Raw genomic sequence first — 63,368 nt, 5'->3', positions numbered from 1 at the left:
CACACATCTAAGAGGCACCCAGGGTCAATCAGCTGAATCCTGCTTTGTTCCCAAAGCTTCCTCATAATTCCCTGGTTATTATTTAACCCAGCCAAGGGTTGTTTTCCTGTTGAGCCTTTTGGACAAGCAGGGGCAGAGGTTTCACACCCTCCCTGGCCTCTATGTCAGTGTTTGTCTGCTCTTACAGTGGGGTTTTCCCATGAAATTTCCCATGCTGCACATTCCCAATAGGAAATCTGAGATTTACCCTCACCTGCAAGATAAAGCACATGGAGAACTTGCAGGAGGCATCGAGTCACAAAGAATGAGATAGCATTAATTCTTGCATTAATCTTTTCTCTGTCCCTGAAATCATAGAATCATGGAATGGTTTGGGTTGGAAGGGAGCTTAAAGCTCCTCCAGCTCCAAGCCCAACCCCTTCCACTGGATCAGCTTGCTCCAAGCCCCTGTGTCCAACCTGGCCTTGAGCACTGCCAGGGATGGGGCAGCCACAGCTTCTCTGGGCACCCTGTGCCAGCGCCTCAGCACCCTCACAGGGAAGAGCTTCTGCCTAAGAGCTCAGCTCAGTCTCCCCTCGGGCAGGTTCAAGCCATTCCCCTTGGCCTGTCCCTACAGGCCCTTGTCCCAAGCCCCTCTCCTGCTTTCTTGTGGCCCCTCTTAAGGTATTGAAAGGCCACAATGAGGTCTCTCTGGTGCCTTCTACAACAATATTCAATCACTTTATTTCCAGCTGGTCTCTCCTTCACCATCACCAAGTGTTTAAACAGGAACAGGAGCCCTTAATCTCTTAAAAAAAGAATTCTGTGGCTACAACCCTATCGTTCTGCTCACTGTGGCTTCACACTGGAGCTGCTGCTCTCAAAACAGAAAGCATTTTGCTCCTTTTGTTTGTTTAAGGAAACCAGTGGTTTGCTGTGTCTAAGGGCTGCCACTGCCTTCAATGGGGTTATCATCTGACCATGAGAGCAGAGCAAACACCAGGTGAGGTTCTAGGAAGCAGGAGCAGCAGCCAGCATTACAATGCATCTGCCTGGTGGGTCATGATGAGCAGGCAATGAGGAGGCTGGCTTCTGGCATTGCTGCTGATGAGCTCCTAATGGCTTTAGCTCTCCCCTTCCAGGTGGAGCTGCTTTCATTGTAGTTAAATCTGGTTTAAAGGCAGCTGAGCAAATGCTGGGTAGAAGCTGCCTCCCCTTCTTTGGGTTCTTAGTGACTGGATTGAGGAATCACCTCAAGTGTCTTTAAGCAATGACTCATCTCCTTACATTTGAATGCACCATGTCGCCTCTATGTGTTTACTGGGTCCATCAGCTCCCTTTATTGTTGAAGGAGATTTGGTGGGGTTCCTGCATCTCACTGCAAGGCAGACACCTCCATTGCTGCAGCTGAAGAGATCTGAATGAACTCTGCTGATTGCATTGGCCTGAGTCTCGTTAGCTGTAATGGGACCTTGGCTCATAAATAGGTGAGGAGAGACACTCAGGTTTGTCTCTTAGTATGAAGTGTATTTAAAAGTGATGGAATATTCTTTGGAGTTCTTGCTCTGTCTCCTTTAGCTGGGGGATTAAAAAAGACTCAGAAGGTAGAGAAATGTGGTTTTTCTTCTTGCTTTTGTTTGGAAAGGATTTGAAGAGTTGTGCTTCAAGCACACTGCACTGTGGTGATGACTCCTCTCCATTGTGTGAAATCCAGATTTATGGGAAGATCCAGGAATATGGAGTCCCACCTTTTCTCTAGGTTGGCTGGAAACTGAGCTACCTTAGTTTTCCTTAATGTAGAAATGAAAGGCAGAGTCTCAGTTTGGTCTTACTCCCATTAAAACTGATGGCCAAGGTGTCTCTCTATTGTTTTTAAAAGAGAATTGGGAGATATTAGAATGGGTTCTTCTAGACACCATTGGTACCCTGGAGAAGGGAACCGTCCTGAGGTCCTGGTGGAAGAAGCAAGGAGATCTTCTTCAGGCACTGGTGAGTTCATCTCTGTGTCTGCCTTTACCACTGTTCATGGCTTGGAAAGAGATGGGGGTGGATTGAGCTGAGCTCTTAGGCAGAAGCTCTTCCCTGTGAGGGTGCTGAGGCGCTGGCACAGGGTGCCCAGAGAAGCTGTGGCTGCCCCATCCCTGGCAGTGCTCAAGGCCAGGTTGGACACAGGGGCTTGGAGCAAGCTGCTCCAGTGGAAGGGGACCCTGCCCATGGCAGGGGTTGCAGCTGGATGAGCTTTAAGTTCCCTTCCAACACAAACCACTCTGGGATTCTATGATCCATGCCCATGAAATTGTCCTTAATACACAAACATGCCAACACACTGATCCTCCAGCCCACTGGCTTTGGGCATGAGCCATCTCTGTCAAGCAAAGCAGCTGTAGAAGTGAACTTTGCTAACAAAGAAGAAAGTTTCTTCCTTGTTATCCCAGCTAATTAATCTCTGATGGCTTGTTATGAAGAATGAGGTAAGTCACATCCAAGTCTTCTGAGAAGCTTTTGTGGTGATGAGGAAACTTCCTTGGTAACCCCCAGAAGGTCTTGTTAAAGCTGATGACTCCTGGCAGGGTGGTTGGTCCCCAGGGACCACTTCTTGCTTTGTCAGAATGAGCAGCATCTCTTGTGATGGAAATAGCTGTGAGTGCTTCTATTGTGAAAGCCTGGGTCTGGGGCCTGCAGGAGGGGATTTCTGTGCCCATACAAACTTGGTCATACCCGCTCTTTAAAGACACACCCCTGACTTCATGACATGTGCAGATAATGTGGTTCTTGCTAAAGGGGTGCTTTGTCCCTATCTACTTTTGACCCCTAATAAAGGGAGCTGTAGAAGCTCATTGCATTTCTCCTCACCTTTGGACCTGCTAAAGGGCTCCTCATACTTTAAAATTCTTGTCATTATTTGCCTTGGGATGGATGTGCTTGTGTCTTTTAAGCTGTGAGGCAAGTTGAAGTCCACTACATCCATCCTCCATGTCTGACTGGCTTTCATAAATGTGTTTTTCCTACTATTATGAATTTGGGATTGGAGAATAAGCATGGGAATGGGGTCAGCTGACTCAACATTTATAGTTCATTGCCCAGTTATGTGATAGTCAGGTCCCTTCTAGAATGGATAGAAATAAGAGGATATTTAATAATGTCATAGGCTGGTAAGGATGGATGTGGTCCAGAGCAGGTCTGAACATCAGAAGGACTTGTACCATGCACCCTCTGTCCTTGGTATATGCATCTCAGAATAGCTTTCTCTGGATTCAACTAATTCCAGTCAGGATTTGAAGGCCGCCTGGAGGTCAAACTGCATCAGCTGCCTCCCTCAAACCTATTTCCAGTTTGTTTTAATCCAAAATACAGGACAAGAGGAACCGGCCTCAAGCTGCACCAGGGCAGGGTTAGATGGAGCTGAGGAACAATTCCTGCCCCAGAGGGTGCTCAGGCATCGGAACAGGCTGCCCAGGGCAGGGCTGTAGGCACCGGCCCTGCAAGTGTTCACACACCGTGTAGGTGAGGCCTCAGTGCCATGTGTTAGTGGTGGCCTTGGCAGTGCTGGGGTAAGGGTTGGACTGGGTGAGCTTAAAGGGCTTTTCCAACCTGGTTGGTTCAATGAGTCCAAAAGGAGCCCAGTTCATGCAGCCTGACCCCAGCCTCTGATGGGGATGGAAACACAGTGAGGGGAGGATGCTCTGTGTGTGTGTGTGTGTGTGTGTCTTCATACTTGAACTCTTGAAACTGCTCTCTTTCTCTGAACAAATACTAGAGATACAGGAACACCTTCACCGAGCACAGATGGAGACACAAAACTGATTTAATGACTCAACTTTTATTTATCTAAGTGTGAAGAAGATGAAACTACTTCAGATCTCCTAATCCTTCCTCCCAACAGTCTTAAAAGATTTATTGTAGTTTTCCTTTCAGTTGGACTAAAATTTTATAAAGGAAAAAAAAAAGAAGGTAATTTAAGAACTAAGCAACTACTTTTTTTGCATGTTTTCCTCTAAGTTGTGGTTGAAACTACCAGTTAAGTTGCATGGAAGGAGACAGATGCAGTGAAATGCTCCAGGTCAGGTTTGGTTGCCCTCCTATAGAAATGTGGTGCCATTTGCTCTGTCCTGAAGGGCCGAGGACATTGCCATGCACTTGACATGTACATCATGCAACCTTCAGAAGGGTTGGGTCATTCTGGAGCAACATCTGAAAGCTCAGAGGGAGCCCCAGGGGCCCCTCCAGGGTGTTAATAGTCAGTGTTCAGGCAACTGGACTCAGTCCCAGATTCCTTCCTGACATTTGTTCATCCAATCTGGCCTGCTCATGTATATCATTGGGATAATGGTCTAGGACTATAGAATTATGTGTATGTGGTGCTGGCATCATTGTGAAGAAGTAACTGGGACAGCTCAGGAACAGGCACACGTTACTTCATGACTTCTGGTTGCCCAAAGCAGTGGTAAATGCTCCATCCCTGGCAGTGTTCAAGGCCAGTTTGGACACAGTGGCTTGGAACAAGCTGCTCGAGAGAAAGTTGTCCCTGCTTGTGGCTGAAGGTTGGGACTGGATGTTCTTAAGTTACTTTTGAGCCCAAAGCTGTCCATGGTTCTCTCACACATGGAGCTGCAGTCGAGCTACTGGTTTGGTCAGAAGTAATGAAAGTTTAATTCAGATAAAGCACAGTGCAAAGGTGATGTGCAACAATCTCAGCTGCTGCTAACATCGCATTTTATAGCAGATATATACTGCATATGGGGAGAGGTGTGATGGAGAGGAGATCTGTCTGCACAGTGCCATCTCCTGTCTATCATGGTGCACTTAAAGATCAGAAGAGCTTATGCTCCTGCATGGACTGTGAAAAGTGACAAAGGAAGACACAAACAAGACAAGGTCAGTGCACTTCTTGCTATGTGCATATCTGGGGCCCTAACCCCCGGGTTTCTTCTGTTAGGAAGCTCTCTGTCCCTTCAGCAGTGTCTTCAGTGCCTCCTTCACTTCCTGGTTTCTCAGGCTGTAGATGAAGGGGTTCAGCATGGGAGTCACCACCGTGTAAAGCACAGAGACCACCTTGTCCCTCCCCAGGACATAGGAGGAGCTGGGCCGAGTGTAGATGAAGAGGATGGAGCCATAGTAAAGAGTGATGGTGGTGAGGTGGGTGGCAGAGGTGGAGAAGGCTTTGCGCTGCCCCTTGGTTGAGCGCATCCTCAGGATAACAACCAGGATGGAGATGTAGGACATGAGGATGAGTGCAGAGGGGAGGATGATGTTGAAGGTCAGGATGAAGTAGAGGAGGGACTGGTAGCTGTCTGTCACATCACAGGAGAGCTTCACCAGTGGGAGCAGGTCACAGAAGAAGCCATCGATGACATTGGAGTCACAAAAGCTGAGGGTGAATATGTAGCTGGTAATGAGGGTAGAGTTGGCAAAGCCATTGAGGTAGGCAGTGACCACCAGCCCTATGCAGAACTTCTTGGACATGGCAGCAGCATAGAGCAGTGGGTTGGAGATGGCCACGTACCTGTCATAGGCCATCGCTGCCAGCAGGTAGCTCTCAGTGCAGGCCAAGCCACTGGAGACAAAGAACTGAGCAGCACACCCAGCAAAGGAGATGCTCTTGTCCTCAGAGATGCAGTTCAGAAGGATCTTGGGGGTGTAGACAGAGGAATACCATAGGTCCAGGAAGGACAAGTTGCCAATGAAGAAGTACATTGGGGTATGGAGGCATGAGCTACGGCATATCACCACTATGAGGGTGATGTTGCTCATGAGGGTGGTGATGTAGAGTAAGGTGAACATCATGAACAAGAGAAGCTGCAGCTTTGGGTCAGTGGTGAGCCCCAGGAGGATGAAGCTGGTGACTGAAGTGTGGTTCCTCTCTTCCATGGTGAGGGAACTGAACTGGAGACATGGATCCCAGTGGCTATTTCATAGCTGTGGTGTGGGGTCTTGATCATGGGCTAAGAGAAGGGCTTCCATGGTGCTGGCATTGCTCTCTGTACCGAAACACAGCTGTACACGCAAAAGAGAAAAGCAGAGTAAATTTTGCATTGAGAGAATCTGCACTGTTATGGTTTGGTTGTGCTCTTTTATCTGAGAATGATGGAATGGTTTGGAAAGGACCCTAAAGCTCAACCAGTTCCAGCATGCTGTCCAAGGCAGGGACACCTTCTATTTGAGCAGGTTGCTCCAAACCCCATCCAACCTGGCCTTGAATGCATCCTTGCATTCCCTGACTTCTATGAATATGAGATCTCAATCTCGGTGTCACGTTAAGTTGCTCATATATTAAGACTCTTTAATTAGAATTTCACGTGGGGAAACTGGAGATAGAGGCTGAAGAGAAATGTATATGGAGTCACTATCTTCTTCAGCCCAACACAGCTTGATTAGTTTCATTGTCATCAGTATTACCAGTAGAAGCATTGTCTCATTGAGTTTTCTCTTTCGCATGAGCAAACACTGAAGGGTTGAATGTGCACCTAAATGTCTTAATTACAAGTGTGTGTATGTTAGGACCTCTGGTTTTAGGCACATTACTGAAAGCAGCAGTTATTCATTGCTAGTGTGTGTTTGCACATCTGAATGCAGGCACAGAAGCTGCAATTTGTCCCTCCTGACATTGCCAGCCTAAAAATGAATTACTTCAGCTCTTCCATAGCCAATGGAAGTGGTAGACTCTTCCACAGGAAGACCAGAAGATGAGCTGTGCCCTGCTGCTTCCTTGCAGCTTCCCCTATGCTCCAGTCAGGTTTGCAGGACCCTCTCTCAATTGCCTCTCATGCTGGCTGCTCCTCAATGGGCCTGATGATTTTCTTATCTGGCCTCATATGTTCATTCCTATGTTTGTCATTAGGTACCACTAAGGATGGGCAGAGAGATGAGGAAACAAAGAAAAGAAAGATGAATCCCCTTGAAGATTTACCTTCTTGGCTAATGTGATGCTGTATCCCTCTGTTGACCCTTTTTACCCAGGAATACTCACACACGATCTTGTCCAGCAAGATCCCATATGTCCCATGGAGCCGTGACCTGGAGCTTATCACCAGCATGAGGGTCCAATGTGGAATCACAAGTTTACAGACCACGAGAACAAAAGCACGCTGAAGATCTCTGTTTGACAGCCCCACACCACCTCATCTCCCAGGGCAGAGCAAGCAGGTACGTCTTCTCCTGTCCCAGCATTGCCTGTGTGTGTGGTTGGGGATATTTATCCACTGCTTGGTTCTGTATTTCCTTAAGGACCAGGTCCCTGAAGCATATTCTCAGTGTGGCCTTTGCACCCAATGAAATGTTGCTGCACAGCTGTGCATCCCCCCGAGATGCCTTCAGTGCTCACTGTTTCCATCACTGTAGCTGCAGAACAAAGGTGCAATCTCAACATCCATGTTCTTTACACTGAGCTGATTGTATGTTTTTCCAGTCTGAACGTGGGAGGAAACAAGAACTCTTCCTAGGAGTCTTCCCCAGAGCATCCTGAAGCTCTGTCTTCCTCAAGATGTGGATCTGGGCTCTCAGCATGGGGATTATCAGGGTGAAGTCAACAGGCACCAGGCTGGACACAGTCTTGTGTGACTTGACCTAGTGTGAGGCATTCGTGCCCATGGCACAGGGTTGGGATTTCAGGTCTTTACCAACCCAAACCATTCCATGATTCTATGACACCCCTTTGTGCTGGTGCAGGGAATAACTTGAGCTCTGCAGTCAATGGTGAGAAGTGGGAATTTCTAGGTAGTATTCAGTTAAGCTCTTTAGGATGGTTGTTTTGGAGTAAGGTGAATTGCTTCTTAGAGGACCTGGCAACAATAGGGTGGGAAAGGTCAGATGAAGAACCAAGCCTGCAGACGACAACATTCAACTAAATCATGCTCAGATTTAGCTGGTATGCTCAATATAAGCCCGGAGGTAGTTATAAATGTTCTGTTAAAGAAAAACCCAAGCAGAGCAACCCCAAATGTTCTTTCCAATGGAATTTTGGCATTTCTTCCTGGAGTCCTGCAGGCTGAGAGGCACCAGGAGAAATCCCATCCCAATGCATTGGACTGGCCTCTGCATCACGTGCTAAAGCCACTGAATGATTCATTTCATTCCCTTTTAGGCAACTTGGTGCTCATCAAGTCAGTGTTGAAACGATATAGATTTGAGTGCAATGAAATGAAGCTTCAAGTGCAGCTGATGAGTATTCTCTTAGGCATTGGCATTTGTCTGAGTGTCTTCTCTCATTCTCAGGACAAAGGTTTGGGAGTTATGGACCAAAACCTGGCCTATTTAGGGAAGGAAGCCACACAGACTCAATAGACTTCTATATTTTGGGGTAGGTTTTGCTTTCTCTATGCCTTTACCTGAAGATTCATAGGAGGATCTTGGCATGTTGGCACACTCAAGCACAGATTGTGTTTTTTATATAGCTCCTGAGTGACTAAGGCTTAGTGAATGGAATAAGGAGTATGATTAAAACCAATAACCCAGACACAGTGAGACAGACTTCATGATGCTTCAAGATGATGATGCTTTTCCTACCTTAGATACCTGCCAGAAAATGTTCCTTTTGTCCTTTTAGATATAAATTGTGCTGGAAAGCTGGGCACATCATTGTGTGTAAGTGAGCTGTGAATGTGGGATGAGAAGGCTCCTGAAGGGGAGACCTGAGAGCAGCTCCAGTGCCTAAAGGGGCTGCAAGGAACCTGGAGAGGGGCTTGGGACAAGGGCCTGTAGGGACAGGCCAAGGGGAATGGCTTGAACCTGCCCGAGGGGAGACTGAGCTGAGCTCTTAGGCAGAAGCTCTTCCCTGTGAGGGTGCTGAGGCGCTGGCACAGGGTGCCCAGAGAAGCTGTGGCTGCCCCATCCCTGGCAGTGCTCAAGGCCAGGTTGGACACAGGGGCTTGGAGCAAGCTGCTCCAGTGGAAGGGGTCCCTGCCCGTGGCAGGAAGCTGGGACTGGATGAGCTTCAGCTTCCTTTCTAACACATGCCATTCTATGATTCTGTGTCTCTAGGATAGCCCTGAGGCTCAGCCATGGCTCCAGGTTTCACCATGGCCCTGGCAGAGGCTGCAGCTCTATGGGCTGAGGTAATGCACACATTGGCATGTTTTGGTGGATTTTCATGTATTTGTTGTTTTTCCACCACAAATCAACTCTCTGTTCAGGAAGGCAGCAGCAGAGACCTCAGGGCAGGCAAGGCCATCGGCGCAGGCTGCCAAGTCTCAAGGCTGCTGAACAACACAATAGCTCCTATGATTGTTTCTGGTCAGGATGCTATGGAGATTGTGGCTTTCATTGCTGTCAACAGGGAGATGGCAAGCAAAGGTGTGGAGCAGTGGACAGGGTTTTCCTTGGTAGGGTCTGCCCTTTGGTGTGGATTCATCACTAAGACGACTTAAAATGCTTTCTAAGTGCATTCATTCATTACAGAGGTCACACAAGTACCATATTTAAATTAAGCTCTTTGCTGTTTGAAATGAAATGAAGTGAATGGTGCTGGAAATCACTTAATGAGGTTTGAGAATCAAAATCTAAAATTACTTTGTGCACAGTCTGACAGTTATTTCCTGTCCTTTCTATTTATTATGTTAAAGCCGTTTGTGTCCTTTTGTTATGGCCCATACTGACTGTCTAGAAATGGAGTCTGATTTAGTTCAACAGTAGAATTCATTCTCTGTTGATTCTGATTTGCCAAGCAAAAGTAGTGCAGAACAAAACACAGAGCATACCTTGAGTGCAGGGAATTATAAAAGCGTTTGCAATGTTCCTATTTGTATATGCAGGTGTTGATATCAAAGCAGCCCCTGCATCATGTAAGTTAAGGGGCAAAAGACTCCCCCAGCAAATGTTGTCCACCTGAGATACTTAATAAATAGCTGAGCATTTACCCATATCTCCATTCTATCTGGCCCTAAACATACAGCATTCAATATCACTTTATTTTCAAGAGTCTCCTCAGTGCCTCCTTCACCTCCCTATTCCTCAGGCTGTAGATCAAGGGGTTCAGCATGGGAGGCACCACGGTGTAGAGCATCACAGCGCATTTATCTCCTCCTCTTGAGCTGTTTGAGCTGGGGTTTAAGTAAGTAAAGAAGGATGCCCCACAGAAGATGCTGACAGTGGTGAGGTGGGAGGTGCAGGTGGAGAAGGCTTTGCGCTTGCCCTCGGCTGAATTGATGCTGAGGATGGTGGGGATGATGGCCACGTAGGAGAGAAAGATAAACAGGATGCTGGACACACCAAAGAGAGATGCTGCAGTGGTCAGGATGATGTGGCTGAGGGTGGTGTCAGAGGTGGAGAGCGAGATGAGAGGGGAAATGTCACAGAAGAAGAGGTCGATGGTGCTGGAGCTGCAGAAGGACAGGGTGGACATGCTGATGGTCTGTGCCACGCCATTGGTCAGCCCCACGAGGTATGAGCCAGTCACCAGCTGGAAACAGCACTTTGGGGACATGACAAGGGGGTACAGCAGGGGATGGCAAATGGCCACGTAACGGTCATAGGCCATTGCAGCCAGCAGGAAGTACTCAGTCATCCCAAAGAAGTCAAAGAGGAAGACCTGAGCCACACACCCAGCATAAGCAATGATCTTCTTCTGTGACATCAAGTCAACCAACATCTTGGGGGTGATGATGGTGGAACAACAGAGGTCTACAAAGGCCAGGTTACCCAGGAAATAATACATGGGGGAGTGGAGGTTGGGGCTGGCCCTGATTAAGATGATGATGCCCAGGTTGCCCACGATGGTGACAAGGTAGGTGAGCAGGAAGAGCAGGAACAAGTAGACCTGAGTCACCGGCTCCTCTGTGAACCCCACCAGGCTGAACTCGGTCGCTTGGGTGCAATTGCTTTGTGCCATGGGCTGGATGGGGCTTTCTGTGTGAGCTCCTGGCTGGAGGTTTCTTCTCCAAGAGGCAGGGATGTCCCAGGTGGAAAAGCCTCTGTGTGGTGGGAGCTGCTCAGAGACAGTCCTGCAGGATGGAAAGGGAGAGTTCAGGCACAGATCAATGAGGAACAGGTTGGGGACAGTCCTGTGCCAGCACAGGTAGAACAAAGGGGTGCTGAAGCAGTTAAACACCATGGTACAATGTGGTGTGTGCTCCTCTGGCTCACCTTGAGATGTTGAGCAATGACCTCTGTGGAAAGCAGTGGGGAGGTTCCACTCACCTCAGTGCAGAGCCTGGGGCTTGGAGACCATCCGGCTCAACCTGGAACACAGAGAAATGTGGTGCTTTCACAGTGCAGAGTTGATCCCTCATCCTCTTGTGGGCATTTCCCAACCACCCGCTTCTTCCCTCTCTGCTGGGAGCTCTTCCTAACTGGAATGAATTCCTGACCTATGGAAAGAGCAGGTTGGAGAGGGCTTGTAGCAACCTGCTCTAGTGGGAGGTGACCCTGCTTGAGGCAGGGGTTGGAGCTGGATCATTTTCAAGATTCCCTCCAAAAAAAACCCTTCTGTGATTCCAGTCATCCTTACATGGAGATTTAGATTGGTTTCCCCTCCCTCCTGACACACTTTGTTTGCTTTAAAATCTTTTTCTGGGTTCTTTGGCTGTTCCTCAACACATCAGCAGAAATGGGCAATCCCCAGAGCTCAGCAATCTCTTCTTGACAATATGTTTTTTTGTGGAGATAATAAACTTTTGAACCTGCCTCATCTCAGCAATGGGGAGCACCCTGAGTGTCCTGTACAGGAAAGCTTCTGGTGCTCATCCAGGAGCCCTTTCTGGTCAGTGAGCAGAGGAAGCCTCCCGAGAGTGTTCTCCACCAGGGTGATCTCCAAACCTGCCTTCTCAGCAGCAGCATGGGGGGCACACAGCGCAAGCAGCTCCCTGGGAAGCCCAGAGCATCATCAAGAACTGGAGCCGAGGAAGCTGCAGTAGAGCAGGAGATAAGACAGGAGCTGGTGCTTGTTGGCAAGAGAGAACCACAGGAGATGATGGCTCAGCACACACTGTCCTTGCACAGAGAGCTCAGCTTGGGCTGAAAGATGCTTCCCTTCTCTTACATCTCAGCTCTGTCTCTGCTGCCCTCCTGATGCTCTCAGAGGTGGATGTGAAGATGAACGTGCCTGGAGCTGTGCAGGGAGCCTGGGAATGAACCAGCATCAGAAACCCCCTTCCTATTTCAAGTGATGTGGGGATGTGGGACTGTGAATCCCTTTGGGCCCCAGGAGGTGACAAAGCCCACAGCAGGTCATTATCTCTTCTCTGTGCTGCTTGGTTTGGAGAAGAATTATACCCAGAGGAGATGACCTCAGCTTGAGCGAGCAAAAGGTCTTTGGGCTCCCTTAGAGCAAACCACAGAACAACCCCACCTTTCGCATCCACTTTTGGAGCATTTCTGAGGCACCTACAGCTTCACAGGTGCCATAGTTGACATTATGATGGCAGGGAGGTGAGAGGGACCTTGCCAATTGGAGCTGGTACCAGGGCCCATCAGCAATGTCAGGCACCACAGGCAATGAACCAGCTTTCCGCCCATCTTCAATTCCTTGTACTTAAACCATAGCTCACAAATTTGGCTGCAAAGGAGCCAACAGAAGATCGTGGTGAGCTTGCTAACAGTGAGGTAAATGCTGTCCACTATTTCTTCTTCATCCAAGCTTCTGTGCTCACATCAACCAAGGCACTCAGGTTGGCCAGGCTTAACTTACCCTTAGTACATCCATACTGGTTACTCATGGTCATCCTCGTGTCGTTTCTCTGCCTGGAAAGGCTTTCCTGGAGAATTTGTTTCTTTAAGATTCTGGGGACTGAGGCAGCCCCAGTCCTTGTGCTCTCCTTGATGGTGCTGTTAACCTTTTTCCACCCATTGTGCTGGAAACTGAAGGCAGAAAGGAGAGTTTGAGGGAGAGGAGCCCGAGAGTGGAAGAAAGGAGATGGGAAGGATCAGATGGGAGTGTGATAAAAGGACTGTAATGGGCAGCAAGAGGGGGAAAGGGCTCCAGGGGGACCTTACTGTGGCCTTTGAATACCTTAATAAGGGAGTGAGAGAAAGCTGAAGGGGAGCTTTGGACAAGGGCCTGTAGGGCTTGAACCTGCCCGAGGGGAGACTGAGCTGAGCTCTTAGGCAGAAGCTCTTCCCTGTGAGGGTGCTGAGGCGCTGGCACAGGGTGCCCAGAGAAGCTGTGGCTGCCCCATCCCTGGCAGTGCTCAAGGCCAGGTTGGACACAGGGGCTTGGAGCAAGCTGCTCCAGTGGAAGGGGTCCCTGCCCATGGCAGGGTTGGACTGGAGGAGCTCTGAGGTTTTTTTGACCCAAACCGGTCTGGGATTCTGTGAAACAAACTAACACAGGGACATCTCCAACTCCATAAACTAAAATCTCTTGCAGTAAGTAGACAGGGAACTGTTTCCTGAATCCACACACCAAGAGCACAGTATGGTGGGTAATACGTGTCACAACACTTGGACCTAGTAGACAGATATCAGTGAAAAGAATTTTGTTTAGGTACTACAGCAGTTCTGGTGTTGATTTGAGTTCAGGTGGTTGCTGTTTTCTTGCTCTTCCCATCACTGCTCATAGCAAAATGGAAGAAAAACCCCAGTGAAATGATAAAAACCTGTTGTGGGGATAATTACTGACTTAGTGAATTCAGCAAAGGCAAAATCAACATTTGGGGTGGGTTATACATGAAGATGTTAACAAGGGGTAACTCTGAGTGTAGAAATGTTTTCAGGAATTCTCTTTGCATTGCTGGAATCCTGTTTAAGTAGCATTAGGAAAGGCAGTTGATAAAGTTGTGAAAACAATCAGGGGTAATCATGTAGACTTTCACTTGACACCCACTCCCTCCTCTCAGTGTGGGAGAAGGGGGAAGGCATCTCCTTAAATCCACGTATTTACGGTTATTGTTCCTGGGCTTTATTAGTGCACCTGTAAATGATTCTTTGGGTGCATTTTGCTTGTTGTCAAACAAAGGGTGTGAAATCAGCTCTGAAAGGCATTGTGGTGCTTGGGCATCTGAGAGACATGGTATGGATGAGCCATGCCTGATCACAGCTACTCAGCAGCAGTGATGAGCAGCTCCTAGGATGCTTCTGACATACTTGTGGGCAAAGAATTTAGTCTGACCTTGGCAACAGAATGAGAATGGGTTTTAGAGACATTTCAGATCTTGCAAAGGCTGCTCAAATGGGACATGAAGCACAAGTGACTCCATCTCTGGAGCTGCTGCTGTCCCTCTGTGCTCACTTGAGGGCCCAGTTTTCCATCCCCAGGGGGGTTATACACATGCAGTGCCTGGATGTCCAACAGCTGAGCTGGTGCCTTTGGGCTTCCACTGTATTCAAGGTCGAGAAATGGGCATTTCCAGGCTATGATGAGTTGTGCCAGGGTGAACTAATAGCCTTTATCCCCCTGAGCAGCCTCAGCTGGGGCTCCATCCCCACCCCCTGCCCAATTGCCCCCCATCTCTATTTAAGCTCACTCCAGGGAGGTTGAGTTTTATTAGAGGCACTGTGGTTTCCTGTTTAGCAGGAGTTGTGCACTCTTATGAAATCCTTTGATGGTGACCTAGGCTTGCTAATGGATTTCCCTAGGCATTGCTGAACCTGATCCTGACCAGGGGGTTTACTTCATCTGGATTGACATGTTTTGCCCTTGGACCTGCCTCATCATCACCTGGTTTCCTGATGCTCTGGAGTCTTGGCTGAACTTGGCCCAGGTCTCTGTTCCTGCCATATTTCTGTAGTTCAGGTACTGTGGGATGGTCCCTGTACACCCTGATGTCCCCTTTGAGTTTGTTTAAAGAGATGAATGAGACAAACCCCTATGGCAGTCCCCAGGCTCCTGCAGAGTAGAACCCATCATCCTTTGCACCCAACAGTGCTCACTGCTCTGACTGTCCCTCTCTCTTTGGAGCGTGTCCCTGCATGGGCAGAATAGAAGATAGCGTTCTCAGTGAGGGAAATAGAGTAATGAATTGAACGCTATATACAAGTGTCATCCTCTGGTTCATAGTGCCTTCTCCTTTACCAATATTAGACTTTGATGGAGTGGAAATCTGGTATGTATTTGGTGTGGGAATTTTGTGTCTACAGCCGGGAGTTACTACATTATGTAGACCCTTTCCTCTGCAAAGATTGAAGCAGAATCATGCAATGATGCTTTCAGTATAAAAGGTATTCCCAGAACCTCAAACCTGTTTCTTAAATTGCTGGAATTGACAATTGTGCCCCCCTGCACATTAGACTGAGGTTCCCCTTGGACAATCACAATGTTGAATCCACTACATACAAGGCTATTGCAATCAAAACCTCTCTTGGGAACATAGAGCCATGATAAATGTTTGAGCATTTCAGTTTCTGTGCTTTGAGAACTTTATTAAAGCCAAGAGGAAATAAAGACACCAGAGTGGGGTAATGAACCCTACAGATGACACTTCTCTTCTAGGCTCCCTTTCCCACCAAATCTTGGGCCAGATGATTTCTGAGTCCCAACTTGGGCTTTTTGTGGCTCTAAGATTTTATATGTATAGTCTAAGCAGCAATATCCAACAAAATAGAGGAAGAAAACAAGGTGTGGTGCAGTTTTTATAGGAAGTACTCTGATATGACCTTATAGCAGCCTTCCAGTATCTGAAGGGGGCCTATAGGGATGCTGGGGATGGACTCTTCATTAGGCACTGTACTGATAGGACAAGGGGTAATGGGTTCAAACTGAAACAGGGGAAGTTTAGATTGGATCTAAGGAAGAAGTTCTTTCCTGTGAGGGTGCTGAGGCACTGGAATGGGTTGCCCAGGGAGGCTGTGAATGCTCCATCACTGGCAGTGTTCAAGGCCTGGTTGGACAGAGCCTTGGGTGCCATGGTTTAGTGTGAGGTGTCCCTGCCCATGGCAGGGGGGTTGGAACTGGATGATCTTAAGGTCCTTTCCAACCCTACCTATTCTATGATGTTATGATTCTATGATATCAAAGGTCTCTGTCCTGCCAAGCTCCTTAGCATCTGATTATATCGGTTTTGCCTCCTTCACCGAGCAGAGGTTGAAGCCACTTTCCCACAGACAAATGACAACATCTCATCTCTTGCTGCTGTTTGCCAGAGCACACAAAAAAAACTGTTCACCATCTGTATTATGTTCAAAATATCAGTTAATTCCCACTCAGAGCAGGTAAAGGAAAGATATTTTCCCCCATTGGTGTGTTTTGGCTTCTCTGAGACCCAGACAGCTCTCGGTTAGGATCAATTCTGTGTTCAGGATTGTCTTTCATCTGTGGAAATGAGCAACTGTCTTACCTCCTCTATGAAATACACTATTTGGTATTTCCCGTGTGCACTAGCAAGAGTTAAGCATGGGCATGGAATGTGGGTGCTTGTATCGTGCCTGGATTCTATGTATCACACCGTTTAAGTAAATGGCAGTTAAGATGAATGTAAAACACCACTTAAAGTGAATGGGATGACCCCTTAATGTGCCCAAATTGTCCTTAACAGTGGGTAGCCTCAGCACAGTTCATCATGCTATATTATGAATGATATTGTCTACGCTTTCTTCCTTTAAGTGAAATCTCTTGTGAAATTGCAGCCAGGGGAGGGATTCCCCTTGACATTCAAAGGTGCAGCTTGAGACCTTGATTCACACACCCTCTTCTCTTTGAAAGGCACAACCAAATGCAATGAATCTTTTGAAACCTTTTCTCTGACTCTTTTTCAGCAAGCAAATGTAAAACTACACTTCCTCTTCCCTCCCACCCCAGCAGCTTTAATAAAGAACTCACAGGTAAGAGTGAGGGATTTTATTGGAGCTGAGGGACAAGGTCAAGAATCTTGGAAGAAAAATAGATACTTATCAGTGGCAAAATTTATAATTGAGGAAAGCTGATTGGTGTTTCCTGTGAGGAAATGAGGTCTGGGACAATGCAGGGTGATTTCTTCATACAAGTGACTGAGAAGTGAATTCAAGTTTGAGGTTCCACTATTCTTGGTTTCCTTCGGAGGAAGGATCATAGAATCATAGGACAGTTTGGGCTGGAAGGGACCTCCAAAGACCATCTGTTCCAAGCCCCTTGCAATGAGCAGGGTAATCTTCATTTGAGATGCTTGTCATGGATAGGCACATCTGGGACCGGTCATTGTACCTGCTTGAATCTGAATCAATTTTCGCATGGTCTTGATGTGATTTGGGGAGTCTCTTTCTCATTTATCACTGTCACTGACTTTTGTGCAGTATGTGCAGAAGGACCTACATCAAATCACGAAGAGTATTGGGAAAATTCCATGGTTTTAGTGCCCCATAGGCTGTCTCACTTGAGGTGAATTGTTCATGTCCTCGATGACAGAACTGTTTAATGTTGCCAGCGGTTTAAGAACCTTCTCCCGCACCTCACCAGAGCCTCCTTCACCTCGTTGTTCCTCAGGCTGTAAATGAGTGGGTTGAGCATGGGGTTGACCACGGTGTAAAAGATGGAGGCTACCTTATCCAGGCTCCCGTGACTAGATGGAGGTTGTAGGTACATGAAGAATGTTGTCCCAAAGTACATGGAAACAGTCATTAAATGGGATGCGCAGGTGTGGAAGGCTCTGGCCCTGCTCTGTGCTGAGCACGTCTTCAGCACGGTGCGGATGATGGAGATGTAGGAGAGCAAAATGATCACACTTGCCCCCACGATATTGATGGTGAATAAGGCAAAGATGACCATCTCATTGATGTGGGTGTCAGAGCACACGAGTTTGAGCACAGGGACTACATCACAAAAAAAGTGGTCGATGCGGTTGGGACCACAGAAGTAACCTCCAAAGACGCACCACATGGAGATGATGGCACTGAGGAAGGCGAGTAGGTAGGATGATGCTATCAGCTGCCAGCAGACACGGCTGGAGGTGATGGTCACATAAAGCAGGGGGTGGCAGATGGCAACGTGCCGGTCATAGGCCATCATGGCCAGGAGGTGACACTCGATAGTAGCAAAGAAAGCAAAGGCAAGGAATTGCATCATGCAGCCAGAGAAAGAGATGGTTTTGTCCTCTGCTAACAGGTCTGCCAGCATCCTCGGGGAGATGACTGTGGAATAGCAGATGTCAGTGAAGGCAAGATGGGTGAGGAAGAAGTACATGGGGGTGTGGAGGCTGGGAGACACCCGCACCAAGATGATAATGCCAAAGTTCCCCACGAGAGTCACGATGTAAATCAACAGAAACAAGACAAAAAGAAGGGTCTGCACACGAGGGCTGTCTGTAATTCCCAACAGGATGAATTCAACCTGGGTGTGATTTCCTCCCATGACCAGGTGTTACCTGCTGAGGCAAAAGCAAGAGAATATCACACTGATCAAAAGCATATCTAACTCCAATCAATGACCATTTCAACTGTGACACTTTAAAATACTCCAATATATTTTGTAACCAAAAGATATATATTTTATGTTTTTCAGATGAGGTATTCAGGAGAGAAGAGGCAGTTTGTTGAAGCAGCAAATGGCATTTCTGCTTTTCTGTGCTGAGAATATTAAAACTCTGGATTTAGTGAAGCACACGGGTTTGAGCAAAGAATCAGATCTTTATTCGCTTTCAGTTTGAAGGAAATTTGTGTCAGAAGACACCTCAGAGTAATTTCATATGATCTCATGTAAACGTGGAGCAAGAGAAAGTCCCAGTCCCAGTGAAATCACAGCTTACAGATGAATGACCTCTGGGCATTTTCTCTTAGGTTTTGATTATCATTCAGTCACCAAGCCCCATTTATCAAACTATTTGAGCTTATTCACAATAGATAACACTCGCACTGGTAAATTAATGATTTATACCTTTCTGAGCTACAGCATGCTGAAGCATCCTAAACACATAGGCATTGGGTTGCTTGTTTTAAAAAAGAATTGATATTACAAGGTGCTGATTCCAAAGGCTGATTTCTTAGTGACTATATTCTGTTGATGATCTGAAATGTTGCATTTCTTTATAACAATATAAAATCCATCCTCATTCAAGTCTTGAATAAATCAATGTATCTTGCTTAAGCTGCCTATGTAAAAGAAACAGAACCTGCATCAGACATTGCTCCCTCTTCTCATGAAGAAAACTCACTTTGGTAAGACTGTTCTCTGACAAAGACAGTAAAAAGACGACCTGAGGACATGCAGAAGCAAGCCCACTGCCTCAGTGCAGGTGAGGCTCTGCTTTCGGTTGGTGTTACCTCCTGTGCCTTCCTTCTGCCAGCGAGTGATGGGACCCAAGAGTTTATCCCCAGTGCAGCAGAGAACATCTATGTGCCAGCATCAGCTCTGTTAAGCACCTGATGTGAAGAGAGGGGAGCTCCTGCCAGACTCCAAGAGCCCAGCTTGTGGTGCTGGGGCTGTAAATACAGTTGCATGTGCTCTCCTGGGAGGAAGCCTCCAGGGCTGCTTATGCTTTCCCAGGGGAAAACAAAGAGAAGAAACAGCAAAGGGTGTGAAATCACCTCTGAAAGGCATTGTGGTGCTTGGGCATCTGAGAGACATGGAGTGATGGAGCCATGATCACAGCTACACAGCAGCAGTGATGACCAGCTTACATGATGCTTCTGACATACTTGTGGACCATTCAAAGATTTCACTTTCACATTGGCAACAGAATGGGAATGGGTTTAGAGACATTTCAGATCTTGCAGAGGGTCCTCAAATAGAAACTGAAGCACAAGTGACTCCATCTCTGTATTTGCTGCTGTCCCTCTGTGCACACTTGCGTGCCCAGTTTTCCATCCCCAGTGGGGTTATCCATATGTAGTGTCTGGATGCTAACATCTGAGCTGGTGACTCTGGGCTTCCACTGCATTCAAGGGTGAGAAAGGGGCATTTTGAGGCAGGGATGAGCTGTCCCAGGGTGAGCTAATAGGCCTTTGTCCTACTGAGCAGCCCCAGCTGGGGGTCCATCCCCACCTTCTGCCTGTTTGTGCCCCATCTCTATTTTAGCTCAGCCTAGGGAGCTTGTGCTTTATTAGAGCAGTTGTGTTTTCCAGTTTAGTAGGAGTTCTGCACATCTAAGGAATCCTTTGATGGTGATCTAGGCTTCATTGTGGATCTGTTTAGTGATTTCTGGACTGGATGCTGAGCAGGGGATTGACTTGGCTTGGTCTTGTGTCTGCTTCATCATCACAACTTTCCTGATGCTTTGGAGTCTTTGCTGCTCTTGGCCTAGGTCTCTATTCCTGCCCTATTTCTCTCTCTCAGGTACTGTGGGATGGTTCCTACACACCGTGGTGTTCTTCTTTGTCTCTGTTTAAAGAGATTAAGGAAACAAAGCCCTGTGGCATTCCCCAGGCTCCTGCAGAGTAGAACCCACCACCCTCTGCACCCAACAGCCCAACCACTGCTCACTGCCATGGCAGTCCCTCTCCAGCCAGACTGTGTTCCTGCATGGCTAAAAAAGGAGTTATTCTTCTCAGTGACAGAAATAGAGTAGTAAGAGGAACTTGTTTCCCAATATTTATCTCTGGTCATTAGTTAATTCTGTTTTACCACGTATATTATTAGACTTCTATGGCAGGACCTCTGTTATCTACCTGGTATGGGAATTTTGTGTCTACAGCCAGGGGATTCTGAATTTTCAGATCCCTTCTTGGCAAAGATTGAAGCAGAATCTTGCAATGATGCTTTTATCATAAAATGTATTTCCAGAACCCCAAGCCTGTTTCTTGTATTGCTGGAATTGACAATTGTTCCTCCCCTGTACGTTAGACTGAGGCTCCTCTTGGGAGTTCCCTGAGCTGAATCCACCACATGCAAGACTATGGCAATCCAGCCCTGTCTTAGGAATGCAGCACCATGTCTAGGTAAACCTTTAAGCATTTCACATGTCTCTGCTTTGGAATCTTTCTAAAACCAAGGAGGGGATAAGAACACCGTAGTGGGGTAATTTATCAAGCAGCGATGACCCCTACAAGTGACACTTCTCATCTAGGCTCCCTTTCCCATTAAAGCTTGGACCAGGTGATCTCCTGAGGTGAAACCTGGGTTTGTTGTGGCTCTATGATTCTATTTGTACTATATGTCTCAGCTACAATATGGGACAAAATAGGAGGAAGAAAACAAGGTGTGGTGCAAGATTTCAAGAAGCTCTCTGACATCAGAGTCTCTGTCCTGCCAAGCTTGTCAGCAAGTAATTACATCAGTTCTGGCTCCCTCACCGACCACAGGTAGAAGCCACTTTTCCCCAGACCTCTCACTACTGTTTGCCAGAGCACACAAAGGACACTGTTCACGACCCGTGTGCTTCCCAAATGTAAGTTAATTCTCACTCACAACAGGTAAAGGAAAAATGTATTCCCACACCAGTGTTTTTTTGCTTCTTTCTGACCCAGACAGCTCTCAGTTACGACCGATTCTGGGTTCAGGATTGTCTTTTTTCTATGGAATCTTTCTACAGAATTAATTCTTATGGGAAATAGACAATTTGGTTTTCCTGGTGTGCTTGAGCACGAGCTGGGGATGGACGTGGGATATAGGTGCTTATCTCCAAATGGAATTGCATGTATCACACCATTTAAGTGAACGGCACTTAAGATGAATGTAAAGCACCCCTTAAAGTGAATGGGAGAATCCCTTGATGTGCCCAAATTGTCCTTCACACTGGGTGCTCTCAGCACAGTTCATCACCGTTATTATGAATTCTGTTGCTGTGTCAGTGACACCAGATAATGGTCCATGGTGAAACACACAAAAATGGACAAGTACTGTTTGTCTGTGGTGGCTCCTCCCTGAAAAGTCCTCCTTTGGCTCCTCTCTGTTAGATCCCGCTTTGGCTGATCCCTGGAAAAGTCCCAGCCCTGGGAGACCTTTCTAGGTATTGCTGGCCTCTTCTTCCGATGAGGGCTGGACCCCTGCATCAGAATGAGTGTGCATTTCTGCTAGTATAAAAGCCCGAGCCTCATGCGGTGTGTGGAGGCAGAACCTCATAGCACCCAGGTCAACACTGCCTTCACAGGAACCCCTGCTTATGTTGAGCCTGCCACCTCGCACTGTGATGATGTTTCTCAGAGCCGGTTTCCTGATCGTCATTACATGGTCTTTGGGGTTGGTGAGATAGCCAACCATCAGAATTAGCCTTTACTGTATCTTTTGTTATCTCTATATTTTCCCTGTATTACTAAACCCGTTGTGATTCATTATCAGGTTCCATTTCTCTCAACCCAGAATCCTCAAACTCTGGAACAATTGCCTACAATAACTAAGTGAAATCTCCTGTGAAGCTGCAGCTTGGGAGGGATTCCCTTTGATATTCAAAGGTGCAGCTTGAGACCTTGATTCCCACCAGCTTCTTCTCTTTGAAAGGCAAAACAAATGCAGTGAATCATTTGAAACCTTTTCTCTGACTCTTTTCCAGCAAGCAAATGTAAAACTGCACTTCCTCTTCCCTCCCACCCCAGCAGCTTTAATAAAGAACTCACAGGTAAGAGTGAGGGGTTTTATTGGAGCAGAGGGACAAGGTCAAGAATCTTGCAAGAAAAAGGCATCTTTATCAGTGACAAAAGTTAGGACTGAGGACAGCTGATTGGTGTTTCCTGTGAGGAAAAGGAGCCTGGGATAATTGAGGGTGATTTCTGCTGCTGACTGAAGTGAAATGAAGTTTGAGGTTGTGTAGTGCCAGGACCAAACATCATGGTCATCAGTCATCTGGTGGACACCAAAGGGCCGCTGCTGGAGCATAGCCTGTTAAGGCTTTGAAGAGTCCTCAAAAATACACGGGCAGCACAGTGGTAGGATAGGTATCACCCCTTTGGCCCTAAGCTGGGTTCCCATGACATGAAATCACAGGTATAAAGCTAGACTGGTTCTTCCGTGATCTCCATGGGGGCCCTGTGGAAGGGTCAATCTCAGTGAGCAGCAGATCTGACAGTCTATTCCATTGGAGCACTTACTAATCCATCTCATTTAAAAAATGATGGCACTGCACATAGTGGCAGGTTTATCTTATTACAATTTTCCTTTTGAATACAGCAAAGATTGACATTATGAAAGCAGAGTTAGACTGTCACCTCTCCCAAGTGAAGATAAATGGCATCATAAAAATCAGACATCATGTATCATATATGTTACAAATAACAGCTGGTATTGAGGTAATAACTTAAAGACACACATACACACAAATCCATATATCTACATCTCTCTTTTCTGCCATATTTGACCATCTTACTAATTAAAAGGAGCCTGCTATACTATTTTTAGCCATGCAGTCTCAGCCTAGCTGTTTAAACCACTGTAGTTCCCCATCTGCTTTAGAAATGATTTCATAAGCGGGTAAGTAGAAGCTTAGTTCTCATAAGCTGAGATGATCCTTCAAGGCCATGAGTAGAAGGAAAATATATTTTAATAAGTGCACTTAGAGAAGCCACTGCTGCTTTTGCCTCACAAAGGAAGCCACCAAGAGGTTCCTCTCCTCTTGGTTTCCCTCCAAGGAAAGAAGATGTGATCTGGGGGGGTCTATATCTCATTAAATATTGTAATTGAGTATTGTGAAGGAACTGTGGAAGAATCCACATCAAATAATGGGGATTATTGGGAAAAATCCCTTTGTTTTTGTGCCCCATAGTCTTTCTCACTTGGGATGAACTGTTCATGTAGTGGATGACAAAAATCTTCTGTGTTGCCAGAGGTTGAGCAACCTCCTTCCACATTTCCCCAGAGACCCCATCACCTCCCTGTTCCTCAGGCTGTAGATGAATGGGTTGAGCATGGGGATGAGCACAGCATAGAAGATGGAGGCCACCTTATCCAGGCTTCTGTGGCTAGATGGAGGTTGTAGGTAGGTGAAGAATCCGGTCCCGAAGTACATGGAAACAGTCATTAAATGGGAGGCGCAGGTGTGGAAGGCTCTGGCCCTGCTCTGTGCTGAGCACATCCTCAGCACAGTGCGGGTGATAGAGATGTAGGAGAGCAAAAGGACCACACTTACACCCACTGCATTGATGGTGACAAAGGCAAAGATGACCATCTCGCTGCTGTGGGTATCGGAGCACACGAGCTTTAGCACAGGAACTTCGTCACAGAAGAAGTGGTCAATGCGGTTGGGACCACAGAAAGAACCTCCAAACGTGCACCATGTGTAGATGATGGCACTGAGGAAGGCGAATAGGTAGGATGATGCTACCAGCTGCCAGCAGACACGGCTGGAGATGATGGTCACATAAAGCAGGGGGTGGCAGATAGCAACGTGTCGGTCATAGGCCATCATGGCCAGGAGGTGACACTCTATAGTAGCAAAGAAAGCAAAGGTGAAGAGCTGCATCATGCAGGCAGTGAAAGAAATGGTTTTGTCCTCTGCTAACAGGTCTGCCAGCATCCTGGGGGAGATGACTGTGGAATAGCAGATGTCAGTGAAGGCAAAATGGGTGAGGAAGAAGTACATGGGGGTGTGGAGGCTGGGAACCATCCGAACCAAGATGATAATGCCAAAGTTCCCCACTAAAGTGACAATGTAAATCAATAGAAACAAGACAAAAAGAGGAGTCTGCAGATGTGGGCTCTCTGTAATTCCCAATAGGACGAATTTAATCTGGGTTTGATTTCCTCCCATAACAAAGTGTTACCTGCTAAGGCAAAAGGAGGAGAAACATCAGACTGATCAAAAATGGAGATTCAGATATGGACCATACTTAACTCCAATCGGTGACTATTTTAGCTACTACATTTTAGTGTACACGACTACATTTTTTCACCCAAATGATATATACTGTATGGTTTTAGGCTGAGATATCTGAAAAATAACAAAGAGCATATTGAAGCAACAGAAGCCATTTTTCAGATTTCTATGCTGGGAAAATTAAAACTCTGGATTTATTCACAGAGATGGGTTCTTTATATTTGAGAAAAGAATCAGATCTTCAATTGCCTTAAGATTAGAGGCAATTAGTGCCAGAAGACATCTCAGGAAAACCTCATAGGACTGAATGTAAACCTGAAGCAAGAGAAAGTCACATTCCCAGTGAAATCTCAGCTTACACATGAATGACTTCCAGACATTTTCCGTCAGCTTTTAGTTATCATTCCAGCCACCAAATCACATTTATCAGAATATTTGAGATCATTCACAACAGATAACATTCACAGGGTTAAATAGATATTTTATAACTCCCTGAGCTCCAGCACACTGCAGCATCCTAAACCCATGGGCATTAAGTTGCTTGCTTTAAAATGTACTTGATGTTATAAAAGGTTGGTTCCAAAGGCTGATTTGTTAGCGACCATATACTGCTGGCAGTCTGAACTGTTGCTTTTCTTTATAACAAAATAAGATTCATTCTCATTTAACTCTTGAATAAATCAGTGCATCTTGCTTTAGCTGCCTGTGTAAAATACACGCAACCTGCACCAGACATTGCTCCCTCTTCTTAGAAAGAAACTCACATTGGTAAGGCTGTTTTCTGGAACAGCTTTCCCAAAGAGGACCCGAGGACACGCAGAAGCAAGCCCACTGCCTCAGTGCAGGTGAAGCTCTGCTTTGTGTTGGTGTTACCTCTTGTGCCTTCCTTCTGCCACTGAGTGATGGGAGCCAAGGGTTTATCCCCAACACAGCAGAGAACATCCACGCACCAGCATCAGCTCTGTTAAGCACCTGATGTGAAGAGAGGGGAGCTCCTGCCAGACTCCAAGAGCCCAGCTTGTGGTGCTGGGGCTGTAAATACAGTTGCATGTGCTCTCCTGGGAGGAAGCCTCCAGGGCTGCTCATGCTTTACCAGAGGGAAACAAAGAGAAGGAAAAGCAAAGGGTGTGAAATCACCTCTGAAAGGCATTGTGGTGCTTGGGCATCTGAGAGACAGGGCATGGATGAGCCATCCCTGATCACAGATACACAGCAGCAGTGATGAGCAGATCATAGGGTATTTCTGACATACTTGTGGGCCATGCAAAGGTTTCAGTTTGACCTTCGCACCAGAATGAGAATGGGTTTAGAGCCATTTCTGACCTTGCAGAGGGTCCCAAGTGGGACGTGAAGTACAAATGACTCCATCTCTGGAGTTGCTGATGTCCCTCTGTGGAGGGCCCTTTGAGAGCCCAGTTTTCCATCCCCAGTGGGGTCATCCACATCTAGAGCTTGGAGTTCCAACACCTGAGGTGGTGACTCTTAGCTTTTCCAGTGAGAAAGGGGCTTTTTGAGGTAGGGGTGAATTGTCCCAGGATGAACTCATCATCATCATCATGACCATCGCTTGACTTTGCGAAGAAAGATTCGGGAAGGGTTTTACCCACGCTTACTACAAGCACGCTGATGACTAAGAAGGCCAATGTGGGGTAGGCAAATCCGGCTACAAAAAGCACAGCAGAAGGTGTCTCCTGGGTCAATCTGGAGTGACCAATGTCCTGAACCGCCTGCATGCCCCTTCCAGTGCAGCTTATCACTTACCACGTTCCGTTTCGTCCCTCGCCTGTCGCTACAGGGCTTTGCAAGTGTGGGTAAACCCTTCAGGCCTGCGCAGTGGATTTATTTTAGGTGAGGCACAGCGTGCGCAGAACTGGCCTCACCCTTTACACCTGAGGTTTATCTGCCAGGGCCTAGCGAGCTTGGACAGTGACAGCAAAGTCCTCAGGTCGTAGGTTTGATTAGAGTGTCCTTCTCTTAGATGCATGGCCTTACAGGGCTACAAGAGCTCCATCTGCCCAGGTTTGAAGTTGGAGTTGTCCTTCTCCTAGGATGGTTGCCCGAAGGCTAGTGAGCCCATCCTGCCCGTGGATACACTTTGTCTGACCCTTCATTTGAGACCTGACTGGCATGGGAGACCCTACTGGAAGCAGAGGTGAGGTTCTAGGAAGCAGAAGCAGCAGCCAGCATTGCAATGCATCTGCCTGGTGGGTCATGATGAGCAGGCAATGAGGAGCGTGGCTTCTGGCATTGCTGCTGCTGAGCTCCTAATGGCTTTAGCTCTCCCCTTCCAGGTGGAGCTGCTTTCATTGTAGTTAAATCTGGTTTAAAGGCAGCTGAGCAAATGCTGGGTAGGAGCTACCTCCCCTTCTTTGGGCACTTGGTGACTGGATTGAGGAATCACCTCAAATGTCTTTAAGCAATGACTTATCTCCTTACATTTGAATGCACCATGTCACCTCTATGTGTTTACTGGGTCCATCAGCTCCCTTTATTGCTGTGGGAGATTTGGTGGGGTTCCTGCATCTCACTGCAAGGCAGACACCTCCATTGCTGCAGCTGAAGAGATCTGAATGAACTCTGCTGATTGCATTGGCCTGAGTCTCGTTAGCTGTAATGGGACCTTGGTTTATAAAGGAGAGACATTGAGGTTTGTTTCTTAATGTGAGCCTTACCTGAAAGAGGATGAATGAGGTTCTCTTAGGAGGTTTCTGGTATGTTTCCTGTTTTTGGTAGGTTAAAAAAGACTCAGAAGCAATGGAAATGTGGTTTTCCCCTGTTTTGATTGGAAAGGAGTTGGACACTTGGACTTCAAACATGTAGGTCCTGCACTGGGGTGATCACTCCTATCCATTGTGTGAATTCTAGATGTATGGGAAGATCCAAGAACATGGATTACCAGCTCTTACCTAGGCTAGCTGGAAACCGAGCTACCTTAGCTTCCCTTAATGTAGAAAGGAAAGGCAGAGTCTCAGTTTGGTCTTACTCCCATTAAAACTATTGGCCAAGGTGTCTCTTTCTTGCTTTTGAAAGAGAATTGGGAGATATTAGAATGACTTCTTTTAGACACCATTGGTACCCTGGAGAAGGGAACCCTCCTGAGGTCCTGGTGGAAGAAGCAAGGAGATCTTCTTCAGGCACTGGTGAGTTCATCTCTGTGTCTGCCTTTACCACTGTTCATGGCTTGTAAAGAGATGGGGGTGGATTGAGCTGAGCTCTTAGGCAGAAGCTCTTCCCTGTGAGGGTGCTGAGGCGCTGGCACAGGGTGCCCAGAGAAGCTGTGGCTGCCCCATCCCTGGCAGTGCTCAAGGCCAGGTTGGACACAGGGGCTTGGAGCACCCTGCTCCAGGGGAAGGGGTCCCTGCCCGTGGAAGCAGTTGGAGCTGGAGGAGCTTTAAGATCCCTCCCAACCCAAACCACTCTGGGATTCTCATTTATGTTTTTTGTATCCAATAAAGAGCAGTTTGCATTTCCTGTATCTTGGGAAAGATTGAAAGTGAGAATTGGAAGGTTGGGTTCAGCAAGGACAGACAGTCCCATGGAGAGGACTGGATTCAGCTGGCTTTAGAGACCTGCAGTGTCAGCATGTATGTGTAAAGCAGAGACCGCAGAGAAAGGGATGCTTCTGTGTGTGATAGGATGTGGGTATTTGATGTGGGATGGGTGATGGTTTGCCCTGTTTAGACAAGCAGTGGTATTGAGAATGGCTGTTTGGGGTGTTGTTAGATGCAAGAGGTTTGTTTGAGATGCCTACTGTTTATGTTGGTCAAAGTTATGTAATTACTACCGAAGGTGAGGGAGAAGAATGAGGATGAGGAAGTTGCCATTGAGTGTGTGAGCCATTAGCAATGGGAAACAGCAGTTGCCTTCACCCCCATGTCTGAGGTGGGTTTAGGCAACTTCAGCTGGATCTTCTGAACCCATATAAAGGTGTTAAAGCCCTAGCAAACCCCTGTCTGCTGTTGCCTGCTTTTCTGTATAGGGAGCAAGTCCCAGTCTTGGTTTTGTTTCCTCCTTTTGCAAGCAGGAAAGAGCCACCCTGAGGTTATTTAAATTTGGAGGCATATGAAGCAAAATGGCTTTTCAAAGGCCAGTTTTGGGTCCAAAATAGGCAGGTGGAATCAGACTTCAAAAAGGGAAAATGCTGAGTGCTGACCATGGGGAAGACTTGCTCTAAGCACCAAGACAGTCTGCGGGGGCAGCTTAGCAGAGAGGGACAAGGTGGTTGTGGTGTTCACTGTGTTGAAATGAGCCATCAATGTGTACTTGAAGCAAAGGCACCCACCAGCACCCTGAGAAGAGCATTGGCAGAGGGTCAAGGAACTTTCTGCAATGAACATCTGACCACAGGCTGGGGAATGGGGCAGTAAAAGCTGCTTTGGGAAGGGTGGAGGGAGAAGGTGAATTGTGCTGAAGAAATGGTCATCTTGCTTGAAAAGGGGCTGATGGAAAGAGGGAAGTGGGAGGGGAAGGAGGAGTGGTGCTCATTTCTCAACAGGCAATATGCATACTTTAAGGTCATCTCTGCATTGTTTTAAGGTGAATGCATATTTAAGGGAAACATGAGCAGCAGTCATCTTTTTATATGGATTTATACACACACATGTTATTTAAATATAAGAACAGAGGAGAAATACATGCAAGTATAATTCAGATGAGGAGGGCCTGGTTTTTCCCTTGAAGCTACATGTACATGGAATTGCATACAGGGATTCTTGTGTTGCTTTAATTGACCCAAGCATCACTAGAGAGTCAGAAAATCACTCCAATGTGGTTTCTTATCTACTTAATACAGCACTAATTCATGTGGCAAATTAAGCATGATATTATTGTATTTACTTGTCCTTAAATAAGAACAACTCCTACAAACAGGAATAATGTCACCCCAAACAAGCCTACTTCTTAAAAAGATTTTGGATGCTTTTGAGAACTTTGTTATCTTTTGCTTGACCAATTCTTTCCATAACAGACCAGCCAGAGGTTTAGGATTTAAGCTCTAAAATTATTTTTTCCATATAGGAATGATTGAGCATTATCTTATCAAGGTATTATTTTTCAGTTTATTATTTAGGACTTCAACCATCATGTTTTTATCTCCAAGTAATTGGGTGCGTTCACAGAGGAAACCCCAAATCCTGCACACATTATGCACTGTGTGTTCCTATGAGCTGGGAGAAGTGATTCGACCTCTTTGCATGTTCCTTTGTCTCCTGCTGCCAAGAGAGTGGCTGGAGGTAACCACTGGAGTGTGACCACCTTTGTCCTCTTGGGCTTCACCAACGTATAGAAGCTCTTCTTTCTGACTGTTTTACTCATCTCCATCACCATGGTGGTGGGGAACCTTATCAAGGCCAGCTCTCAGCTTCATGTGCCCATCTACTTATTTTCTCATAGGAAATGTAGCTGGTGTCTTGCTTTCCTGGATGGGCCTGCTCCATGGAAAGCTACCACCATGCTGACCTAGGGGCAGGGTGGAATTTCATCCCCTGTGATAAGCAGTTACACAACTTGGTTCAGGAACAGCCTTTCAAGGCCCTGTCTGAGCAGTGTTGGCTTTTCCTTGGATGTCATCTGATGCTGATGACACAGATGCTCCATGCTTCTGGCCATAGGTCGTAACCAGATGTGCCCAACTTGTTTCATGGCTCAAGGACTCTCAGAGTTGTCCAGAACTTCTCCATCACTTCCTCTTCTCCTTATGTCTGTCCATCCAGTCCAAGCTTATTTTCCATCCCAGCTGCAGCTTACTCATGATTTCTCATTCCAGGGTTTTTGGGTTGAGTCACATAGGTCCAAGGAGTCATCCTATCTTATTGTAGGTTTCCCCATCTGAATTAGTCACCAAAGGTTCCTCTTACAGAGACAAGGATGCATCTGGGGGCTTTGATTCAGCTTGGCTCTATTTTAAACATCCATATCAGAGGTTTCTTCTGGAATAAGTGGATGGTTCTCTGCACTTGCAGTGAAGGGTGATGGGCAGACACAGCGGCAATGTGGGTTGTTTTCAGAGCAGACAGAGGCCATAGCCATAAGAGTCAGTTTAAGTCTAATGGAGAACATCAGCTCATAGTGCTGAAGGTTTGGGCTCCTTCAGAAAGACCACTCAAAAGTGAGAAGCTGAAAGCAGCTTTTCATGCAACCATGGAATGGTTTGGGTTGGAAGGGAGCTTAAAGCTCACCCAGTTCCAGCCCCCTGCCATAGGCAGGGACCCCTTCCACTAGAGCAGGTTGCTCCAAGCCCCTGTGTCCAACCTGGCCTCGATCAGTTCTATTGATGAATCATTTCTAATGCAGCAGAGCCTCAATGCTCAGCATCCATAAAGCACTTCCTGGAGAGAACAGGAAAGCAAAATGGATGTAGGCAGTGTCCTGGCTGTGTGTTTGCTTCTATAAAGATTGCTGATAACAGCTATTAACTTCCTGAAGAAGGGTTTATATTCTGCATAGATGGATAGGAAGTAATTGCCTAGAAGATATTAGTGTTGGTTTGTTCTTTTCAGAGCAATGGGAAAGAAACTTTTCTTCATAAATCTGTGCCTAAAGGGGATTTAGGAACCTGGAGAGGGCTTGGGACAAGGGCCTGTAGGGCCAGGCCAAGGGGAATGGCTTGAACCTGCCCGAGGGGAGACTGAGCTGAGCTCTTAGGCAGAAGCTCTTCCCTGTGAGGGTGCTGAGGCGCTGGCACAGGGTGCCCAGAGAAGCTGTGGCTGCCCCATCCCTGGCAGTGCTCAAGGTCACAGGGGCTTGGAGCAAGCTGCTCCAGTGGAAGGGGTCCCTGCCCATGGCAGGGGTTGGAGCTGGATGAGGTTTAAGGTCCCTTCCAACACAAACCAGGCTGGGATTCCATGATCCAGGCCCCTGGAGTTGTCCTTAATACACAAACATGCCAACACACTGATCCTCCAGCTCACTGGCTTTGGGCATGAGCCATCTCTGTCAAGCAAGGCAGCTGTAGAAATGCACTTTGTTAACAAAGAAGAAAGTTTCTTCCTTGTTATCCCAGCTAATTAATCTCTGATGGCTTGTTATGAAGAATGAGGTAAGTCACATCCAAGTCTTCTGAGAAGCTTTCGTGGTGATGAGGAAACTTCCTTGGTAACCCCCAGAAGGTCTTGTTAAAGCTGATGACTCCTGGCAGGGTGGTTGGTCCCCAGGGACCACTTCTTGCTTTGTCAGAATGAGCAGCATCTCTTGTGATGGAAATAGCTGTGAGTGCTTCTATTGTGAAAGCCTGGGTCTGGGGCCTGCTGGAGGGGATTTCTGTGCCCATACAAACTTGGTCATACCCGCTCTTTAAAGACACACCCCTGACTTCATGACATGTGCAGATAATGTGGTTCTTGCTAAAGGGGTGCTTTGTCCCTATCTACTTTTGACCCCTAATAAAGGGAGCTGTAGAAGCTCATTGCATTTCTCCTCACTTTTGGACCTGCTAAAGGGCTCCTCATACTTTAAAATTCTTGTCATTATTTGCCTTGGGATGGATGTGCTTGTGTCTTTTAAGCTGTGAGGCAAGTTGAAGTCCACTACATCCATCCTCCATGTCTGACTGGCTTTCAGAAATGTGGTTTTCCTATCATTATGAGTTTGGGATTGGAGAATAAGCATGGGAATGGGGTCGCCTGCCTCAGCATCTAAAACTCCTTGTCCAGTTATGAGATAGTCAGGTCCCTTCTAGGAGGGAGGGGAATAAGAGGATGTTTTGTCACATCCTAGGGCAGTTGGTGAGGATGGATGTGGTCCAGAGCAGGTCTGAACATCGGAAGGACTTTTACCATGGACCCTCTGTCCGTGGTATATGCATCTCAGAATAGCTTTCTCTGGATTCAACTAATTCCAGTCAGGATCTGAAGGCCCACTGGAGGTCAAACTGCATCAGCTGCCCCCCTCAAACCTAATTTCTGTTGGTTTTAATCCAAAAGAGGGGACAAGAGGAACCGGCCTCAAGCTGCACCAGGGCAGGGTTAGATGGAGCTGAGGAACAATTCCTGCCCCAGAGGGTGCTCAGGCATTGGAACAGGCTGCCCAGGGCAGGGCTGCAGGCACCGGCCCTGCAAGTGCTCACACACTGTGGAGATGAGGCCTCAGTGCCGTGGGTTAGGGGTGGCCTTGGCAGTGCTGGGGTAAGGGTTGGACTGGGTGAGCTTAAAGGTGTTTTACAACGTGGTTGGTTCAATGAGTCCAAAATGAGCCCAGTTCATGCAGCCTGACCCCAGCCTCTGATGGGGATGGAAACACAGTGAGGGGAGGATGCTCTGTGTGTGTGTGTGTGTGTGTGTGTGTGTGTGTGTGTGTGTCTTCACACTTGAACTCTTGAAACTGCTCTCTTTGTCTGAACAAATACTAGAGATACAGGAACACACCTTCACCGAGCACAGATGGAGACACAAAACTCTGATTTAATGACTCAACTTTTATTTATCTAAATTTGAAGAAAATGAAACTATTTCAGATCTCCTAATCCTTCCTCCCAACAGTCTTAAAAGATTTATTTTAATTTCCTTTCAGTTGGACTAAAACTTTATAAAGGAAAAATAATAATTTAGGATCTAAGAAACCACTATTTTTTTTGCATGTTTTCCTCTAAGTTGTGGTTGAAAGTACCAGTTAAGTTGCAGGGAAGGAGACAGATGCAGTGAAATGCTCCAGGTCAGGTTTGGTTGCCCTCCTATAGAAATGTGGTGCCATTTACTCTGTCCTGAAGGGTTGGGGACATTGCCATGCACTTGACATGTACATCATGCAACCTTCAGAAGGGTTGGGTCATTCTGGAGCAACATCTGAAAGCTCAGAGGGAGCCCCAGGGGCCCCTCCAGGGTGTTAACAGTCAATGTTCAGGCAACTAAACTCAATCCCAGATGCCTGTGTGCTTCCTGACCTGGGTTCATGCAATCTGACCCATTCTACCGGTGTTCATGTGAATGTTTCACTGGGATAATAGTCTAGGATTATGGAATTATGTCTGTGTGGCTCAGTACAGAGCATGAAGATATAACTGGGACAGCTCAGGAACAGGCACATGTTGCTTCATGACTTCTGGTTGCCCAAAGCAGTGGTAAATGCCCCATCCCTGGCAGTGCTCAAGGCCAGGTTGGACACAGGGGCTTGGAGCAAGCTGCTCCAGTGGAAGGGGTCCCTGCTGGTGGCAGGGCTTGGAGCTGGAGGAGCTTTAAGGTCCCTTCCAACCCAAACCGTTCTATGATTGTATGACTGAAGAGACACAGAATACCTGAAAGAATGGTGTCCCATTCTGTTTGATTTGCAGGTTCTCCATGTGCTTGATCTTGCAGATGAGGGTAAATCTGAGATTGCCTACTGTGAATTTGCAGCTTGGGAAATTCCAGTTAGAAACAGATGGAGGTAGAAAACCCTCACTGTAAGAGCAGTCAAACACTGACATAGGGGCCAGAAAGGTGTGAAACCTCTGTCCTTACTTATCCCCAAGCCTTAGGAAAACAGCCATCGTCTGGGTTAAATAATAACCAGGGAATATCAGGAAGCTTTGGGAACAAAGCAGGATTCAGCTGATTGACCCTGGGTGCCTCTTAGTTGTGTGTTGTTAAGGAATCAGCAAATGCTTTGATCCTGGCTTGATTCAATTCAATCATGGAGCTTCTCCCTCCAGCCCAAGTTATTTCATGTCTCTAGGATAGCCCTCAGGCTCACCCATGGCTCCAGGTTTCACCATGGTCCTGGCAGAGGCTGCAGCTCTATGGGCTGAGGTAATGCACACATTGGAGTAGTTTGGGGTGGTTTATGTATGCAATGTTTGCCCATCACCCATCAGCTCTCTGTGCAGGAAAGCAAGAGGAGAGACATCAGGGCAGGCAATGTAATCACTCTGGGCTGCCATACAGCAGGTCTGGAGGCTGCAGAATAACTCCACAGCTCCTGTGCTTTGTTGTGCTCAGGCTGCCATGGAGATCCTGGCTTTTATTGCTGCCAACAGGGAGCTGGAAAGCCAAGGTGTGGAGCAGGGGACAGGGGTTCCTTGATAGGATCTGCCCTTTGGTGGGGATTCATGACTCCCACTTCTTCAAACTCTTTCAAAGCGCCTTCATTCATAACAGAGGTCACCCAAGTACTATATTTAACTTGAATTCTTTGCTGTCTGAAATGAAACGAAGTGAATAGAGGTGGAAATCATTTAATGAGGTTTGAGAATCAAAATTTGTAAATACTTTCTCCACAGTGTGCCTGTTATTTGCTGTCCTCTCCATTTATCTTGCTATAAATGTTGGTGTATTTTTCTTATGGCCCCAAATGACTTCACATTAAGTTTAAAAAGGGGTTTCATTTAGTGGAACAGTAGAATTCACTCTGTGTTTATTCTGATTTGCCAAGAAAAAGGAAAGCAACACACACCAAAGCCCATACCTTGACTCAGAGCAATTGTAAAAGCCTTTGCAATGTTCATATTTGTGTATTCAGCTGGTGATATCAAATAAGCCATCACATAAGTTCAGCTGCAGAAGACTCCCCAACATGTTGTCCATCTAAGGCACTTCCCAAACAGGTGAGCACCTCCCCACATCTCCATTCTATCTGAGCCTATACTGGGAGAGTTCAAGATCATTTTATTTTCAAGAGTCTCCTCAGAGCCTCTTTCACCTCCCTATTCCTCAGGCTGTAGATCAAGGGGTTCAGCATGGGAGGCACCATGGTGTAGAGCACCACAGCCCATTTATCTGCTCCTCTTGAGCTGCTTGAGATGGGGTTTAAGTACGTGAAGAAGGATGCCCCATAAGAGATACTGACAGTGGTGAGGTGGGAGGTGCAGGTGGAGAAGGCTTTGCGCTTGCCCTCGGCTGAATTGATGCTGAGGATGGTGGCGATGATGGCCACGTAGGAGAGCAGGATAACCAGGCTGCTGGACACACCAAAGAGAGATGCTGCAGTGGTCAGGATGATGTGGCTGAGGGTGGTGTCAGAGGTGGAGAGCGAGATGAGAGGGGAAATGTCACAGAAGAAGAGGTCGATGGTGCTGGAGCTGCAGAAGGACAGGGTGGACATGCTGATGGTCTGTGCCACGCCATTGGTCAGCCCCACGAGGTATGAGCCAGTCACCAGCTGGAAACAGCACTTTGGGGACATGACAAGGGGGTACAACAGGGGATGGCAAATGGCCACGTAACGGTCATAGGCCATTGCAGCCAGCAGAAAGTACTCGGTCATACCAAAGAGATCAAAGAGGAAGACCTGAGCCATGCACCCAGCATAAGCAATGCTCTTTCTTCTTCTGTGACATCAAGTCAACCAACATCTTGGGGGTGATGATGGTGGAACAACAGAGGTCTACAAAGGCCAGGTTGCCCAGGAAATAATACATGGGAGAATGGAGGTGGGTTGTGGCCCTGATTAAGATGATGATGCCCAGGTTGCCCACGATGGTGACAAGGTAGGTGAGCAGGAAGAGCAGGAACAAGTAGACCTGAGTCACCGGCTCCTCTGTGAACCCCACCAGGCTGAACTCGGTCGCTTGGGTGCAATTGCTTTGTGCCATGGGCTGGATGGGGCTTTCTGTGTGAGCTCCTGGCTGGAGGTTTCTTCTCCAAGAGGCAGTGCTGTCCCAGGTGGAAAAGCCTCTGTGTGGTGGGAGCTGCTCAGAGACAGTCCTGCAGGATGGAAAGGGAGAGTTCAGGCACAGATCAATGAGGAACAGGTTGGGGAAAGTCCTGTGCCAGCACAGGTAGAACAAAGGGGTGCTGAAGCAGTTAAACACCATGGCACAACGTGGTGTGTGCTCCTCTGGCTCACCTTGAGATGTTGATCAATGACCTCTATGGAAAGCAGTTGGTAGGTTGCTCACCTGAATAGCTTTACCCTAGTGCTGCACTTCATTGGTTGCATTGGTGCTGAGCCTGGGGCTTGGAGACCATCCGGCTCAACCTGGAACACAGAGAAACGTGGTGCTTTCACAGTGCAGAGTTGATCCTTCATCCTCTCGTGGGAATTTGCCAACCACCCGCTTCTTCCCTCTCTGCTAGTTTTCTTCCTAACTGGAAATTGTCATACATTCCTGAACTATGTAAAGTGCAGTTTGCAGAGAATTGGAGGAGCCTGTTCTAGTGAATGGGTACGCTGCCATGGCAAGGGGCTGGACCTGGATCAGCTCTAAGTTCCTGTCAACCAAAACCATACTATTAACCTAGGCATTCTTACACAGAGGTTTAGGTTGGTTTTCCCCCTCCCTCCTGACACATTTTGTTTGCTTTAAAAGCTTTTTCTGGGTTCTTTGGCTGTTCCTCAACACTACAATAGAAACAGGCAACCCCAGAGCTCAGCAATCTCTTCTTAACGTTATGCTTGGTAGGGAAAAATTCATCTTTCAGACCTGCCTCATCTCAGCAATTGGGAGCACCCTGAATGTCCTGTACATTGAAGCTTCTGGTGCTTCCAGGGGCCCTTTGTGCGCAGAGGAGAGGAAGCCTCCTTAGGGTGCTTTCCACCAGGGTGATCTCCAAGCCTGCCTTCACTGCAGCAGCATCCTGGGAAGCCCAGAGCATCATCAAGAACTGGAACCCAGGACCCTGTAGTAGGGCAGGAGGTGGAGGCAGGAGCTGCTGCTTGTTGGCAAGAGAGAACCACAGGAGATGATGGCTCAGCACACACTGTCCTTGCACAGAGAGCTCAGAATGGGCTGGAAGATGCTGCCCCTCACTTACATCTCAGCTCTGTCTCTGATGCCCTCCTGATGCTCTCAGTGATGGATGTGAAGATGAACGTGCCTGGAGCTGTGCAGGGAGCCTGGGAATGAACCAGCATCAGCAAACCCCCTTCCTATTTCAAGTGATGTGGGGATGTGGGGACTGTGAATCTCCTTGGGCCCCAGGAGGGTGACAAAGCCCACAGCAGGTCATTATCTCTTCTCTGTGCTGCTTGGTTTGGAGAAGTGTACACAAAGGAGATGACCTCAGCTTGAGCAAGCAACAGGGCTTTGGGCTCCCTTAGAGCAAACCACAGAACAACCCCACCTTTCACATCCACTTTTGGAGCATTTCTGAGGCACCTACAGCTTCACAGGTGCCATAGTTGACATTATGATGGCAGGGAGGTGAGAGGGACCTTGCCAATTGGAGCTGGTACCAGGGTCCATCAGCAATGTCAGGCACCACAGGCAATGAACCAGCTTTCCGCCCATCTTCAATTCCTTGTACTTAAACCATAGCTCACAAGTTTGGCTGCAAAGGAGCCAACAGAAGATCGTGGTGAGCTTGCTAACAGTGAGGTAAATGCTGTCCACTATTTCTTCTTCATCCAAGCTTCTGTGCTCACATCAACCAAGGCACTCAGGTTGGCCAGGCTTAACTTACCCTTGGTACATGCATACTGGTTACTCATGGTCACCCTCGTGTCGTTCCTCTGCCTGGAAAGGCTTTCCTGGGGAATTTGTTTCTTGAAGTCTCTGGGGACTGAGGCAGCCCCAGTCCTTGTGCTCTCCTTGATGGTGCTGTTAACTTTTTCCACCCATTGTGCTGGAAACTGAAGGCAGAAAGGAGAGTTTGAGGGAGAGGTGCCCGATAGTGGAAGAAAGGAGATGGGAAGGATCAGATGGGAAGTGCGATAAAAGGACTGTAATGGGCAGCAAGAGGGGGAAAGGGCTCCAGGGAGACCTTAATGTGGCCTTTGAATGCCTTAATAGGGGAGTGAGAAAAAGCTGAAGGGGAGCTTTGGACAAGGGCCTGTAGGGCTTGAACCTGCCCGAGGGGAGACTGAGCTGAGCTCTTAGGCAGAAGCTCTTCCCTGTGAGGGTGCTGAGGCGCTGGCACAGGGTGCCCAGAGAAGCTGTGGCTGCCCCATCCCTGGCAGTGCTCAAGGCCAGGTTGGACACAGGGGCTTGGAGCAAGCTGCTCCAGTGGAAGGGGTCCCTGCCCATGGCAGGGTTGGACTGGAGGAGCTCTGAGGTTTTTTTGACACAAACCGGTCTGGGATTCTGTGAAACAAACTAACACAGGGACATCTCCAACTCCATAAACTAAAATCTCTTGAAGTAAGTAGACAGGGAACTGTTTCCTGACTCCACACACCAAGAGCACAGTATGGTGGGTAATACGTGTCACAACACTTGGACCTAGTAGACAGATATCAGTGAAAAGAATTTTGTTTAGGTACTACTGCAGTTCTGGTGTTGATTTGAGTTCAGGTGGTTGCTGTTTTCTTGCTCTTCTCATCACTGCTCATAGCAAAATGAAAGAAAAACACCAAGAAGATGATAAAAACTTGGTGTGGGGACGATTACTGTCTTAGTGAAGTCAGCAAAGGCAAAATCAACATTTGGAATGGGTTATACATGAAGATGTTAACAAGGGGTAACTCTGAGTGTAGAAATGGCTTCAGGAACTCTCTTTGCAATGCTGAAATCCTGTTAAGTAGCCTTAGGAAAGCAACTTGAGAAAGTTATGAGAATAATCAGGGATGAATCATGTGGACATTCACTTGTCACCGACTCCCTCCGCTCAACGAGGGAGAAGGAGGAAGACATCTCCTTAAATCCGTATTTTTGCAGCAAATTGTTCCTGGGCTTTATCAGTGTACCTGGAGATGAAGAGATTGATGCTCTGGATGGATTTTGCTTGTTGTCAAGCAAAGGGTGTGAAATCAGCTCTGAAAGGCATTGTGGTGCTTGGGCATCTGAGAGACATGGTGTGGATGAGCCATCCCTGATCACAGCTACTCAGCAGCAGTGATGAGCAGCTCCTAGGATGCTTCTGACATACTTGTGGGCTATACAAAGAATTTAGTCTGACCTTGGCAGCAGAATGAGAATGGGTTTTAGAGACATTTCAGATCTTGCAGAGGCTGCTCAAATGGGACACGAAGCACAAGTGACTCCATCTCTGGATTTGCTGCTGTCCCTCTGTGCACACTTGGGAGCCCAGTTTTCCATCCCCAGTGGGGTTATACACATGCAGTGCCTGGATGTCCAACAGCTGAGCTGGTGCCTTTGGGCTTCCACTGTATTCAAGGTCGAGAAATGGGCATTTCCAGGCTATGATGAGTTGTGCCAGGGTGAACTAACAGCCTTTATCCCCCTGAGCAGCCTCAGCTGGGGCTTCATCCCCACCCCCTGCCCAATTGCCCCCCCTCTCTATTTAAGCTCACTCCAGGGAGGCTGAGTTTTATTAGAGGCACTGTGGTTTCCTGTTTAGCAGGAATTGTGCACTCTTATGAAATCCTTTGATGGTGACCTAGGCTTGCTAATGGATTTCCCTAGGCATTGCTGAACCTGATCCTGACCAGGGGGTATACTTTATCTGGATTGACATGTTTTGCCCTTGGACCTGCCTCATCATCACCTGGTTTCCTGATGCTCTGGAGTCTTGGCTGAACTTGGCCCAGGTCTCTGTTCCTGCCATATTTCTGTAGTTCAGGTACTGTGGGATGGTCCCTGTACACCCTGATGTCCCCTTTGAGTTTGTTTAAAGAGATGAATGAGACAAACCCCTATGGCAGTCCCCAGGCTCCTGCAGAGTAGAACCCATCATCCTTTGCACCCAACAGTGCTCACTGCTCTGACTGTCCCTCTCTCTTTGGAGCGTGTCCCTGCATGGGCAGAATAGAAGATAGCGTTCTCAGTGAGGGAAATAGAGTAATGAATTGAACGCTATATACAAGTGTCATCCTCTGGTTCATAGTGCCTTCTCCTTTACCAATATTAGACTTTGATGGAGTGGAAATCTGGTATGTATTTGGTGTGGGAATTTTGTGTCTACAGCCGGGAGTTACTACATTATGTAGACCCTTTCCTCTGCAAAGATTGAAGCAGAATCATGCAATGATGCTTTCAGTATAAAAGGTATTCCCAGAACCTCAAACCTGTTTCTTAAATTGCTGGAATTGACAATTGTGCCCCCCTGCACATTAGACTGAGGTTCCCCTTGGACAATCACAATGTTGAATCCACTACATACAAGGCTATTGCAATCAAAACCTCTCTTGGGAACATAGAGCCATGATAAATGTTTGAGCATTTCAGTTTCTGTGCTTTGAGAACTTTATTAAAGCCAAGAGGAAATAAAGACACCAGAGTGGGGTAATGAACCCTACAGATGACACTTCTCTTCTAGGCTCCCTTTCCCACCAAATCTTGGGCCAGATGATTTCTGAGTCCCAACTTGGGCTTTTTGTGGCTCTAAGATTTTATATGTATAGTCTAAGCAGCAATATCCAACAAAATAGAGGAAGAAAACAAGGTGTGGTGCAGTTTTTATAGGAAGTACTCTGATATGACCTTATAGCAGCCTTCCAGTATCTGAAGGGGGCCTATAGGGATGCTGGGGATGGACTCTTCATTAGGCACTGTACTGATAGGACAAGGGGTAATGGGTTCAAACTGAAACAGGGGAAGTTTAGATTGGATCTAAGGAAGAAGTTCTTTCCTGTGAGGGTGCTGAGGCACTGGAATGGGTTGCCCAGGGAGGCTGTGAATGCTCCATCACTGGCAGTGTTCAAGGCCTGGTTGGACAGAGCCTTGGGTGCCATGGTTTAGTGTGAGGTGTCCCTGCCCATGGCAGGGGGGTTGGAACTGGATGATCTTAAGGTCCTTTCCAACCCTACCTATTCTATGATGTTATGATTCTATGATATCAAAGGTCTCTGTCCTGCCAAGCTCCTTAGCATCTGATTATATCGGTTTTGCCTCCTTCACCGAGCAGAGGTTGAAGCCACTTTCCCACAGACAAATGACAACATCTCATCTCTTGCTGCTGTTTGCCAGAGCACACAAAAAAAACTGTTCACCATCTGTATTATGTTCAAAATATCAGTTAATTCCCACTCAGAGCAGGTAAAGGAAAGATATTTTCCCCCATTGGTGTGTTTTGGCTTCTCTGAGACCCAGACAGCTCTCGGTTAGGATTAATTCTGTGTTCAGGATTGTCTTTCATCTGTGGAAATGAGCAACTGTCTTACCTCCTCTATGAAATACACTATTTGGTATTTCCCGTGTGCACTAGCACGAGTTAAGCATGGGCATGGAATGTGGGTGCTTGTCTCGTGCCTGAATTCTATGTATCACACCGTTTAAGTAAATGGCAGTTAAGATGAATGTAAAACACCACTTAAAGTGAATGGGATGACCCCTTAATGTGCCCAAATTGTCCTTAACAGTGGGTAGCCTCAGCACAGTTCATCATGCTATATTATGAATGATATTGTCTACGCTTTCTTCCTTTAAGTGAAATCTCTTGTGAAATTGCAGCCAGGGGAGGGATTCCCCTTGACATTCAAAGGTGCAGCTTGAGACCTTGATTCACACACCCTCTTCTCTTTGAAAGGCACAAACAAATGCAATGAATCTTTTGAAACCTTTTCTCTGACTCTTTTTCAGCAAGCAAATGTAAAACTGCACTTCCTCTTCCCTCCCACCCCAGCAGCTTTAATAAAGAACTCACAGGTAAGAGGGAGGGATTTTATTGGAGCTGAGGGACAAGGTCAAGAATCTTGGAAGAAAAATAGATACTTATCAGTGGCAAAATTTATAATTGAGGAAAGCTGATTGGTGTTTCCTGTGAGGAAATGAGGTCTGGGACAATGCAGGGTGATTTCTTCATACAAGTGACTGAGAAGTGAATTCAAGTTTGAGGTTTCACTATTCTTGGTTTCCTTCGGAGGAAGGATCATAGAATCATAGGACAGTTTGGGCTGGAAGGGACCTCCAAAGACCATCTGTTCCAAGCCCCTTGCAATAAGCAGGGTAATCTTCATTTGAGATGCTTGTCATGGATAGGCACATCTGGGACCGGTCATTGTACCTGCTTGAATCTGAATCAATTTTCGCATGGTCTTGATGTGATTTGGGGAGTCTCTTTCTCATTCATCACTGTCCTTGGCTTTTGTTCAGTATGTGCAGAAGGACCTACATCAAATCATGCAGATTATTGGGAAAATTCCATGGTTTTAGTGCCCCATAGGCTGTCTCATTTGAGGTGAATTGTTCATGTCCTCGATGACAGAACTGTTTAATGTTGCCAGCGGTTTAAGAACCTTCTCCCGCACCTCACCAGAGCCTCCTTCACCTCGTTGTTCCTCAGGCTGTAAATGAGTGGGTTGAGCATGGGGTTGACCACAGTGTAAAAGATGGAGGCTACCTTATCCAGGCTACTGTGACTAGATGGAGGTTGTAGGTACATGAAGAATGTTGTCCCAAAGTACATGGAAACAGTCATTAAATGGGATGCGCAGGTGTGGAAGGCTCTGGCCCTGCTCTGTGCTGAGCACGTCTTCAGCACGGTGCGGATGATGGAGATGTAGGAGAGCAAAATGATCACACTTGCCCCCACGATATTGATGGTGAATAAGGCAAAGATGACCATCTCATTGATGTGGGTGTCAGAGCACACGAGTTTGAGCACAGGGACTACATCACAAAAAAAGTGGTCGATGCGGTTGGGACCACAGAAGTAACCTCCAAAGACGCACCACATGCAGATGATGGCACTGAGGAAGGCGAATAGGTAGGATGATGCTATCAGCTGCCAGCAGACACGGCTGGAAATGATGGTCACATAAAGCAGGGGCTGGCAGATGGCAACGTGCCGGTCATAGGCCATCATGGCCAGCAGGTGACACTCGATAGTAGCAAAGAAAGCGAAGGCAAGGAACTGCATCATGCAGCCAGAGAAAGAGATGGTTTTGTCCTCTGCTAACAGGTCTGCCAGCATCCTCGGGGAGATGACTGTGGAATAGCAGATGTCAGTGAAGGCAAGATGGGTGAGGAAGAAGTACATGGGGGTGTGGAGGCTGGGAGACACCCGCACCAAGATGATAATGCCAAAGTTCCCCACGAGAGTCACGATGTAAATCAACAGAAACAAGACAAAAAGAAGGGTCTGCACACGAGGGCTGTCTGTAATTCCCAACAGGATGAATTCAACCTGGGTGTGATTTCTTTTCATGACCAGGTGTTACCTGCTGAGGCAAAAGCAAGAGAATATCACACTGATCAAAAGCATATCTAACTCCAATCAATGACCATTTCAACTGTGACACTTTAAAATACTCCAATATATTTTGTAACCAAAAGATATATATTTTATGTTTTTCAGATGAGGTTTTCAGGAGAGAAGAGGCAGTTTGTTGAAGCAGCAAATGGCATTTCTGCTTTTCTGTGCTGAGAATATTAAACCTCTGGATTTAGTGAAGCACACGGGTTTGAGCAAAGAATCACATCTTTATTTGCTTACAGTTTGAAGGAAATTTGTGTCAGAAGACACCTCAGAGTAATTTCATATGATCTCATGTAAACGTGGAGCAAGAGAATGTCCCAGTCCCAGTGAAATCACAGCTTACAGATGAATGACCTCTGGGCATTTTCTCTTAGGTTTTGATTATCATTCAGTCACCAAACCCCATTTATCAAACTATTGGAGCTTATTCACAATAGATAACACTCGCACTGGTAAATTAATGATTTATACCTTTCTGAGCTACAGCATGCTGAAGCATCCTAAGCACATAGGAATTGGGTTGCTTGCTTTAAAAAGGAACTGATATTACAATGTGCTTATTCCAAAGGCTATTTCTTAGTGACTATATTCTGCTGACAATCTGAATTGTTGCATTTCTTTATAACAATATAAAATTCATCCTCATTGAAGTCTTGAATAAACCAGTGCATCTTGCTTTAGCTGCCTATGTGAAAGAAACACAGCCTGCACCAGACATTGCTCCCTCTTCTCATGAAGAAAACTCACTTTGGTAAGGCTCTTCTCTGACAAAGACAGTAAAAAGACGACCTGAGGACATGCAGAAGCAAGCCCACTGCCTCAGTGCAGGTGAGGCTCTGCTTTCGGTTGGTGTTACCTCCTGTGCCTTCCTTCTGCCAGCGAGTGATGGGACCCAAGAGTTTATCCCCAGTGCAGCAGAGAACATCCACGCACCAGCATCAGCTCTGTTAAGCACCTGATGTGAAGAGAGGGGAGCTCCTGCCAGACTCCAAGAGCCCAGCTTGTGGTGCTGGGGCTGTAAATACAGTTGCATGTGCTCTCCTGGGAGGAAGCCTCCAGGGCTGCTCATGATTTCCCAGAGGAAAACAAAGAGAAGGAAAAGCAAAGGGTGTGAAATCACCTCTGAAAGGCATTGTGGTGCTTGGGCATCTGAGAGACATGGAGTGATGGAGCCATGATCACAGATACACAGCAGCAGTGATGACCAGCTTACATGATGCTTCTGACATACTTGTGGACCATTCAAAGATTTCACTTTCACATTGGCAACAGAATGGGAATGGGTTTAGAGACATTTCAGATCTTGCAGAGGGTCCTCAAATAGAAACTGAAGCACAAGTGACTCCATCTCTGTATTTGCTGCTGTCCCTCTGTGCACACTTGCGTGCCCAGTTTTCCATCCCCAGTGGGGTTATCCATATGTAGTGTCTGGATGCTAACATCTGAGCTGGTGACTCTGGGCTTCCACTGCATTCAAGGGTGAGAAAGGGGCATTTTGAGGCAGGGATGAGCTGTCCCAGGGTGAGCTAATAGGCCTTTGTCCTACTGAGCAGCCCCAGCTGGGGGTCCATCCCCACCTTCTGCCTGTTTGTGCCCCATCTCTATTTTAGCTCAGCCTAGGGAGCTTGTGCTTTATTAGAGCAGTTGTGTTTTCCAGTTTAGTAGGAGTTCTGCACATCTAAGGAATCCTTTGATGGTGATCTAGGCTTCATTGTGGATCTGTTTAGTGATTTCTGGACTGGATGCTGAGCAGGGGATTGACTTGGCTTGGTCTTGTGTCTGCTTCATCATCACAACTTTCCTGATGCTTTGGAGTCTTTGCTGCTCTTGGCCTAGGTCTCTATTCCTGCCCTATTTCTCTCTCTCAGGTACTGTGGGATGGTTCCTACACACCGTGGTGTTCTTCTTTGTCTCTGTTTAAAGAGATTAAGGAAACAAAGCCCTGTGGCATTCCCCAGGCTCCTGCAGAGTAGAACCCATCACCCTCTGCACCCAACAGCCCAACCACTGCTCACTGCCATGGCAGTCCCTCTCCATCCAGACTGTGTTCCTGCATGGCTAAAAAAGGAGTTATTCTTCTCTGTGACAGAAATAGAGTACTAAGGGGAACTTTTTCCCAATATTTATCTCTGGTCGTTAGTTAATTCTGTTTTACCAAGTATATTATTAGACTTTTATGGCAGGACCTCTGTTATCTACCTGGTATGGGAATTTTGTGTCTACAGCCAGGGGATTCTGAATTTTCAGATCCCTTCTTTGCAAAGATTGAAGCAGAATCATGCAATGATGCTTTTGTCATAAAACGTATTTCCAGAACCCCAAGCCTGTTTCTTGTGTTGCTGGAATTGACAATTGTTCCTCCCCTGTACGTTAGACTGAGGCTCCTCTTGGGAGTTCCCTGAGCTGAATCCACCACATGCAAGACTATGGCAATCCAGGCCTCTCTTAGGAATGCAGCACCATGTCTAGGTAAACCTTTAAGCATTTCACATGTCTCTGCTTTGGAATCTTTCTTAAACCAAGGAGGGGATAAGAACACCATAGTGGGGTAATTTTTCAAGCAGCGATGACTCCTACAAGTGACACTTCTCATCTAAGCTCCCTTTCCCATTAAAGCTTGGACCAGATGATCTCTTGAGGTGAAACCTGGGTTCTTTGTGGCTCTATGATTCTATTTGTACTATATGTCTCAGCTACAGTATGGGACAAAATAAGAGGAAGAAAATAAGGTGTGGTGCAAGATTTCTCTGTCCTGCCAAGCTTGTCAGCAAGTAATTACATCAATTCTGGCTCCCTCACTGACACAGGTAGAAGCCACTTTTCCCCAGACCTCTCACTACTGTTTTCCAGAGCACACAAAGGACACTGTTCACGACCCGTGTGCTTCCCAAATGTAAGTTAATTCTCACTCCAACAGGTAAAGGAAAAATGTATTCCCACACCAGTGTTTTTTTGCTTCTTTCTGACCCAGACAGCTCTCAGTTACGATCGATTCTGGGTTCAGTTTTATCTTTCATCCATGGAATCTTTCTACAGAATTAATTCTTATGGGAAATAGACAATTTGGTTTTCCTGGTGTGCTTGAGCATGAGCTGGGGATGGACATGGGATATAGGTGCTTATCTCCAAATGGAATTGCATGTATCACACCATTTAAGTAAACGGCACTTAAGATGAATGTAAAACACCCCTTAAAGTGAATGGGAGGATCCCTTGATGTGCCCAAATTGTCCTTCACACTGGGTGCTCTCAGCACAGTTCATCACTGTTATTATGAATTCTGTTGCTGTGTCAGTGACACCAGATAATGGCCCATGGTGAAACACACAAAAATGGACAAGTACTGTTTGTCTGTGGTGGCTCCTCTCTGTTAGATCCCGCTTTGGCTGATCCCTGGAAAAGTCCCAGCCCTCGGAGACCTTTCTAGGTATTGCTGGCCTCTTCTTCCGATGAGGGCTGGACCCCTGCATCAGAATGAGTGTGCATTTCTGCTAGTATAAAAGCCCGAGCCTCATGCAGTGTGTGGAGGCAGAACCTCATACCACCCAGGTCAACACTGCCTTCACAGGAACCCCTGCTTATGTTGAGCCTGCCACCTCGCACTGTGATGATGTTTCTCAGAGCTGGTTTCCTGATCGTCATTACATGGTCTTTGGGGTTGGTGAGATAACCAACCATCAGAATTATCCTTTACTGTATCTTTTGTTATTTCTGTATTTTCCCTGTATTACTAAACCCGTTGTGATTCATTATCAGGTTGCATTTCTCTCAACCCAGAATCCTCAAACTCTGGAACAATTGCCTACAATAACTAAGTGAAATCTCCTGTGAAGCTGCAGCTTGGGAGGGATTCCCTTTGATATTCAAAGGTGCAGCTTGAGACCTTGATTCCCACCAGCTTCTGCTCTTTGAAAGGCAAAACAAATGCAGTGAATCATTTGAAACCTTTTCTCTGACTCTTTTTCAGCAAGCAAATGTAAAACTACACTTCCTCTTCCCTCCCACCCCAGCAGCTTTAATAAAGAACTCAGAGGTAAGAGTGAGGGGTTTTATTGGAGCAGAGGGACAAGGTCAAGTATCTTGCAAGAAAAAGGCATCTTTATCAGTGACAAAAGTTAGGACTGAGGACAGCTGATTGGTGTTTCCTGCGAGAAAAAGAGGCTTTGGGTAATTGAGGGAAATTTGTTTCTACAGGCTGGTGACTGCAAAGTGAAATGAAGTTTGAGGTTCCTCTACTCTTGGTTTCCTTCCAAGGAAGGAAGATGTGACCTGGGGGGGGGTGGGTGTCATCTATATCTCATTAAATACTGTAATTGAGTTTTGTGCAGGAACTGTGGAAGAATCCACATCAAATGACTGGGATTACTTGGAAAATCCCTTTGATTTCATGCCTCATAGTCTTTCTCACTTGAGATGAAATGTTCATGTACTGGATGACAAAAATATTCTGTGTTGCCAGTGGTTGAGTAACCTCCTCCCAAACTTCACCAGAGAACCCATCACATCCTTGTTCCTCAGACTGTAGATGAATGGGTTGAGCATGGGGATGAGCACAGTATAGAACACGGAGGCCACCTTATCCAGGCTCCTGTGGCTAGATGGAGGTTGCAGGTACATGAATAATCCTGTCCCAAAGTACATGGAAACAGCCATCAAATGGGAGGCACAGGTGTGGAAGGCTCTGGCCCTGCTCTGTGCTGAGCACATCCTCAGCACTGTGCGAAGGATAGAGATGTAGGAGAGCAAAATGATCATGCTTGCACCCACTGCATTTATGGTGACGAAGACAAAAACAAGCATTTCACTGGTGTGGGTGTCAGAGCACACGAGCTTTAGCACAGGAACTTCATCACAGAAGAAGTGGTCGATGTGGTTGTGACCACAGAAGGAACCTCCAAAGGTGCACCATGTGTAGATGATGGCACTGAGGAAGGCGAACAGGTAGGATGCTGCTATCAGCTGCCAGCAGACACGGCTGGAGATGATGGTCACATAAAGCAGGGGCTGGCAGATGGCAATGTGCCGGTCATAGGCCATCATGGCCAGGAGGTGACACTCGATAGTACTAAAAAATGCAAAGGTGAAGAACTGAATCATGCAGGCAGTGAAAGAAATGGTTTTGTCCTCTGCTAACAGGTCTGCCAGCATCCTGGGGGAGATGACTGTGGAATAGCAGATGTCAGTGAAGGCAAAATGGGTGAGGAAGAAGTACATGGGGGTGTGGAGACTGGGAGACACCCGCACCAAGATGATAATGCCGAAGTTCCCCACCTGAGTGACAATGTAAATCAATAGAAACAAGACAAAAAGAGGGGTCTGGGCATGTGGGCTTTCTGTAATTCCCAACAGGATGAATTCAACCTGGGTGTGATTTCCTCCCATGACCAGGTGTTACCTGCTGAGGCAAAAGGAAGCGAAACATCAAAATATCCAAAAATGGAGATTCAGATTTGGACCATATCTACTTCCAATCGGTGACCATTAAAACTATTACATTTTAGTATATTCTACTATATTTTTTCACCCAAGTTATATATACTTTATGGTTTTATCTTGAGGTATTTAAAAAGTAACCAAGAGCACATTGAAGCAACAAATACTATTTTTCAGGTTTCTATGCTGAGGCAATTAAAACTCTGGATTTATTCACTGATGTTGGTTCTTTATGTTTTAGAAAAGAATCAGATATTCCATCACCTTAAGATTAGAGGCACTTTGTGTCAGAAACACCTCAGAAGAGCCTCATAGGATTGAACGTAAACCTGAAGCAAGAGGAAGTCCCATTCCCAGTGAAATCCCAGCTTACACATCTATGTCCTCCAGACATTTTCCCTCGGCTTTTAGTTATCATTCCAGCCACCAAATCACATTTATCAGAATATTTGAGATCATTTACAACAGACAACATTCACATGGATAAATACATGATTTATAATTCCCTGAGCTCCAGCAAGCTGAAACATCCTAAACCCATGGGCATTAAGTTGCTTGCTTTAAAAAGTACTTGATGTTATAAAAGGTTGATTCCAGAGCCTGATGTGTTAGTGACCATATACTGCTGGCAGTCTGAACTGTTGCATTTCTTTATAACAAAATAAGATTCATCCTCATTTAACTCTTGAATAAATCAGTGCCTCTTGCTTTAGCTGCCCATGTAAAAGAAACACAACCTGCATCAGACATTGCTCCCTCTTCTTTTAAATAAACCGCCCATTGGTAAGGCTGTTTTCTGGAGCAGCTTTCCTAAAGAGGACACGAGAACATGCAGACACAAGCCCACTGCCTCAGTGCAGGTGAGGCTCTGCTGTTTGTTGGTGTTACCTCTTGTGCCTTCCTTCTGCCACTGAGTGATCGGAGCCAAGAGTTTATCCCCAGTGCAGCAGAGAACATCTACGTGCCGGCCTGAGCTCTGTTAAGCACCTGATGTGAAGAGAGGGGAGCTCCTGCCAGACTCCAAGAGCCCAGCTTGTGGTGCTGGGGCTGTAAATACAGTTGCATGTGCTCTCCTGGGAGGAAGCCTCCAGGGATGCTCATGCTTTCCCAGAGGAAAACAAAGAGAAGGAAAAGCAAAGGGTGTGAAATCACCTCTGAAAGGCATTGTGGTGCTTGGGCATCTGAGGCATGGCGTGCATGAGCCAAACCTGAGCACAGCTACACAGCAGCAGTGATGAGCAGCTTACATGATGATTCTGACGTACTTTTGCACCATGCAATGTTTTCACTTTGACATTGGCAACAGAATGAGAATGGGTTTAGAGATATTTCAGATCTTGCAGAGGGTCCTCAAATAGAAACTGAAGCACAAGTGACTCCATCTCTGGATTTGCTGCTGTCCCTCTGTGGACATTTGAGAGCCCAATTTTCCATCCCCACTGGGCTTATCCACATCTAGTGCTTGGATTTCCAACACCTGAGCTGGTGACTCTGGGCTTCCCCAGAAGTGAGAAAGGGGCTTTTTGAGGCAGGGATGAATTGCCCCAGGATGAACTTATAGGCCTTTATCCCCCTGAGCAGCCTCAGCTGGGGTTCTCTCTGCCCATTTCCCCCCCTCTCTGTTTAAGCTCAGCCCAGGGAGGTTGGGCTATGTTAGAAGAGTTCTGGTTTCCAGTTTAGCAGGAGATGTGCGTGTCTTTGGAATTCTTTGTTGGTGATGTAGGCTTCAGCATGGATCTGTTTTGCAATTGCTGGTCAGGATGCTGACCAGGGGATTGACTTGGCTCTGTCTTGTGTCTGCCCCATCATCACCAACTTTCCTGATGCTCTGGAGTCTTGGCTGAACTTGGCCCAGGTCTCTGTTCCCGCCCTACTTCTCTTGCTCAGGTACTGTGGGAGTGTCCCTACGCACAGTGATGTTCTCCTTTGTCTCTGTTTAAAGATATTGAGGAAACAAAGACCCGTGGCTGTCCTCTGTTCCTGCAGGGTAGAACCTGCCACCCTCTGCACCCAACAGCCCAGCCAGTGCTCACTGCTCTGGCAGTCCCTCTCTGTCCAGACCATGACCCTGCATGGGTGAAAAACCAGTTATTCTTCTCAGTGAGGGAAATAGAGTAGTAAGGGGAATTTTATTTCCCAGTGGTTTTCTCTGGTCATTAGTTTCTTCTCTTTTAGCATGTATGATATTAGACTTCCATGGCAGGACCTCTGTTATGTATTTGGTGTGGGAATTTTGTGTCTACAGCCAGGAGTTTCTGCATGATGTAGACCCTTTCCCTGCAAAGACTGAAGCAGAATCATGCAATGATGCGCTCAGTATAAAATGTATTTCCAAAACCTCAGCACTGTTTCTTGTATTGCTGGAATTCACAATTCTGCCTCTCCTGCACATTTGGTTCCTCTTGGACATTCACAAAGTTGAATCCACTGCATACAAGACTATGGCAATCCAGGCCTCTCTTAGGAACATAGCATCAAGTCTGGGTAAATGTTCGAGCATTTCCGTTGTCTCTGCTATGGAAACTTTATTAAAGCCAAGAGGAAATGAGGATACCAGAGGGGGGCAATTCATTAAGCAGTGATGAGCCCTTCACATGACACTGCTCATCTAGACTCCCTTTTCCACATATCTTTGGAACCAAGTTGGGCTTTTTATGGCTCTAAGATTCTGTAGGTCTAGTCTAAGCAGAAATATCCAACAAAATAGAAGGAAGAAAACAAGGTGTGGTGAAGTTTTTAAAGGCAGCTCTCTGATGTCAAAGGTCTCTGTCCTGCCCAGCTCTTCAGCATTTAACTATATCCATTCTGGCTCTTTCATTCAGCACAGGTGGAAGCCACTTTCACAGAGACAAAAGACATCTCCCCTCTTGCTGCTGTTTGCCAGAGCACACTGAAGAGGCTGCTCACCATCCATATACTTTCTGAATTTAAGTTAATTCCACTTACTACAGGTAAAGGAAAGATTTTCCCCCACCAGTGTGTTTTGGCTTCTTTCAGACCCAGCCACCTCTCAGATACCATCAATTGTGTGTTCAGGATTGTCTTTCATCTATGGAAACTTGCCATGTTTAAGTTACAAGTGAAATGCACCATTTGGTTTTCCTAGTGTATTTTAGCATGAGCTGGGCATGGATATGGGATGTGGGTGCTGATTTCCATGTGGTACTCTATTTTCTCACCATTTAGGTAAAAGGTCACATCAAATGAATATAAAACACCCCTTAACATGAATGTGAGGAACCCTGGATGTGCCCAGATTGTCCTTAACACTGGGTGGTCTCAGCACAGTTCATCATCCTGTATTATGAATTATATTGTCTATGCTTTCTTCCTTTAAGTGAAATCTCTTATGAAATTGCAAACTGGGGAGGGCTTCCCCATGATATACAAAGGTGCAACCTGAGACCTTGATTCCCACCAGCTTCCTCTCTTTGAAAGGCACAAACAAATGCAATGAATCTTTTGAAACCTTTTCTCCGACTCTTTTTCAGCAAGCAAATGTAAAACTCCACTTCCTCTTCCCTCCCACCCCAGCAGCTTTAATAAAGAGCTCACAGGTAAGAGTAAGGGATTTTATTGGAGCAGAGGGACAAGGTCAAGAATCTTGCAAGAAAAAGACATCTATATCAGTGACAAAAGTTAGGACTGAAGACAGCTGATTGGTGTTCCCTCTGAGAAAAGGAGGCCTGGGATAATTGAGGGAAATTTGTTCCTACAGGCTAGTGACTGCAAAGTGAAATGAAGACTGAAGTTCCACTACTCTTGGTTTCCTTCAGAGGAAGGACGATGTGATTTGGGGACTCTGTTTCTTGCTCAATACTGTAATTGACTTTTGTTCAGGCACTGTGGCAGAAACTTCATTAAATCATGGGGATTACTGTAAAAATCCCTTTGGTTTGGTGCCCCATAGGCTGTCTCACTTGAGATGAACTGCTCATGTTCTGGATGGCAAAACTCTTCTATGTTGCCAGTGGATGAAGAACCTCCTCCCACAATTCACCAGAGCCCGCTTCACCTCCTTGTTCCTCAGGCTGTAGATGAATGGGTTGAGCATGGGAGTGACTACGGCATAGAAGATGGAGGCCACCTTATCCAGGCTCCTGTGGCTAGATGGAGGTTGTAGGTACATGAAGAATGCTGACCCAAAGTACATGGAAACAGCCATCAAATGGGAGGCGCAGGTGTGGAAGGCTCTGGCCCTGCTCTGTGCTGAGCACATCCTCAGCACGGTGCGGATGATAGAGATGTAGGAGAGCAAAATGACCACGCTCGTGCCCACCTCATTGATGGTGATGAAGGTGAAGAAGACCATCTCACTGCTGTGGGTGTCAGAGCACACGAGCTTTAGTACAGGGACAACATCACAGAAGAAGTGGTCAATGCGGTTGGCACCACAGAAGGAACCTCCAAACACGCACCATGTGTAGATGATGGCACTGAAGAAGGCGAATAGGTAGGATGATGCTACCAGCTGCCAGCAGACACGGCTGGAGATGATGGTCACATAAAGCAGAGGCTGGCAGATGGCAACGTGCCGGTCATAGGCCATCATGGCCAGCAGGTGACACTCGATAGTAGCCAAGAAAGCTAGTGTGAAGAATTGCATCATGCAGGCAGTGAAAGAAATGGTTTTGTCCTCTGCTAACAGGTCTGCCAGCATCCTGGGGGAGATGACTGTGGAATAGCAGATGTCAATGAAGGCAAAATGGGTGAGGAAGAAGTACATGGGGGTGTGGAGGCTGGGAGCCTCCCGCACCAGTGTGATAATGCCGATGTTTCCCACAAAAGTGACAATGTAAGTCAATAGAAACAAGACAAAAAGAGGAGTCTGCAGCCATGGTCTGTTTGTAATTCCCAACAGGATGAATTTAATTGGTGTGTGATTTCCTCCCATGACCAGGTGTTACCTCCTGAGGCAAAAGGAAGAGAAACTTCAAACTAATCAAAAATGGATATTCAGATTTGGACCATATTTATCTTCAGTCAATGAGCACTGTAACTGCCACATTTTAGAATATTCCAGTATATTTTCTAACCAAAATTATACATATATATTATATTTTTCAGATGAGGTATTTAGAAAAGTACAGTGAGTTTGTAAAAGAAAAAAATGGCATTTTTGTTTCTCTGTTTTGGAACAATTAAAATTCTGGATTTACTCAAACACGCATGTTTTCAGGTTTAAGCAAAGATTCAGATCTGTATTCACTTCGAATTTGATGGAAATTTGGGTCAGAAGACACCTCAGAGAAACCTCATAGGGTCTCATGTAAACGTGGAGCAAGAGAAATTCCCAGTCCCAGTGAAAGCACACCTTACACATGAATGACCTCTGGACATTTTCCCTCAGCTTTTAGTTATCATTCCAGTCACCAAATTACATTTACCGAGCTATTTGAGACCATTCACAACAAATATCATTGACATTGGTAAATTCATGATTTCTGCCTTTCTGAACTCGAGCACGCTGAAGCATCCTAAACCCATGGGCATTATGTTGTTTCCCTTAAAAAAGAGCTGATGTTATAACAGGTTGATTCCAAAGGCTGATTTGGTAGTGACCATATACTGCTGGCAGTTTGAGATGTTACATTTATAACAGAATAAGATTCACTTAACTCCTGAATAAATCAGTGCCTCTTGCTTTAGCTGCCTATGTAAAATATACACAACCTGCATCAGACATTGCTCCCTCTTCTTATAAATAAAACCCCCGTTGGTAAGGCTCTTCTCAGACAGCTTTCCCAAAGATGACCCGAGGACATGCAGAAGCAAGCCCACTGCCTCAGTGCAGGTGAGGCTCTGCTTTCGGTTGGTGTTACCTTCTGTGCCTTCCTTCTGCCACCGAGTGATGGGAGCCAAGAGTTTATCCCCAGTGCAGCAGAGAACATCTACGTGCCAGCATCAGCTCTGTTAAGCACCTGATGTGAAGAGAGGGGAGCTCCTGCCAGACTCCAAGAGCCCAGCTTGTGGTGCTGGGGCTGTAAATACAGTTGCATGTGCTCTCCTGGGAGGAAGCCTCCAGGGCTGCTCATGATTTACCAGAGGAAAACAAAGCAAAGGGTGTGAAATCACCTCTGAAAGGCATTGTGGTGCTTGGGCATCTGAGAGACATGGAGTGCATGAGCCATCTCTGAAAGCAGCTACACAGCAGCAGTGATGAGCAGCTCATAGGATGCTTCTGACATACTTGGGGACCATGCAAGTGTTTTGGTCTGACCTTGGCAATGGTATAAATATGGGTTTAGAAACATTTCTCATCTTGCAGATGGTCCCCAAATGGTACATGGAGCACAAGTGACTCCTTCTCTAGAGCTGCTAATGTTCCTGTATGGACACTTGAGAACCTAGTTTTCCATCACCAGTGGGGTTATCCACATGTAGTGCCTGGATGTCTAACAGCTGAGCTGGTGACTCTGGCTTCCATTGTATTCAAGGGTGAGAAATGGGCATTTTCACAGTGTGATGAATTGTCCCAGCTTTAACTGATAGGCTCTTAATCCCCCTGACCATCCCCACCTGGTGTACAATCCCCACCCTTTGCTTTTTTGTCCCCCATTTCTATCAAAGCTCAGGGAGGTTGAGGTTTTTTAGAGGAGTTTTGTTTTCCAGTTTAGCTGGAGTTTTGCACATCTTTGCGATTCTTTGATGGTGATTTTGGCTTTCTCGTTTATCTTCTTAGCAAGTTTTGGACCTGTTCCTGAACAAGGGATTGACTTGACCTCACTAAGCATGGTCCTGGATCTGCCTCATAATCACCTGCTTGTCTGAGGGTCTGTAATCTTGGCTGTATTTATGCCAGGTCTTCTGTTCTTGCTCTCCTTCTCTTGCTCAGGTACTGTGGGATGGGCCCTGCCAAACCACTGTGTTATCCTTTGGCTCTGTTTGTAGAGCTTCAAAAGTCAAACCCCTGTGACAGTCCATAGGCTCCTGCAGAGCAGAACCCATCACCCTCTGCACCCAACAGCCCAGCCAGTGCTCACTGCTCTGGCATCCCTCTCCACCCAGAACATGTCCCTGTATGGGCAAATTAGGAGATAGTTTCTTAATGATGCAAGTAGAGTAACAAATTGATCCTTACATTCAAGCGTTAATATCTTTTCCTTAGTGCCTTCTCCAAGTATAACATTAGACTTTCATTCTTCAGTAGTTTGGCAACACTTTGGTTTGGAAGTAGCTTTGGCACAATGTTTATCTGCTGGTTTTGTGACAGAGGACACCAGAGCTTCACTGACATAAAGGGCTTTGGCTTCCCCAGCCTCTTCCTTAGGCTTGGTTTGGAACCATTTCTAAGTCTTGCTTTCTTCCTACGACTGGTTTGTGCAGCAAGACCACAGACCATCTGATTTATCTACACTCTTATTGCCCTTAGTGGTTTGGTTTCCCCTCTGTCTTGGTCTTTTCAGGTGTACACGACATTATCACCAGGCTCCTTCCTAGCCCTATCAAAAATAACTTCCAAAGCTGTCAGCATCTCCAGGTGATAGCTTAAAACCTACATTATGGCCTCTTTTTATTTTCAGGAGTTTTTTCCTTTTCTAGTGAAGCACAGGAATTATAATTGTATTATTTAATGAAGTAGATTATTTTAAGATGAAAGATGTATTTCTCTCATTTATGTTAGGCCCTGCTTTGTAATTTTGGTCAGCTTTCTTATCTAACTGACAAAGCTAGATAACTTATCTAAAGAGTCTAGATATTTTTATATAGGTTCTATATATTTAAGAAGACAGTCTTAAATGGTCATGTCTATTTGGTCCATATACTGAACAACAAAGGTCTCTGTGCTGCCAATCTCTTTAGCAATTAATTATACTGATTCTGGCTGACTCATTCACAAATACTGAAGCCACTTTCCCCAGACCTAAGACAACATCTCCCATCCAGATGCTGTTTGACACAGCACCCACTGTTCACCACCCATATACTTTACAAATATATTAATTTCCAGTAACAACAGGTAAGAGAAAGATTTTCCCACACCAGTGTGTTTGGCTTCTTTGAGAGCGGGGCAGCTCTCAGTTACCATTGATTCTGTGTGCAGAGTACTCTTTCATCTGTGGAAACTAGCCACATTCATAACTTTTATGAGAAATCCACAATTTGGTTTCCTGGTGTGCTTATGCATGATCTGTGCATGGACTTGGGATGTGGGTGCTTATCTCCAGCTGGAATTCCATTTATCTCACCATCTAAGTAAATGGCACTTCAGATGAATGTAAAACACCACATAAAATGAATGTGAGGAACCCTTGATGTGCCCAAATTGTCCTCAGCACTGGGTGGTCTCAGCACAGTTCATCCTCCTGTATTACGAATTATATTATCTACAATTTCTTCCTTTAAGTGAAATCTCCTGTGAAGCTGCAGCCTGAAGAGGGATTCCCCTTGACATTCAAAGGTGCAGCTTGAGACCTTGATTCCCACCAGCTTCTTCTCTTTGAAAGGCACAAACAAATGCAATGAAACTTATGAAACCTTTTCTCTGACCCTTTTTCAGCAAGCAAATGTAAAACTACACTTCCTCTTCCCTCCCACCCCAGCAGCTTTAATAAAGAACTCACAGGTAAGAGTGAGGGATTTTATTGGAGCTGAGGGACAAGGTTAAGAATCTCGCAAGAAAAAGACATCTTTATCAGTGAGCAAGGCTATAAGTGGATAAAGCTGATTGGTGTTTCCTGTGAGGAAGAGAGGCCTGGGATAATTGAGGGTGATTTCTACCTAAAGGCTGGTGACTGAGAAGTGAACTGAAATTTGAGGCTTAGTCTCCTCTTGGTTTTCTTGCAAGAATGGTGTGATTTGGGGGTCTGTTTCTCATTCAATACTGTCATTGACTTTTGCGCAGGAACTCTCGGAGAACCTACATGGGCGTTATTGGAAAAAACATTTTAGTGTACCATAGGCTTTCTCAGTTGACGTGAACTGTGCATGTGCTAGATGATAGAACTTTCTTATGTTGCCAGTGGTTGAAGAACCTGCTCCTGCACTTGATTAGAGCCCCCTTCACCTCCTTGTTCCTCAGGCTGTAGATGAATGGGTTGAGCATGGGTGTGATGACAGTATAGATGATGGAGACCACCTTATCCAGGCTCCTGTGGCTAGATGGAGGTTGTAGGTACATGAAGAACTTTGTACCAAAGAAGGAGGCAACAGCCATCAAATGGGAGGTGCAGGTGTGGAAGGCTCTGGCCCTGCTCTGTGCTGAGCACATCCTCAGCACTGTGCAGAGGATAGAGATGTAGGAGAGCAAAATGATCATGCTAGTGCCCACCACATTGATGGTGATGAAAGCAAATATGACCATCTCATTGGTGTGGGTGTCAGAGCACATGAGCTTTAGCACAGGGACTTCGTCACAGAAGAAGTGGTCAATGCGGTTGGGACCACAGAAGGAACCTCCGAACACACACCATGTGTAGATGATGGCACTAAGGAAGGCGAATAGGAAGGATGCTGCTATCAGCTGCCAGCAGATGCGTCTGGAGATGATGGTCACATAAAGCAGGGGGTGGCAGATAGCAACGTGTCGGTCATAGGCCATCATGGCCAGGAGGTGACACTCAATAGTACTAAAAAATGCAAAGGTGAAGAACTGAATCATGCAGGCAGTGAAAGAAATGGTTTTGTCCTCTGCTAACAGGTCTGCCAGCATCCTGGGGGAGATGACTGTGGAATAGCAGATGTCAATGAAAGCAAAATGGGTGAGAAAGAAGTACATGGGGGTGTGGAGGCTGGGAGACACCCGCACCAAGATGATAATGCCGAAGTTCCCCACCTGAGTGACAATGTAAATCAATAGAAACAAGACAAAAAGAGGAGTCTGTGCACATGGGCTGTCTGTAATTCCCAACAGGATGAATTTAATCTGTGTGAGATTTCCTCCCATGACCAGGTGTTACCTGCTGAGGGAAAAGGAAGAGAAACATCAAACTGATAAAAAATAGAGACTCAGATCTGGACCACATCTACCTCCAATCAATGACCACTCTACCTGTCACATTTTACATTATTCCAATATATTTTCCAACCAAAATTATATATATATATATATATATAATGTTTTTCAGATGAGGTAATCAGAAAAGAACAGGTAGTTTGTTGGAGCAGGAAATGGCATTTTTATTTTTCTATGCTGGGACAATTAAAGCTATGGATTCAGACATGCACGTGTGTTTTCAGGTCTAGCAAAGAATCAGATCTTTATCAATTTGAATTTGAAGGAAATTTTTGTCAGAAGACACCTCAGAGGATCCTCATTGATTGCACGTAAACGTGAAGCAAGAGAATTTCTCAGTCTCAGTGAAAGCCCAGCTTACACATGCATGACCTCCAGACAGTTTCCTTTGGCTTTTGATTATCCTTCCTGTCACCAAATCACATTTACCAATCTATTCGAGATCATTTGCAACAAATAACATTGACTTTGTTAAATTCATGATTTATACCTTCCTGAGCTCCAGCACATAAAGCATCCTAAACCTATGGGCATTCAGTTTCTTGCTTTAAAAAGGAGTTGATATTATAACAGGCTGATTCTAAAGGCTGATTTGTTACTGACTATATTCTGATGACAATCTGAACTGTTGTATTTCTGTATAACAGAATAAATCCATCCTTGTTTAACTCTTGAATAAATCAATGTATCAGGTTTAAGCTGCCTATGTAAAAGAAACACAAACTGCATCAGACATTGCTCCATATTGTTATAAAGAAAACCCACGTTGGCAAGGCTGTTTTCTGACACACCTTTACCAAATATTACATGAGGACATGCAGAGCAAGCCCACTGCCTAAGGGCTGGTGAGGCTCTGCTGTTTGTTGGTGTTACCTCTTGTGCCTTCCCTCTGCCACCGAGTGATGGGAGCCAAGGGTTTATCCCCAGTGCAGCAGAGAACATCTACGTGCCAGCATCAGCTCTGTTAAGCACCTGATGTGAAGAGAGGGGAGCTCCTGCCAGACTCCAAGAGCCCAGCTTGTGGTGCTGGGGCTGTAAATACAGTTGCATGTGCTCTCCTGGGAGGAAGCCTCCAGGGCTGCTCATGCTTACCCAGAGGAAAACAAAGAGAAGAAACAGCAAAGGGTGAGAAATCACCTCTGAAAGGCATTGTGGTGCTTGGGCATCTGAAAGACATGGTGTGGATGAGCCAAACCTGAGCACAGCTGCACAGCAACAGTTATGGGCAGCTCATAGGATGCTTCTAGCATACTTGTGGACCATGCAAATGTTTTGGTCTGAATATGCTAACACAATGCTAATGGGTTTAGAGACATTCCAGATTTTGCACATGGTCCTCAAATGGGACATGAAGAACAAGTAACTCCATCTCTGCAGCTGCTTATGTCTCTCTGTGAACACTTGAGAGCCCAATTTTCCATCCCCAGTGGGATTATCCACATGTAGTGCCAGGAATTCCAGCAGCTGAGCTGGTGCCTCTGGACTTTCACTGTATTCAAGGGTGAAAAACAGGCATTTTGAAGCAGGGAGGAATTGTCCCAGGATGAACTAATAGGCCTTCATCCCCCTGAGCAGCCTCAGCTGGGGCTCCCTCCCCACCCTCTTCCTATTTTTCCCCCATCTCTATTTAAGCTCAGAACAGGTAGGTTGAGCTTTACTAGAGGAGCTCTGGTTTCCAGTTTAGTAGGAGCTCAGCACACCTATGGAATATTTTGGTGGTCAGCTAGGATTTCTCATATATCTTCCTAGCAAATTTTTCACCTGATCCTGCAGAAGGGATTGACTTGACCTGACTTGGCTTGGTCTTGAGTCTGCCTCCTCATCACCAACTTTCCTGATGCTCTGGAGCTTTGGTTGCACTTGGCCCAGGTCTCTGTTCCTGCCCTACTTCTCTTGCTCAGGTACTGTGGGATGGTCCCTGCACATTAGTGTGCTCTCCTTTGGCTCTCTTTGTAGAGATTCAAGAGACAAACCACTGTGTCACTCTCCAGGCTCCTGCAAACTAAATTCCATCACCCTCTGCACCCAACAGCCCAGCCAGTGCTCACTGCTCTGGCAGTCCTTCTCCGTCCAGAACATGTCCCTACATGGGCAAATTAGGAGAAAGACTTCTCAATGATGGAAGTAGATTAATAAATTGATTCTTACATTCAAGTGTTATTATCTTATCATTAGTGCCTACTTCTTTACCAAGTACAGCATTAGACTTTTAGTCATCAGTAGATTGACAACACTTTGGTTTGGAAGTAGCTTTGGCACAATGTTTATCTGCTGGTTTTGTCACAGTGGACACCAGAGCTTCACTGACACCAGGGACTTTGGTTTCCCCAACCTCTTCCTTAGGCATCCAGGCCTGGTTTAGAACCACTTTTAAGTCTTGCTTTCTTCCTACGACTGGTGTGTGCAACAAGATCACAGACAATCTGAGTTATCTACACTCTTTTATTGCCTTTAGTGTTTTTTTCCCCTCCATCTTGGTCTTTTCAGATATACCCTTGACACGGCTCTGGAACGGACTGGAACGCCAAATGATGCCCAGATTGTGGCAGTGTGCACTACGGGGGGATCAGGCTGATCTCTGGTGGGAATCTGTGTGACATGCACAGGGTGCCCAGAGAAGCTGTGGCTGCCCCATCCCTGGCAGTGCTCAAGGCCAGGTTGGACACAGGGGCTTGGAGCAAGCTGCTCCAGTGGAGGGTGGCAGGGCTTGAACCTGGAGGAGATTTAAGCTCCTTTCCAACACAAATCTTTCTGGGATGCTGTGATGGGCTTGGGAGCATCCATCAGAGCCACCAGCAACAGGGACAACCCAAAGCATCCCTTCAGAAGGGCCCTTTCCCCCATTGCTGCCTATTTCACTCCTTTACCACACTCCTCATCTGTTCCTCCCCATCTCCTTCCTTCCACTTTTGGGCAGTGCTCCCTCAGGCTCTCCGTTGTTTCTCGTGCTCCCACCACAATGGGTGGAAGAAGGTGAATGGCATCATTGAGGAGAGCTCAAGGACTGGGGCTGCCTCAGTCCCCAGAGATTTTAAGAATCAAATTCCCCAGGAAGCCATCTCCAGGCAGAGGAAGGACAGGAGGGTGACCATGAGGAGCCAGTATGGATGTACAAGGCCAAGTCATGCTTGACCAACCCGAGTGCTTTGGGTGATGTGAGCACTGATGCTTGCATGGACAAGTAGTGGCCAGCATTTACCTCACCATTAGCAAGGTCACCACAATCTTCTGTTGGGTCTTTGCAGCCAAAATTGTGAGCGATAGTTTGAGTACAAGGAATTAAAGATGAGTGGAAAGCTGGTTCATTGTACATGGTGTTTGACATTGCTGATGGACACTGGCACCAGTTCCCATCAATAAGGTCCCCCTCAGCTCCCTGCCATAATAATGTCAAACATGGCCCCTATGAAGCTGTAGCTGCCTCAGAAATGCTCCAAAAGTGGATGTGAAAGGTGGGGTTGTTCTGTGGTTTGCTCTAAGGGAGCCCAAAGCCCTGTTGCTTGCTCAAGCTGAGGTCATCTCCTTTGGGTACACTTCTCCAAACCAGGCAGCACAGAGAAGAGATAATGATCTGCTGTGGGGCTTGTCACCTCCTGCAGCCCAAAGGGATTCACAGTCCCACATCCCCACATCACTTGAAATAGGAAGGGGGTTTGCTGATGCTGGTTCATTCCCAGGCTCCCTGCACAGCTCCAGGCACGTTCATCTCCACATCCATCTTTGGGAGCATCAGGAGGGCAGCAGAGACAGAGCTGAGATGTAAGTGAGGGGCAGAATCTCTCAGCCCATCATTCTCCTGTGGTTCTCTCTTGCCAACAAGCACCAGCTCCTGTCTGCAGCTCCTGCCCTACTGCAGGTTCTTGAGCTCCAGTTCCTGATGATGCTCTGGGCTTCCCAGGGAGCTGCTTCTGCTGTGTCCTCCCCATGCTGCTCCTGAGAAGGCAGGTTTGGAGATCACCCTGCTGGAGAACACCCTCAGGAGGCTTCCTCTCCTCTGAGCACAAAGGTTTCCTGGATGAGCACCAGAAGCTTTCCTGTACAGGACATTCAGGGTGTTCCCCATTGCTGAGATGAGGCAGGTTCAAAAGATGACTTTATTCCCCCAAAAACGTGTTCAAGAAGAGATCGCTGAACTCTGGAGATTGTCCATTTCTACTGGAGACTCAAGGAATAGGTTAAAGAATGATGAAAAGGTTTTGGATCTGACAGAGTATGTCAGGAGAGAGGAAACCGATATAAAGCACTGTGTAAGGTTGCATAGGATCATAGTATGGCTTGTGTTGGAAGAGACCTTAAATCCCACCCAGTTCCTGTGATGGGCAGGGACACCTTCCACTAGAGCAGGCCTTTCCATAGGTCAGGGATTCCTTCCAGTTAGGAAGAAACTGAAGCAGAGAGGGAAGAAGCAGGTGGCTGGCAATGCCCATGAGAGGATGAAGGATCAAATCTGCACTGTGAAAGCACCACCTTTCTCTGTGTTCCAGGTTGAGACGGGGGCCCCAGGCTGAGCACTAAGATAGGCGATGAAGTGCAGCACTGAGG

At 46.5% G+C, this 63,368-nt stretch overlaps 8 protein-coding genes and 1 pseudogene across 8 annotated transcripts; all 9 read right to left on the bottom strand.

Moving 5' to 3' along the window:
• Positions 1-4,911: 4,911 nt before the first annotated feature.
• Positions 4,912-5,856, bottom strand: LOC133222214 (olfactory receptor 9G19-like). The gene has a single exon (XM_061371716.1). The coding sequence runs from the start codon at positions 5,845-5,847 to the stop codon at positions 4,912-4,914; it is 936 nt and encodes a 311-aa protein (XP_061227700.1). The 5' UTR covers positions 5,848-5,856.
• A 4,018-nt stretch (positions 5,857-9,874) lies between these two features.
• LOC133222213 (olfactory receptor 5G3-like) lies at positions 9,875-10,801 on the bottom strand. Its single transcript, XM_061371715.1, has one exon. It carries the CDS (start codon positions 10,799-10,801, stop codon positions 9,875-9,877), a length of 927 nt encoding a protein of 308 aa, XP_061227699.1.
• Positions 10,802-17,230: 6,429 nt separating this feature from the next.
• LOC133222220 (olfactory receptor 5AP2-like) lies at positions 17,231-18,181 on the bottom strand. The gene has a single exon (XM_061371722.1). The coding sequence runs from the start codon at positions 18,164-18,166 to the stop codon at positions 17,231-17,233; it is 936 nt and encodes a 311-aa protein (XP_061227706.1). The 5' UTR covers positions 18,167-18,181.
• A 5,287-nt stretch (positions 18,182-23,468) lies between these two features.
• Positions 23,469-24,428, bottom strand: LOC133222219 (olfactory receptor 8U3-like). The gene has a single exon (XM_061371720.1). It carries the CDS (start codon positions 24,426-24,428, stop codon positions 23,469-23,471), a length of 960 nt encoding a protein of 319 aa, XP_061227704.1.
• Positions 24,429-35,063: 10,635 nt separating this feature from the next.
• On the bottom strand, positions 35,064-35,994 carry LOC133222212 (olfactory receptor 5G3-like; annotated as a pseudogene).
• A 6,457-nt stretch (positions 35,995-42,451) lies between these two features.
• Positions 42,452-44,552, bottom strand: LOC133222218 (olfactory receptor 5AP2-like). Its single transcript, XM_061371719.1, has 2 exons — positions 44,421-44,552; positions 42,452-43,366 (listed from the first exon to the last, which is right to left on the bottom strand). Exons 1-2 carry the CDS (start codon positions 44,505-44,507, stop codon positions 42,452-42,454), a joined length of 1,002 nt encoding a protein of 333 aa, XP_061227703.1. The 5' UTR covers positions 44,508-44,552.
• Positions 44,553-47,860: 3,308 nt separating this feature from the next.
• Positions 47,861-48,850, bottom strand: LOC133222217 (olfactory receptor 5AP2-like). The gene has a single exon (XM_061371718.1). It carries the CDS (start codon positions 48,818-48,820, stop codon positions 47,861-47,863), a length of 960 nt encoding a protein of 319 aa, XP_061227702.1. The 5' UTR covers positions 48,821-48,850.
• A 3,930-nt stretch (positions 48,851-52,780) lies between these two features.
• LOC133222211 (olfactory receptor 5AP2-like) lies at positions 52,781-53,765 on the bottom strand. The gene has a single exon (XM_061371714.1). The coding sequence runs from the start codon at positions 53,763-53,765 to the stop codon at positions 52,806-52,808; it is 960 nt and encodes a 319-aa protein (XP_061227698.1). The 3' UTR covers positions 52,781-52,805.
• Positions 53,766-57,779: 4,014 nt separating this feature from the next.
• Positions 57,780-58,797, bottom strand: LOC133222215 (olfactory receptor 5AP2-like). Its single transcript, XM_061371717.1, has one exon. The coding sequence runs from the start codon at positions 58,755-58,757 to the stop codon at positions 57,780-57,782; it is 978 nt and encodes a 325-aa protein (XP_061227701.1). The 5' UTR covers positions 58,758-58,797.
• Positions 58,798-63,368: the final 4,571 nt, after the last annotated feature.

The sequence above is a fragment of the Neopsephotus bourkii genome, unplaced genomic scaffold (genome assembly GCF_033783945.1).
Source record: "Neopsephotus bourkii isolate Nb327-2 ecotype Australia unplaced genomic scaffold, CSIRO-AGI_Nbou_v1 NB_1580, whole genome shotgun sequence".
NCBI lineage: Eukaryota > Metazoa > Chordata > Aves > Psittaciformes > Psittacidae > Neopsephotus > Neopsephotus bourkii.
Note: the sequence above shows the minus strand (reverse complement) of the source record. Positions and strands in the feature narration are given on the sequence as shown.

Bases quoted from the DNA above. Each gene is read 5' to 3' on its own strand.
- LOC133222214 (XM_061371716.1), bottom strand. From the start codon at position 5,847: ATGGAAGAGAGGAACCACACTTCAGTCACCAGCTTCATCCTCCTGGGG.
- LOC133222213 (XM_061371715.1), bottom strand. From the start codon at position 10,801: ATGGCACAAAGCAATTGCACCCAAGCGACCGAGTTCAGCCTGGTGGGG.
- LOC133222220 (XM_061371722.1), bottom strand. From the start codon at position 18,166: ATGGGAGGAAATCACACCCAGGTTGAATTCATCCTGTTGGGAATTACA.
- LOC133222219 (XM_061371720.1), bottom strand. From the start codon at position 24,428: ATGGGAGGAAATCAAACCCAGATTAAATTCGTCCTATTGGGAATTACA.
- LOC133222218 (XM_061371719.1), bottom strand. From the start codon at position 44,507: ATGAGCAGCCCTGGAGGCTTCCTCCCAGGAGAGCACATGCAACTGTAT. The intron at 43,367-44,420 runs GCAGGAGCTCCC...AATCACACCCAG, and splicing joins AGCTGGGCTCTTGGAGTCTG to GTTGAATTCATCCTGTTGGG.
- LOC133222217 (XM_061371718.1), bottom strand. From the start codon at position 48,820: ATGGGAGGAAATCACACCCAGGTTGAATTCATCCTGTTGGGAATTACA.
- LOC133222211 (XM_061371714.1), bottom strand. From the start codon at position 53,765: ATGGGAGGAAATCACACACCAATTAAATTCATCCTGTTGGGAATTACA.
- LOC133222215 (XM_061371717.1), bottom strand. From the start codon at position 58,757: ATGGGAGGAAATCTCACACAGATTAAATTCATCCTGTTGGGAATTACA.